Source organism: Vulpes lagopus, chromosome 2 (assembly GCF_018345385.1).
Source record: "Vulpes lagopus strain Blue_001 chromosome 2, ASM1834538v1, whole genome shotgun sequence".
NCBI lineage: Eukaryota > Metazoa > Chordata > Mammalia > Carnivora > Canidae > Vulpes > Vulpes lagopus.
The window spans coordinates 89711164-89783252 of NC_054825.1; the positions used below are offsets into that span (position 1 = coordinate 89711164).

The 72089-nt window shown below is 33.7% G+C and overlaps 1 long non-coding RNA gene across 1 annotated transcript; it reads left to right on the top strand.

Moving 5' to 3' along the window:
- Positions 1 to 4973: 4973 nt before the first annotated feature.
- LOC121485510 lies at positions 4974 to 37707 on the top strand. Its single transcript, XR_005986303.1, has 4 exons — positions 4974 to 5281; positions 34894 to 34954; positions 37002 to 37133; positions 37488 to 37707. It is a non-coding gene; the product is annotated as an uncharacterized LOC121485510 (long non-coding RNA).
- Positions 37708 to 72089: the final 34382 nt, after the last annotated feature.

Consider the following 72089-nt stretch of genomic DNA (forward strand, 5'->3'; position numbering starts at 1 on the left):
CATCCTGTCACTCTATTAGCTGTTTCTCTTTCTATCTGAAGCTTCCTGCAACATTATAATTACATTAGGCTTCACATCATTCCAGGATAATTTCCTCATCTCAAGATCCTTAAATTAATCACATTTGTAAAGTCCGTATTGATACATAAGGTCACATTTACAATTTCCTGGGATTAGGGTATAGGCATGTTTGGTAGTCATTATTTAGTGTACCACATACAGCTTGGCAGGTTTGGACACAGAGAATTCTAGATTACTAGAACAATGACAGTTTGGAATGCAGTTTAATGAATCTGAAGAAATAGTTAAAGATTAGATGAGTTTTTCTCAAAATGGGAGTCAGTAACCACTACTAGTTCAAAGATACATGTCATTGAATTTGGGGGAGGAACACAGCATATGAGACATGAGAATCCTACAGAAGATGTCTTTTTAAAAAATGTGTTTACCTTTAGAAGGGACTAACACACAATATATGCACAGTTTAGATCTTTTGAAGGTTTATTGATAACTGAGCTATACAATTATACATTCATATATTGAATATCAATGACTCTTATGTTCAACTGTTTGGTTTTGTGGTACACCTTTAATTAAGAAGGTTAAACTGGACTTAAAACAAAAATGATATTCCTGTCAAATGAAACCTAATTATATCGTGTGTAGTTGAACAAAGGAACTCTCACATAGAGAAGTATGTTTGGAGGGTTGAGTCATCATATGGCATATGAGCTATGTAATATGGACATACAGAGCTCAACAAAAGTACATTGCTGCTTTCAGCTTATCTTAGCTCTATATGTTTACGATGAGCACTAATTCATTTAAGAAAAAACATCCTCATTGCTACATTAAATTAATATATTTATTTTGCATTGCTTTAGTTTTTTGTCCACTGATTTTTGACAAAGTTATATAAACGTTATATAAAAATAAGAGCATCATGTTTGTACTTTTCAATAATGCTTTAATAAAATAATCAGTTTCTACTTGGCTTTTTATGAGATTTGTTTTCCTTCAAAAGTGATTTATTATTTAAGTTCGAGAAAATTTAGAGTATTAAATGTTTATGTTAGGAAAAAAAGGCCTCAAAATAATAACCTAAGTTTCCATTTTAAGAAACTAGGGAAAAGAGATCAAAATATACCCACACCAAGCAAAAGGAAGAAAAGACAGAAGAAAATAGGGACTGAGAGAATAAAGTCCAAATCTGACTCTGGTCTTTTTCAGCCCTGTCACATATAACCTCCAAGACCTTAGGCAAGGTACTTACCCTCTCCATGCTTACACTTCCCAATCTGCAAAACAGAGTAATAGCACCTACAATCATTTTAAGTTCTGTGAAACATAAAAACCTTAGAAATGAAATGCAAAGTGCTTAGAACAGTTCTTGGCACATAATAAGGTGGATCAAAATAGGACAATCATATGTTCCAGTTTGTCCAGGGTTGTCTTAGTTTAGAATTTGTTATGAGTTTTTCATTTAACAATGAAATGGTAGTGTTAATCATTGCATCAAGAGAAGCCACTCCTGCTTTGGCCTCATCGATGAGTCTGAAAAGCACATTTACTCTTACATGTGGAAGAACACCAATGATCCCTGTCTGTTTTGTTTCAGTGAAGGGCAACTAACAGTTTCCCCCTCAACAAAAACATATGGTGTACATCTGGTAAAACAAAATATTAGATAATGCTTATCTGTAAGCTGCTTGTTATAATAGTTAGCTGTATTGTGGTCCATAACAAACTTATGAGAGATAGTAAACTGCAAGTTGTAGAGATCAATGAAAAACATTAAAATTATAGGATAGAGACAATAAGATAATTGTGGGAAATAAAGAGTGGGCCATCTTAGAGTGCAGAATAAACCCTCTTGGCTATCATAGTATTACCATGAATATACATTGAAATTTTTTTTAAGATTTATTTGTTTATTTCAGTTAGAGAGAGAGAGAGCAAAGAGGGAAGGGACAGAAGAGGGAAAGAGAAACTCAAGAGAGTCTCAAGAGAGACTCTATCCTGAGTGGGGAGTATGACATGGGGTTTGATGTCCCCACCCTGAGATCAGACATGAGCTGAAATCAAGAGTCAGACACCTAACTAACTGCCACCCAGGAGCCCCTGAAAAATTCTTAACAAAATATTGGTAAGCCAAATGCAAGCATTGTATAAAAGATAATACATTATGCTTAAGCCTTACAAGTTTACCGATTTAAAAATAAATTACTCTATTATCACAATGATTATCCTAATAGATGCAGAAAAATTTTATCATAATAAATCAGTTATCAACCTAAAAATAGAAGAAAATTCCTTAACTTTGCAAAGTCATTTACAAAAATGCATGCGGCACATATCACTTTGCAATATATAAGCACTGATAATATTCAGGAAGTAAACAAAGCAGTCAGATATCATCATCTATTCAGTACTATACTAGATCCCTAAAGCCAGGATATTAGTGGCAGGTACAAATGTCAAGAAAAACAAATTAAAATTGAACTAATTAATTATGCTAACATCTAATTATGTAGAAAAAAACAGAAGAAATTACTGATAAATTATTGTAAGGAATTAGGAAATTTTAGCAAAATTTTCAAAACCATAAGGTATAAAGTCAAAGCACAAAAATCAACTGCATTCATATACACTTGTCTTAACCAAATGGAAAACAAAATTGTGAAAATAATATATAATAGGATAAAAAGTGTAGCTCTAATTTATAGTTTAAATTATTTACACACACAAATAAATTTCATTTAAAGTCTCCACAGGGGGCAGTCCGCTTGGCTCAGCAGTTTAGCGCTGCCTTCAGCCCAGGGCTGAAAATCCTGGAGACCCAGAATCAAGTCCCTTGTCAGGCTCCCTGCATGGGGCCTGCTTCTCCCTTTGCCTGTATCTCTGCCCACCTCCCCCAATCTGTGTCTCTCTTAAAAAAATAAATAAAATCTTTTAAAAAAATAAATAAAGTCTCCACAGGATTCTTTTATTTTCTTCATTTTCTGTGTTCCTTTTGTGTGTGAAACTTAAAAGAATGAGTTTAAGTTGATATCAAAGAACAACCAAACACTCCTAAAGAAGAAAAATAATGGGATTGGGTAGGGTAGATTTGTCCTACCAGTTATCAAGAATTAATATAAATCCATAATTAATAACACCATGTACTATTGAAACAGATAGAAAAATCAAACAAATGAACAGACTTACACATATGTGAACACTTGATTTCTAATAGTATTTTACTAAGGATTAGTGGAAAAGAATAGACTTTTCAACAAATCCTACTGACACAATTGGTTATTTATATGATTGTATATAAATGATTGTATATAAATGACTAAAAGATAAAAATAGTATTTTATGACAATTTAGGATCATATCTTTATGAAATTAAACAGAATATAATTTTTTAAATCCAATATCACTGACGATTTCAAGTACGTTCAGTATCAACCACTGTAGCATAAAAAAAAGAAGCCCTGAAACAGAAGAAAATACACATGACACATAGAAGTGATCAGTACAAATATTCAGAATGAAGGAATACCACCTATCAAACAGGTAAAAAATACACACTATGATGGAAATGAGAAAATGTATAAACATGCACTTCATACAATAGAAAACCCAATGACCAATAAGCATATGAGAGGATTTCCAATCTGATTTATAATCAGGAACAGGGAACCCTGGGTGGCGCAGCGGTTTGGCTCCTGCCTTTGGCCCAGGGCGCGATCCTGGAGACCCAGGATCGAATCCCACGTCGGGCTCCCGGTGCATGGAGCCTGCTTCTCCCTCTGCCTGTGTCTCTGCCTCTCTCTCTCTCTCTGTGACTATCATAAATAAATAAAAATTAAAAAAAATTATAATCAGGAACATGAAAATTAATAATGACATTTGCCATCTTATGCCTACTAGACTGGCAAATATGAAGAGTCTGGCAACATTAAGTGCTGGTGAGGATATGGAACAATGGGAGCATTTAGATACAACTGTTAGAAATGGAGATCACACTTAGAGAAAAAATGTGTTGTCATTTGGGACATTTGAAGATGTTCCTACTCTAGATCCCAGAATTCTGCGTGTGCCCCAGGACCCTATAGTGGAAGAACATCCTCCATAACACATATAGTGGCAAATATGAGAATTAAAAATATATTAAGACAAAATCATAGAATAGAAAAATAGATATACATGCATGCAATTATATAGATGAATTTTCAGAACATAATGATTAAGGAAAAAAGCCAACTGTGAAAGAGCACACACTGCACAATTCCCTTCTATGCAAAAAAAAAAAAAAAAAAAAAAAAAAACAACTAAGCAGCATCTTGCTTAGAAATACAAATTCTGTGGTTAAGCATGCAAAAAAAAAAAAAAAGGAAATGATGAACACATAGTTTGGGTTACTGGGAAGCAAAGGGTGAGCTGGGTAATATACACGGAACTACAGTGATGAGGGTCTCACTTTTTCTCTTTAACATTGACCTTGCTTCACTACCATGTAAGCAATTGTTCATACCATCAATGTTCTTTATACCTTAACACACATAGTTTAAAATATTCCTCTAAATCTACCCACTATTTCATAATTTGGAAAAGAAATGTTCCTAACATGTATTTTAAGCTTTAAAGTAAAATAGCATACCTTTCAATAGGCTGCCATAGAGATGCAGCTTTTGTTAATTTCTTGTCTGTTCAGGTTTCTTGGATGTGTGAATCTCATTTGACTTTCGCATACCCCTGATGGAGCTCAGAGCATATCTAAGGCATTGTGTTTATTTTAACAGTGTCAAACAATTAAAAAAATTTTCACAGATAGTGTTGTTCTTTTATTTAGTAATTTATTCATCTGTCAAGTATGTACTATTTTTAAGTCTCTTCTGTATGTTGAGCATGAGGAAGGCTATTGCCCTCTCACTGTTTACAATTTTAGCGGCAGAGATAAGACTAGTCCAAAGACAGCTCTTTTGCAAAGCAGTAAGGGAGAAGCACTGCCCGAGGAGCAAAAATGCAGGTGCTACAAGAATTGAAAGGTGGAAGAATGATTGCTAGGGTAATCATGCAGCTGTTTCAATACTATAGATGACCGCGGAACTTCATATGCAAATCTCTAAGGCTGGGATCAAGAACTTGGAAGAAAGTCTCAGGAAGGAAATTGTAAGGTCATAATAAGGAAGTGAGTGGAAGTCAAACTTCCTTTAAACAACAGCTGTCAGATTCTCTCTGATGAAGCAAAATACTGCCTGAGACTGATGGAGTGGTGACTATCATCTCATCTGTGAGTTAAATTTAAATTGACATTCTGACCCTATCTCACTATGCAAGCTTCAGTGGTGTACTGTAAGTTCAGGCACACAGCACGCTATATGCTGTATCTGCAGGGATTAGGCAAAGTTGTGCATGTATGTGCACGTGTGTGTGTTTGTGTGGGTGAGTAAAGGTATGGAAGTATGTATGAGTATGGGATGGGATCCCTTCACAGTGAGTAAATAAAAATGCAGCCAGGCGTATTCAGTACACTAGGCTAAACAATATATTCTTGGTCCAGTCTTTCCTTTGGGGAAGTCAAGCATTACCCTATCTTAAGAATCATGCCTAAATAACTGATTTCTTGATGTAGACTTCATATCTTAAATATTTGCCTGATCTTTAGATCTTCAGTTCAAATTTCTTGTTAGACATTTGCACATGATTTAACCAATAAATATTTCACACTTGATATGTTCAAACAGAAATTTTTCATCTGAGGATGCCTGTGTGCCTTGGTGGTTGAGCATCTGCCTTTGGCTCAGGTAGTGATCCCAAGGTCCTGGGATTGATTACTGCATCAGGTTCCCTGTAGGGAGCCTGCTTCTCCCTCAGCTTATGTCTCTGCCTCTCTCTCCATGTCTTATGAATAAATAAATGAAATCTGTTTTAAAAAAGAAATTCTTTATCTGTCCTTCTATTAAGTTCTCCCTCATCTTTTTTTTAAAATTAATGTTCATGTCATTTTCTCAATTCTCCAAACCTACAGAGACATCTGCAGTGATTACTTTTCATTTACCATTTGCGGCCAGTTGCTAAATTACTTGGTTTGTCTCTATAAAGTCTTCTTCATATATCTCATCCTTGGCATTTTCATTGACAGTGCACCGATTTATGTACTCATGATTTTTCTCAATGTATGTACAGTTTCCCGTTTTTCTATACCCTCTCTCATCCCATCCAATCTCCTTCATAATCCCTCAAATATTTTGTCTAAAAAGTAAATCCAACTGTATTTTACTCCTGTAGAAAATCCTTTAATAGCAGTCTTTTGCTCTCAAGTGAAGACTCTGTTCTTCCTCAAGGCCATCTAAATATGGCCTAAATTTCCTCTTGCCAGGTTTTCTATTCTCTAATCCAACTAGTCAGTTTGATAGTGCACAAAATAGTCTATATTTGTCTCTTCTGATTCTGTCCATGTTCCTTCTATATGGAATTTCCTCACTCTATATTTATCTATCAAAGTTGTATCAAGCCTCAATTCTACCAGATAGAAAGGGCTTTATTTTTTATTTTAAAAATATTTTATTTATTTATTTATGAGAGACACAGACAGAGAAACAGAGGCAGAAGGATAAGCAGACTCCCTGTGGGGAGCCTGATGTAGAACTTGATCCCAGGATCCCAGGATCAGGACCTGTGCCAAAGGCAACACTTAACCACTGAGCCACCCAGGTGCCCCTAGAAATTCTGTATTTCTTTAAATCTTAAAACTCTTGTGTGCCACTTAGCTATTCATGACCTTCCCATAAGAGCACTTACCTTCTTCTTGGGCAAAATTTTAAGCTCCTCAGGCTCAGACACTTTGTCATTAATACCATAAAATTCACTACACAACCTACACATACCATACACAAAATGAAATAGAGAAGCTGGAAAGACAAATAAGACAGTCATACAGGCAAATATGCCATCAGTATTATGTGTATTATCTCAGCAGAAAGTCTTAGATGTTATAGGTATACATAAGCTATTTTGCGTGTTTTTAGGTTGATAGTATCAGTGAGGCCACTCACTGATCAGTTAGTGACTCTCCTTTAGTCTGTGATTAAGTTTCTTTAAATCTTTCTTCCTCCAAAATTTCAATATTTGTTGATTAAAAAGAAAATTCTCTCCCCTGATACATATTTCTGTAGATTTTTATTGTTCTTAGATATAATGCCCAATATTACATCTGTAGCACAATCCTGAGAGAAAGATGCATTAAAGTTCATCTGTTTGTATCAGTGAAAAGAAGTAAAATTATAGCAACAGATATTATTTTGAAGGACATGATCCAGGATGAGAGGTTCCAGTCAATAGCACTAAGTCATTTGACTTGCTTATTTCACTTCACAGATATTACCCAACCTATCCACTGAGTTCCTTTAAACCTCTTAGAGAGATCAGAAACTATTGTTTACTCCACTTTTCCCTTTATCCGAGAAATGAGTGTACAAATGTTAAAAATATTTATGGAAATTTTTAATGCTACTAATTATGAAAAGAAAAAGACAACAGGTAACTAAAAAATGTCAAATATTGGTCTGCATTGAAAGACAAGAATAATTATGAATCTCTTTCCCCAGGGGTTTTTGATTTATTAATCTATGGGATTTTCAGATTGAAATAAAATACAAAACTAAATGCTCTTTAATTCTAAGTGTTATTAATTTTTATAATATTACTTAAATATATATAAAAAAACTTATTTTAATTGTAGCTCTGAAACACTATTAAACCACACTTTCAGACACTAAAACTTCCCACCAAACCAATAAAATTCAAATTAACAACATTGATTTAATATGACATATATTTCAAGATATTAAAAAAACATAATTAGTAATGAATTTAAAAGTATAAAATGGTGCTTTTTCAGTTTCCTCATTTTTATTTAAACATACTGCACCATTATTTGAGTTACAATTGTATGATTGCCATATTTTTTTGACTCAAAAAAAACTAATAATTTTAACTATCAGGGAATTATTTTGAAGATTTGGTTAATTTAATCATGGTCATAAAATATAATAAAAATAATTTGAAGTGTGAAGTCCTTTATTACATATTTAGTATCATAATTACTTGTATAAAAATTAAATCTAACAACACATTTGGTCATGAAATGATTATGAATTGACTGCTATAGGACGGGTTCTATTGAGTTCTGCAGAGTTCAAAGACTATGTGCCATTTGATGACTTAATTTTCCCACTACTCTTCCTCATGTAAATGATTGTAAAAGCTTTTATTTATACAGCTTGCCATGAGGTAATTTGTCCTTTACATGGGGCCAATGAAAATGCAAACTCCAGAATTGCAATAAAGTAGCAGAACATGGTCATAAGTTGATCATACACACAATTTGTGATATGCTTATGTATATTTTAAGATTACTAAAACAAGTGCAGAAAATTCAATAATGTTTTTAAAACCAGCAAGTAAATCTCTAGAAATAAGTGTAGCAATCCCTTATTTTATAATCATTCCTTGGGACTTCCTCATTTTCTTAGTCCTATGAAGATAAATATGTATATATTTAAATATATATATATATATACACATACACACACGTATATATGTGTGTGTGTGTGTGTGTGTGTGTGTATCATTTAAGATTTCTCTAGATTTGAATGTTATTTACAGCACAATGTAGATCCAAATTAAAATGAGAGCTTTTTTGTTTTACACAGGAAATATCTACTTAGGTCATTTCCTGACAGTTGCCCAATCCAAAATAAACTAAATATATCTTAGATATTTGAAGGAAAGATGGATTTAGGGAAGAAAAATGAAGAATGAGACTTGTGGAAGAGCAAGATTTATCTGTTAATTAATTAACAAACAATCCATCCAGTAAAGGTTGCTAGAATATCTATCATATGACAATTTTGGAGTAATTTTATCATCAGATAGCTTTATATCCTTTGATTTCCATTCCCTGGAAATGTTACCACAAAATGTAAGCAAATAGGGCTCTACGTTCTGTAATTCTATTTATGTTCTATTTGCATTGTTTTCCTCTCTTTTCAATAAACTTCACAGTCTTTAAATATATAGGGATGTATGTGTGTATGTATCTATGATTCTACCATTGTTGCCAATATATGAAATTCAGTACTGTAGTATATTTTACACATTTTCTAGACAAAAATAAGATGTAATGCATTATTACATATAGTAGAAATTCTCAAGTTCTGAGGCTACAGATGAAGATTGTGTGAAATAAGGCACAGAGAAAGAATCTCAAAAGTCATAGGCAGGTAAAAGAATAGAAATGTGATAAAGTTGAAGGGAGAGTAAACTATTATTATTATTTTTATCAGATTACTCCTGCAAGAAAATTTTTTTCAATTAGCAGTGGAAAAGAATGGTCCGAATTCATATTATTCTCTCTGAAACATGTTCAATTCAGGCTCTTGGAGCTCTTTTGTTTCAAGAAAATGAGCTTCTGATTTAATAATTTGGGCAAAAGTAGTATTAACTGTATCTTCAGTGTAACTCTATACTCATAAAGCAAAAAGCATTAAAAGGAGAAGAATTTGTTAATATCTAATGAAAACATAGAGGCAAGATATTCATTCAGTTCTGAAATATAATCAATTTTTAAATAATAAGAACAAATTTAATCTTGGAGACCAGACAATTTAGTTTACTATGTATTTTAACTGTTTCGTTTTGGTTTGGTCCTGGTAAAATAGTATGAGAAAGAAAACCATATTTGGTGTTGTTAAAAAGAAAACCACAGGCCCAATATGGCACCCCTTGTGTTAAGGCCCCAGTCAGTAAATTTGCTGAGAAATTCCCTCTGCTCCCCTTAGGAAGATGATCTTGACTAAAGCAATGGATTGTTTGCTAATATTATTTTCTACTCCCTCCATACTTTTAAAAATCTTTCCTTTGCTATAGCCCTTTGAAGCTCCCCTCTACCTGCTAGACAGGGTACTGTCAGATTCATGAATCAATTAATAAAGTCAATTAGATCTTTACAATTTACTCAGTTGAATTTTTGTTACATAACAGTATTTACAAACTGTTTAACACATGGCTGATCTTATGGTATAGATTAATTTCTTTAGCAAATGCCTTCTTAAAAGCAAGCTCTTGTTTTTAGATTATTTTTCAAGTCTATCATTGATGAGGGGGTGAGTGAAAGGACAGATCTGAGTAATAAGAAATCCACCTATTGCACCAAAGTTTCATTCTCCAGACTGAATTTGATTGCTGATGCTCTCTTCATGACCATCATTTTATACCCTGCTACCTTCAATACAGCCTTTTAAGATTTAGGCTATTATTTTAAAAGTTGCTTGTCATTCTTCCTCAGTTATCCATTTTTCTTGATTTTATAGGCTTTCTGAAAGTATCTCAGAATTAAATATGGCCTGTAAAATCTATGGCATATGCAAATTCACAGGCATATGGCATATATAAAGTTAGATGTAAAAGACATCTTTCATAGATTACATGAAACGTTAAGAAAAAAATGAGTAAACTATTCAATCCATTGTTATGAAAATGGGATCTATTCCTCCCCTTTGATCCAAGGCAATATTACTTTAAGTAAACAACTTGATTTAAAGACATTTGTCAACTTTGCACACTGTTCTGTTGAACAGTCAGTAATATTTCCCTCCCCTTAGACTGACTATACTCCTGCCTCTAGGGTATAATGTAGAGATAAACTTATTGTTATTAAAAAGGAGGATTTAGCAATTTCCCAATTAATTTGATCAAGTACTGAAATGAAACTTTATAATTCATGCCAATATCTGATTTATTTTAAATTATCTTGTTTGCCCATAGGCCTTGGAAAAATTAAACAGATAGCAATATCCTCTTCTATTTTTTCATACTGTAAAAACCATAGTCCAAATAAAATGAATCAACACAATAAGGTGGAAATAAAGTTTGCTGTCTTGTAATCAATCAGCATTCAGGGCATAAATATATTATTGACAAACTTATATGTATTATAAGAATTTTTTTAACGATTTATTTATTTATTTATGATAGACACAGAGAGAGAGAGAGAGAGGCAGAGACACAGGCAGAGGGAGAAGCAGGCTCCATGCCAGGAGCCTGATGCAGGACTCGATCCTGGGACTCTAGGATGCCACACTGGGCCAAAGGCAGGCGCCAAACTGCTGAGCCACCCAGGGATCCCTGGATTATAAGAATTTTTATCTGCATACCTAGTTCAAGGGCAACAAGATCTGTCCTCAGGAGTTAATTTTACTATTAATAATTAAACAGACTTACATAAGCTATTAAAACTGCAAATCATTACAGTTGATTATGTCCTCTTTTACCCAAAAACAGGTTCACTCACTGCAAACCAAGATGTTGAAATAAGCTAATTCTCTTTCTGTCTCCTTATTTTTCCAATGATGAATTTTGCATATGTATTACCCAAATTACCTTATTTTTGTACAGATCATTGTTTTCAAGAAATCAAAGGATTTTTTGAAGATAAAAATTTAGATAGTTTCAGCAATGCTTACACCACCTCCTAAATTTGGTAGTAACTAATCATATTATAGTTTGAAGGATAAATGATGCCAGTTGTAGAGCTAAAAGACTATCTTCTAATGTTCTCTCTAAAAAAACATAATTGCCTCTTATTTCATTTAGTTAACTCTTTAGCAGTCTACATTATCTTGCCTACATCTGAAGCATGAGATACTTTCTGAAAAAAATTAAATAATATACATACAACATAACATTTTAGTGCTTATTGAACTCAGCCACTCTAGGTACTTTGTGAGTCCAGGATGCAGGTGAGCTCCACCTGCTGCATTTTCCAACACCAGGTCTTGGGGTATTGGAAACTATTTTACTTCTTTGTTAAAAATGAAAAATAAAAAAAACTAAAAAGTTTCCATTTTAATATGTTTCCCTTGTCCTTTTAGAACGATGAATCTTTTTATTACAATCACTGAAATTAATTTCCAAAATGGAATCTCTTTGGAGAACAACTGTATAAAAATCAGTAGGAACAAATTTTTATCATCAGAAGTTTATCAACAAAGGAAAATATGGAGTATGTTCCTTCTCAAACTTGAGGTCAAAGGTTGACTGTTCCTTTGACTTGATAATTTTAACTTAAAATATCTTATACTTTGAAAAGTTCAATCAATGTTCAAATTGCTTTAAATTTCTAATAAATTATTGAATAAAATGTAGCTTTTGTTGCTTAACCGACCAGGTAACTTATGGTTAATTTATGTCTGAAGTTTCAGCTTTATGATCTGTAACATAGGGCTCAAAATACTTCTTCCTTCACAAAGGTGTTGTGAAGATAAAATGCAACTACATAAGAAAATGTTAAAAGAGTGGCTAGGTAAACTGTAGGCATTACAAATGCAAGTTCCATTTAATGTACATTTCAAAATTGTCAAAGGAGCTATCTTGAATATAAGATTTGTTTTTTTTATTTTAAAACTTTAAAAAGTAAATGTTACCACTCCGCTGGGATAGCCAATCCAAAAGGAAGAGAGAGAGACAGAAAGATAGACCTAGAGACTAAAGCAAGTAAGCCAAACAGGTGTGAAGAATCCTGTCAATGGACTTTGCTCCAGACTAGCGTCCACTTGGAAGTCAAAGTCCAACACTTGATTTCACAAAGAGTTTTTAGAATTTACATTCCCCAACCATTTCAGTGTGCACACAATCCACTTACCAAAGCCTGGGGAGAAAGGATTAGAAGTAGCCTTTTATTAAAACTAAAAATAGCAACTAATAAAATATTAAAAAGAACAAATCTGCACTAAACACAAACAGCAATCTTTTAGGAATATAGGCAGCTTTTCATGAAAAGGGAAGTCAAGCAGAAAAGGAAAATTCATGAAAAGCAACAATATGTACTTCTGAGATCCTTTATACCAACATATTGTAAATTGACAGAAATCCACTTTTCCGAATTGTAAATTCATGTGATATTGAGTTCATATATGAAGTTTCACAATAAGATGACTGCCAAGTATCTTATGAAGATGTTATTTTACTTACTTTTGAAGACAAGTAAATATTGGATTTTGATAAAAGATTTATTTATTTACTTTAGAGAGAGAGCATAAGCAGGAGGGGCAGAGGGAGAAAGAAAGGGAGGGAGAATCTCAAGCAGACTATGAGCTCAACACAGAGCCTGATGTGGAGCTCCACCTCAGGAACCTGAGACCATGATCTGAGCTGAAATCAAGAGTCCGATGCCTAACCAACTGTGCTAGCCAGACATCCCTGATTTTGAGTATTTTCAAGTTTTTTTTTTCCCTTAAGGCATATGATGTATAGATGATGTATGAAGTAAAAGCTAGTCTCTCTTCTGTACCCCTTATGAGCTAGGCCATTTATCTGTATCATCCTTAGTCCTCCTACCTTCATAAATCAATTATTTTTCCCATAAATCAGTTATTTTAGCATTTGGCAATGGAATAACCTGAGGCTCAGGAAGATTCTACCTCAAACCATGTTAAAAAATAAAATACATAGAATTAGAACATAGAATTTTTAACAATAAAATATATCTTAATTTCAATATGTATTGTTGTTTTCACTCAGGGAATGTAAGTTACTTTGTTTGCTTTTGTCCATAATTGATCAAAAACAAGTTACAAAGTTTCATAAATCTCTGATAGTGATATTGAGTAATTTTTCCGTATTTTGCAAAAGAAACATGAAATTGGTTTCCTGATAGTTTCTGAGGAATGTTTCCTTATTATTTGACAATTTTAGCATATCTTATTTATGTAATAATATACTCATCATGGAAACACAGTGCCCAAAAAAGAGAAAACTGTAATGGCCGCAAGTTCAATAACCAATCAGAGTATCTATTTTCTAAATCAAACACATTTCATAATGTTTTTATAACATGATCTTTAAAAAATTAACAATATGTCAAGTACATTTTCTGTGTCAGTAGGTATTCAAAATGAGTAGATTTCATATTTTAGTGGTAAAATTCTTTGTTCAAAGAAATCTGAAGGCAAACTCTTAATAGATACAACCATAAATGTACAGCTGATCTCGTTGAAGGGAAGAAGAGGAAGGGTTTGCCTAATTTTGCTGCTGCTCATGTTGCATCTCTTCCCACCATGGCTACCTGAAGAATCTCAGTGGAACTGAGCTTTCATGGGGATTTTTTTTCCTTTTTTTTTTTTAAGATTTTATTTATTTATTCATGAAAGACACACAGAGAGAGGCAGAGACATAGGCAGAGGGGGAAGCAGATCCCCCCTGGGGAGCCTGATGTGGGGACTCGATCCCAGGACTCTGGGATCACGACCTGAGCCAAAGGCAGACGCTCAACCACTGAACCATGCAGGTGCCCCTTATGGGAAATTCTTGGAAAACTCTTCTTCTGTATCATGTTGTCTAATGTTTATAACTCTATCTGGTTGAATATCCCTAAATAATTTTAACACAGCAAAACTGCTATGAAGACTCAGAATAATTAAAAAAAGAAATTCATTTTTATTAAAAGCAGAAAAATAACTAATGTCTGTTCATGACTTAAAAGAGATAATCAATTGATGACTAAAGCATTCCTATGCAATAAACATGAAGAGATTGTGGCATTGAAGTGCTGTAACTCCTGAGAGAAAGGGAAGAGCCTCACATTCTACATGGAGGAACTTTCTGGGACTTAAGACAGGAAGGAAAACTCAAGCAAAGCACAGTGATTTCATTGAGTAGAGAAGATAATAATCAACTTCTTAAAATGCTGTTACAGCTGGAATTTGTGGGCCAGAGCGTGACCCTATACAAGGAAAAAGTTCTAGAAATCTGCACACAGGTTTGGCTCCACATGCTGAGGCAGGGTGCACCAGGCTGAGCAACAAACTATTAGCGATCTGTAAACTGAGCAGTTCCTAAAGATAATATGGCTGAGAGATATTTGAGATACCACAGCCAATGGGGAGATATCTTGTTGAACATTCACGGCTTCCAGTAAAGGACCTAGAAGGAAAAGCCTAACAGGGTTAAACCTATCGAGTAATGGTTACTCTAGACTCACCATTACAAAACTCAAAAACAAACCTCGAAAGGACCAAGCTGATTCTTAAGTAATTCAACTGCCACTTGCCTAAATAAACTTCAGAATGCAGATAGTAAACAATGTAAGCATCAGGATTGTTTGGTTTAGTATCTAACCAAAAAATAACTAAACATCCAAAGGAGCAGGAAAATATGACCAATAAACAGGAGAAAGTAAATCTCAGAAAGTGAGAGACAATGGGATTAGCAGTCTAGGACTTTAAATGATTCAATTTTGGAAAAAAAAAAAAAGATGTACAAATTTAGTGAAATTTTAATAATGATTGCAATATTTATTATAACGTTGGTATTAGTCAATACAGTAGGACATGAGGATAGATAAATAGATCAATGCAATAGAGTAAAGAATTCAGAAATATGCCCACACATAATGGTCAATTGATTTTTAAAAGCAAGTGCTGAAATGAGTCATTGGAGAAGGGCTGGCTGGCTTTTCAACAAATAGTGAGAGAAGAACTGGATTTCTATTTGTTATTGTAATGTTATTTGGTGAAAGAATGAAACTTGATCGTTAAAAGATAACATACCCCCAAATTAACTCAAAATATAAAAATTAAAGATTCTAAATAGAACAGAAGTAAATTTTGAGGTAAACTTCCTTGATGTCTCTTTCTTAAAGGGGACTTTGAGAGTACAAACCATAAAGAATAAATTGATAAATTGGGTTTAACTAAAATTAAATATTTCTGTTCTTTGAAGAACATAATAAAATGGCAAGTCAGAGACTATATATCTAATAAGTCTTGCATTGAAATACATTTAAAGAACATTTAGAACTTAATATTACAAAAACAAACCATTTATTTTAAAAATAAGCAAAATAGTGAACAGCTTATGAAGAAAGATAATGACTAGTCAATCTGCATATGTAATTGGGATGTATAAAGTAAAACTAAATGAGGTATAACACACACCTTTTAAACAAAATAAAATTTAACAGACTTAACAAGTATATGGAGCAACTGAAATTTTCGAAAGTTGCTGGCAAAAGGATGAGACTATGTGACCATTTGGAAAACATCTTGTCATTTTCTTGTAAGATTACACATACATATACTATACATTCAATCCTTCCACCTCTAAATACTTGCCCAATAGGCTTTTTAAAGTAAGTCTACACAAAGACTTGCACACAAATGTTCATGGCAACTTTATTCATAATAGCCCCAAAGTAGAAACTACCCAAATATTCAGTAATTAATGAATGAATCACAAAAATATTATATGTCTAATAAGGATAATACCCCTTTGCATGAAAACCAACTTACTTACATGTACAACATAGATGAACATCAAAAGTTATATATTGAGTGAAATATGCAAGACATAAAATGGTACCTACTATATAATTCCATCTATATGAAATTGATAGAGGAAGAAACTAACTTCTAGTAACAGAAAACTTATTGGTCAATTTTGGGGCCATATATGGAGCTTAAGAATTAAATGTGAAGAGGCATAAGAGAACATTTTAGGTGATGCAAATAATATATATGTTAATGGTGGAGATTACTTTGAGCTCAATTATTTGCCAGTATTCACTAAACTGTACACTTCAGATGAGTCACATTCTTGAAGGTAAATTATACTTTAATAAATTGTTAAAAATACATAAATTAGGAGACCCTTTTCTCATGCTATAAAAGGAATATAATAAATGATTTCTTTCTTGAAAGTCTGAAAAAAAAATCACAGGGGAAGGCATAGTGTTTAGGTAACCCTGTTGAAGTAGTTGGCTTTTTGTATTCTTCAATTTTCTCTAATAGATATATTTTCCTCCTTTACAAATATTTTTTTTTAAATTTATATCTTCTAGACAATTAGCTATTTCTTTATGCCTTCCTTATTTTATAAGCAAACAAAAAAGTACCTTCTTCTTTTAAAAAATATCTTTGTTAAAAAAATCTTTGTTTCCTATATTCCACTTCTTATTTCTAACATTTCACAATCTGTTTTTTAAAGCTATTTTTTATGGGATAGACAGCAGAGAGGTAGTTGAGGGCACAATTAAGGATACACATTTGTGATTCGGAGAAACTGAAGTTCAATGTCTGACTTTCCTCATTTGCTGATAGTACCCAACCTCACCACTATTGGGATTTAGCCTTTGCTCACCTCAGTGTATAGGTGCAAATTCATACCATTTCCATAATTTAGTTTACTGTCTCTTTAGTTTTTGCTTTTTCAGTTAGTATGATCATTATTTACATATTATCCAGTCTCTTTTTTACTTTCCAGTTGGTTTCTCTAAACCTATGAGACAAAAATATCTCTAAAGTTCACCTTAGTTATTACAAACCTATCCAAGTCTCTAATCTGTCCATGAGGACCATATAGCATGCAATCTTTACATAGCTTTTCATATCTCCATATTACTAATTTTATTATATAATCAAAACACCTTCATGAATAGACTAGTACAAACTCCTCCTCAACTTGATTATGTGTTGAAGATGACACCAGATATCACTGAAAGTTATTTTTTTCCATGTTTTTTTCTTTAAGGAAATAACTTTGATTTGTAATTCCCATGATTTTTGGTACTAATAGTCTCCATAACAAAGTGCTATCTATTTTTTTTATTTATTTATTTTGTTAATAATGCCTCTCTCTGATTCTATCTCAATATAATAAAGCTTCTCTCTCCTTTTTTTAAAAAAAAATGACTCATTTTAGATTAAAAAATAGAGCTTTAAAAAGGAGTTGTGAATATCCATAATCCCTGGTTTCAGAGTGATAAGAACTTGATTTTTAAAAAAATGAATAAATAATGCAGTTAAAGATGGTTACAATGTGGTAGCCGTCTCTTTCCTGTGAAAAGACCGCTTTCAAGAGCTGGCAGCAGATAGGTAGTGTCCCATTCTGAAGGTTTTACCAAAAAAAAAAAAAAAATACTGGCAGAAGGAAGGCAGCTGGATTGAGTGTCCAACATATGTATACCTATTTCCTTCATATTTATATGTTACAGGCACATTTCTCTGTGGAGTGTAATCAGTGAAGCATTTAGGAAAAGAAGGCAGGTGATAGAAAAATATATCAAAGTCGTAATGAAAGGAAAAACAGAAAAAAAAAGTTTTAATGGGAAATAGGGAGAAGAGAGTTAAACTATTTCTCTCTTAGGGATGACCTCATATTGGTTCTCTCTTGTGATCCAGGCTTCTTCATACTCTCATGAGTGGCTTCTCTTAAAGATAGCATTTAGATGAAGCCAGAGGAAAGGAACAATGAAATCTCATTGGCATTTCAATTGAAAGCAGGTGAAGGACATTCTCCCCACACAAATATTAGTAGGTATGAGTTTTAAATCAGTTTTGGTCATGCTGCATCCTCTGCTTTATTCATTGCTTCCAACATGTGGAAGTGAGATATCTTCCTTCTCATTACATACTAAACATCTACAAAATGTGTAAGGCACTCCATATTGGAGATGTAGTTCAACTTGAAATTACCACTGCTGATTTAGGAAGACACATTGAATGATGAGCAGTCTCTCTCAATATTCTGTTCTACCTTCTATTGCTTTTTTGCTTGAATGTCATACTGACAGGCTACAAAAGTATTTCAGTAATTTTAACATCTACAAATAAAATCAAGACCTTGAGATTCTGACCTTTCATTCTTTAATATTTTAAAAGAATTTTCTTGGAGAAATTGCTTTGAAAAGCAATGAACAGACACATTGACAAATCTTTTCTACATGAACTAAAAATATGTCAATGATAGACTTATTTAGGTCATATTAAACTTATTTCTCATGTTAACAATGGTTGCATATTTGGAAGTATTTCCTGGGAACTCTACTTACCCGGTTGTGGTTTAAAATATTACACATTTCCATATTTATGAGATGCTTTAATAACTCTGGTTAGGAGCTGAACAATGAGATAGATAACTCCATGATAATACCCAACTTTTCACTCTTAGTTACAATGTCAATTCTGCCTATGTGAAAGAGAAATTCTTGCCACTATTCATTTAATGTTTAAATCAATAAGTACTGATAATGGCGTATATCTGAAAGTTTTACATAAGTTTCAAACCAGAGTTAAACTGCTAAAATCCATAGGATTTGCAAAGATAAACTAATTACATACTACTCTTAGTTTACATATTATATATTTTGTTACTCAAAATCACTAGGGGGGCCTTATTCCAGTTTGTGGATCTTCAAATTTGCAATTTAAAGTTTTTGTTTTAAGATTTTATTTATTTATTTGAGGGAGAGTGAGAAAGAGAAAGAAAGAAGGTGAGCATGAGTGGGGGGAGGGGCAAAGGAAAAGGGAGAAGCAGATTTCCCCACTGAGCATGGAGCCAGATGCAGAGCTATATCTCAGGACCCTGGGATTATGACCTGAGCCCAAAGCAGATGCTTTTAACCTACTGAGCCACCCAGACACCCCTAAAGCTTTGTTTTATTTTTTTAATGTAGTGATTATTCTAATATAAAAAAAGAATTTTGTTTAGTCAACATATAAAATAGCATTTTTAGTGAATTGTTTGATATTTAAGAGAATAAATAATGTATTTAAGTTTCATTAATTTGGGCTAATTTAACCCACATTGTTACCAAAGCAATATCTATGTTGCAAATGAAACCAAGAAGAAGTTTTATTATATATTCTATGAAATTGTGAAATCAGCAAAAAACTTCAAGGAAGAATAACTTCCTCTTTTTTAAAATGTAGCTTTTGTTATAGTAACCCTCTTATTTACCATTTCTATTTTGCTTCATTTGGCCTGTGGATTCAAGTTACTATCTGGAATCATTTCTTTTAGCTCAATATTTACTTGCAAATACCATCTTTGTGATGTTATTGGCAAATATATTACATTTCTTCCCAATACACACTCAACAAAACATTATACACATATTGTCCTATTTAATTGCTTTCTAAATCAATTTAAGAGAAGAAATGCAAAATATATGCACTTGTACTCTATTTTATGGTTCCATAATTACCTTTTTCGATGCTATTTGTTTTTCTTTGTGGATTCAAAATACTATCTGGGGGTCAGTCCCCTTTAGCCTGAAGAATTTCCTTTAGTATTTATTTTAAAGTGCGCCAGCTAGTGAAAGATCTTGGGTTTTTTTGTTGCTGTTGTTCTATGAGCACTTTGAATATGTTAAAACACTGTTTTCTAGTCTTCACGTTTTCTGATAAGGACCCTTGTTAATTTTGTTGGGGTTCCCTTGTAAGTGAGGAGTCATTTTTTTCTTTTACTGTATTCCATATTTTATCATCTTTGGTTTTTAGTATTTTTATATGTGTCTGTGGATCTTTTTGCATTCATCTTGATTGGAGGTCATCAAGCTTCTTAGATGTGTAGATTATTGTTTGGCAATTAATTTTGAAAGTTTTCAGTCATTTCTTTGAACATTTTTTTTTACTTCTTTCTCTCCTATGCTTTTAGTGGTCCCATTACTCATTTGTTGTTTTGTTTAGTGGTGCTCATGTTTCTATGAAGTTATCTTTTTATTTTTCTATCTCTTTTTCAGCTTGCATGATCTCTATTAATCTATTTTCAATTTCACTGATTTTTTTCTCCTGCCAGTTCAAATCTACTGTTGAGCCCCTCTTATGCAGTTTTCATAATAGTCACTGTACTTTTCAATTGCAGAATTTCCATTTGATTATTTTATAATAATCTCTTTATTATCATCACAATTATTCTGTAATCATATTTCCTTTATTTCCTTGAATATTTTATAATGTATACTTCAGCATCTTTTGTTGATGTTATTAAATGCTGCATTTGCATACACTCATAGTTTCTGTTGCACATTTATTTGTTTGTTTTTTCTGATATATGAGTCACTTTCTTATTTCTTTGGATTTCAGAAATTTGTTGAAAATTGGATATTTTAAATAATGTATAGTAGAGTAACAATTCTAGGTACTCCCTGACTTCAGGCTTATTATTTTTGTTTGTTTTTTTGGTTTAGGGTCTGGTTGTATTATTTTAGTAAAGTCTATTTCACTCCCTTAGTATTAAGCCTTTGATTTTATACCTTAGGAGTACCCTAAGTCATCTTGAAAATAATAATTGTTTTTGCAGAGCTTCCTTTTACTATATCTTCCTTTGGACTATGTTGAGATCCATTAATTGCTGTTGAAATCTAGTAATTGAGATTCTCATGGTTGAAATCCACCACTTGCTAGCTCATTGCTTTATCTTTTCTTTTTCTTTTAAACTCAAGTTTCTTTGAAGGCATGGTTACAAATATCAGCTTTTGAGATTTGTTCTGACCCCAGGAAGGCATCTTCTAGCACTTTTCTCCTAATTCTTTCTGGAAAAGGAGCCAGCCAAATTTAGCCTAAATCTTTAATGGATTTATGAATCTCCTCCCTATTCTTTCCACTACATTCTTTTCTGTTAGTGACAGCACACTTAGCTTCAATTTCTCCACACCCTATTGCAAATGTAGTGTGTTATTTTTGGAAGAGACACGGAGGTGTTTTATGATTTTCTCTCCCTTCACCCTCACAAAAATTATTTAAGCCACATCTGTGGATTGGAAACAATGTGTATTTCTCTCTTAGTGATGTCCCAGTTTAGGAACTGAGTGCCTGGTGGAAGGAAGAGTAGCATGAAGTGTTCTCAGCTTGCTTCTCCAATATGGAACCATTGTTTTATGGACCTACAAAAGGGTAACTGGGGCCCCAAGCTCAAGACAAAACTTCCTTCCATCAGTGTGGGCTAGGCCAAAATAAAAGAGAGCCATCACCTCTTGCCTGGATATTTGACTAAGTTATTTGTAGGGCAGGATGAAAAATACTGACATTCTGACCACCTCCAACTAGAAGATCCGTGTAGAAGGAGTCCTGAGTTCTTGGCTGCACTAATTTCTATTACCTAAATTCCTTTTGCTTAAGTTACTGAATTACTGAATTTTTCATTTGTTTTCTTGAATAAATATTTCTGTGTTGGCTATATAACTTAAACACCACTTCCAGATATTTTAATGGTTGTTGTCTTGTTTTGTTATGTGTATGTATATGTGTATGTGTGTAATTTTTCACTTATTCGACTGGTAAGTGAGTCCACAGACCTCACCATGCTGTTATGCCAGTAATTGTTCTTTAATAGATCACTTTTCCTTTTTTTATTTTACCTGTTTTGAATAGCTTTATTTTGGTGAGTAATCTTCAATCTTCAAATGTCTCTTTAACTTGGTATTTTACAAAATGGAGCTTAAGACTTGTTTGTCATCACTCATACAGACTACATCATTAATTCCATATTCTGTATTTGTAAAAACCCATTAAATTATTATATTAATCAAGAAAAGTAAATAGTTTTATAAGCACCAACAATTAATGTTAACACCAGCACTAAGAAATAAATGGTTAAACTGCAGTAATGTTCTTGTTTTAGAGGTTCATAGAGGCAAATATGTTTCTAATAAATGTTTAACGGTCTTCATTAAGCTCTCTTAGAACATTAAAATCATCTAAAATTGCTACAATAATTAGTCTTCTAAATAGCAGAGTGAGCACAAGTAGGATTGATCACTTGCCCAGATTAAACAATGCAGCCTCCAACATTTGATGACTCTCACTAAAAACAGAAGCCATCATCATATGCCCTTTTATATAGAAAACAATAATGTCAAGAGAATATCAATCCTTGGACACTCATTCTTTCAGACAATATCATATCAAGCAATAGATGAAATATTTCAGCCCAAGTACACATGGAAGATCAACACGCTACTAGAAAAAAGTATTTTTCTGAAGCTAACATAGCATGAAAAACAGAGAAATAAAATAACAATCTGCGCTGCCATTGTTAGGGTTGCAGTCACTTGGATGATTATGGAGTTTTGAAAGATGGACATATTTTGACTATTTCAATCATAGAAGATACGGTCAATTGACTTGTAGAAATGCTAGAAATGGAGTTTCAGATTCCTCTGTTCTATTTTTACCAAACTAAAGGAGGACAAAACCATTTATGACTTATCTTCAGTGTTTTGAGGTTATTTTATGGGCATTTGAGTTGCAAATTGTCTATTATCATGGAACTTAACTGAGGTTACAATTGCAAAAAAAAGGTTTTGAATTTCATGTAGAAAAAGAAATAAAGTTGCAATCAAAACAACTTTTCTTGATATTGGTTATCTATTTCCTGAAGCAAAATGAATTTAAAAATCTCTCTTTGCTTAAACTGAATCAATGCCAATTAGTCCCAGTAGTAATAATGTAAGTTCATATGAGTTTCGAGACTGAGGTAATTTAAAAGAAAATATCAAAAGTCCAATGGATGCTGATAATATTCCTTCACTAATGACTTAGATGTGCACTGATGACTCTCAGGGAAATGGTGCAGAGCAGTTTTCTGAACCTACAATATATCATACAGAATGCTCCTCAATATATCACCCAATCTTATTTCCTATTGGGGTGTGTTTTAGTCTTTGCACATTTTTGGATATTAAAATTTTATCCATCTGAAAAATTCAGCATCCTTTATAAGAGATGTTTGTATTTCCCTTGGAACATTTTGTTATTTATAGCATTTTATGGCCTTTAAACATTGGAATAATTGTCTTGAGACATTCTTTCCAGTGGCTAAAAGGACTAGATTTTTACCCCCTATCATGCACAAATTAACCATCTCTTTGAAAACCAGGTAATGATTTTTTAAATGTGCAATTTAAAATTTCAAACCATATTACCATTTTCCTCCCAGAAGCTTCACTGTCAGTGACTTAGTAAAACCATCATTAATCACAAGATAAGCTACAGTCATGTGGTGATTGTAATTTGGTCCCACGGAACCAAAGACAAATGATATGGAATACTATTAGCAATGATAGCTTTAATGTAGACATTCATCATGGACTCAGGTTCACTTGATGTGACTTTGGGATAAAAACAGGGGAAATTGCCTAGCTGTTGAAAATTCTATTGCTATTAAATCATAATTTTGACAAAATTGTACAAAATAAGAGTGGTAGATTTTGTGTTTCCCATTTTTCACTCTTAAAAGACAAAATTGCAGGGGGCTTTGAAGAACACAGATGCAGTGCAATTAGAATAGTGAATCCTGATTAGTTCTTATCTATCTAATTGCTAATAATAGAAACTGAAGTTTTGGCAAGCTGGCTATTTATAGGAATCACAAGGCTGTTCTAGCCCCTCAGAACAAGTAGTCTGCTAACAGAATCTAAGACACACACATACGTACATGCACATGCGCATACGCTGCACATGCAATCCCTCCATACACTCAGATTCTTTCATGATTGAAGTATTTTACTGGTCATAAACTTCTTGAATATACTGCATTACAAGAAAACACAATGTTTAGGAAGAGACCTTGTTACCTACTTCAACTTAAGTACTATTCAGTGGTCACATTTAAGAAGATATTTACATTTACAAGGACCTACCCATTATTATTAAATACTTCCCCATTAAGAAATCCCTAATGTGAACTGAATGCAGTATCAAAAGTAAGATTGCTGTTCACAACTGGAAATAAATAATGACTATGGCCTGCAGCCATCTCCTAAAGAATATATGAGTTGAGCTTTAATTCTTCATGTGGAAAAAAATAAAGTCTGCTACTTTAGGAATAAATTCAGGCAATGTCACTGTGTACTTTATTTCAGTTATTTTATTTCATTTATTTTGATTGTTTCTGCCACCCAGCCTCCCTGTGTAGCTTGTTCAACATGCTGGGTCTCTGCCCATATATATTTAGCTGTTTTTTTTTTCCCTTGCATTCTTTAGTTGGGTTATCCAATAAATTTCCATATTCCCAGGGAATCAATGTAATTTTGTGACATAGATGAAGCAGATCTGCAGTTAAACCATAAGATCTCTGCAGAGTCAGATTTGAGGTCTGGCCCAGCAAACCTTTTGGTCTTTCAGAGTCGCATTCATGAAGAAAGTGAGAAGGACTCTAACATTTTATATCCCTGAGTATTTTTAAATGCATATGTTTTTGTGGTTTAGAAAGTGTCTCAACAAAAAAAAGAAAGAAAGAAAGAAAGAAAGAAAGAAAGAAAGAAAGAAAGAAAGTGTCTCAACATTTCATTTGTATTGCTGTCATATAGAAATTTATCTTTTAGTTTCAATGGATTTATCTATATTGAATTTAGTTTAGTTTTATGTATACTTTGCCAGCTGAATTCTTAGATTATAGGGAATATTCCGTAGTTTTGGGGAACCCTGAAGAATCAATGCTACATGTGCTTGAACATATGTCTTGCAATTGGCCCTATGATCAAGTTCTTAGCATCATGAAAAGGTGCTTTCAAACATCTAGACTACAAAAAAAAAAAAATATGAGCTTTTTAAAAACTGTTGAAAAATCTCTATGGTGAAAGAAATTTGAAATTGAAGGTGCCTAATTTTTAATTCTCTTAAAGAATCTGTCTGCTGCAGTAACATAAACGGCAGAAGGGTCTAGTGGTAAGTATAACAACTTGGAATCTAACTGCAGACTATTATAGACACACTATAGATTTTGTGAAATTGGAGAAACTATTAAATTTATACAGCAGATATTTGTGAGTACTGTCTTATTTTATTAGGGCTGCCATGACAAAGTACCACACAGTGGATGGCATAAAAAACAGAAATGTATTTCTCACAGTTCTGGAGACCAGGAGTCCAATATCAAAGTATTAACAGGGTTAGTTTCTTCTGAGGTCTCTCCTTGGCTTTCAGATGGCCATCCTGCTGTTGTAATCCCCACATGGTCTTTGCTCTGGATGTATGTATGCATTCTGGTGTCTTCCTCTGTGCGGAAATGTGTCTTTCTATGCGTCCACATTTTTTCTTTTGGAACTACACCAGTTAAATTGGACTAGGGCCCACCCTAATGGCCTCATTTTTAACCTATCACTGTTTAAAGGCTCTATCTCCGAGTAGAGTTACATTCTGAGATACTAGGGGTTAGAGCTTCAACATTCAAGTTGGTGGGTAGCATAAGTCAGCCTATAACATTAACCTTAATGTAACACTGAGAATACAGTACTGAATGAAATACAGAAAATCTCTGCCATCCGGGAACTTACATCTTTCTACTTAATATCTGTTAAATCCTCAATTTCCTCATTTATATAAAAACCTTACAGCTTGTCACTGGCATTATGCTAGATAATGGTGGAGAGCAATTAAGATAGTTCCTGGCCCATAGCAAATCTCAACAAATCATCATGTGATAATAAAATATGTTGATAAGCATAGAACTGTGATAATAAAACATGTTGATAAGCATAGAAAGGTTAGATTTTTAAAACCTTCACACACTCTCTCCTACAATTTCAAATGAGTTGGTTGCCTTCAGGCAATGACAAGGTTGCTGCCCCAAGTGCTTTATTCATAGGCCCTATGCATTATTTCACAAAGTCTCACTAAATTTATTGCATTTACCAATACTACAGTCATAGGAGTCACTGAGTTTCTGTAAATGATATGAGAAATTTCATCTAATTGGATGCTTAAATTCCTCTTTGTTTCTTCTTGAAGGGAGTGTAAAGTCCTATTTGTTTAGTTCTAGTTTATTATGCTTGGGTCCAAGGTAGAATGGTACTGACCCCTTCTGGTTAGCTCTATTACAAATTCTGGGAAATGTATTTTCATTTTGTGATATCTCAGTTCAAACAATTCCTTTCAACCTTGGTATCTTTGGTTACAAAAATCCTTCTTAAGAAGTTTTCCCCTTATTCACTGTGTATATCCACTTACTCAACAAAAATATAATTTGTGTCTAAATGTATGGGCAATGTTCTCAGTGTTGCAGATACAAAAGTAAATGAAAGTCTCCAACTTCATGTCCCTCATACTTAAGTAATGACTGGTAGAAGTTTTTCTGTGGAAGATGCAGTGTCCATACACACTGCTCCACTTTTAAGCAGTATCAATCATTGCTGTAACTTAGAAGGTACTGTAGTCTCCACTGCAAAGTTGAATCTAAATAACATACTTTCATTTTTTTTTGTATAATGTTTCATCCTTGAATAATAATCTGAAAATAAAAAGAATTGCAAATGTAGTTTTGTCCAGAATCATTTTGCTTTAGATGTTTGAACATGATAGAATTTCTTAAATGCACTCTTAGGAAATTATCAAATTGCATTATGCTAAATCTTAGCAAGTATATCTCTTAAATATCAAGGGGTTTCTTACTGCTGTTTAAGATCATCCCTGCCATTATTTTAGTTCAATCAATTGTCATTTCTTATATACATTAATGCAAGTTTTCAGTCTTGATCTGTACACATTGCAGAAAAGATTTCTGTTTCAAAGTTGTCAACTGACTTTCACTTCTCACTACCCCCTCATCATACTATCATTTTCAACAGGAAAAATAAGAGGAACTTTCAGTTCCTCAAACACGACTATCTGCAACCCTAATACTAACTATATTTCTGAAACAGAAAATTGTACCGGAATCCATTGGTGGATTTTTTTTTTTTCTTTTCTGTTTTTAGTGGTAGTGGGCAGTGTTTTGTGGCTATCTTGTCCCTCTCACTAGATTCACTAAGCTGGGAGCTAATAAAGGTGGTGATCCTGCTCTACTCATCTTTGTATGATCACTTTTTTTTATTATTTTATTTATTTATTCATGAGAGACACAGAGAGGGAGGGAGAGAGGCAGAGACACAGGCAGAGGGAGAAGCAGACTCCATGCACGGAGCCTGATGTGGGACTCCTGGGTCTCCAGGATCATGGCCTGAGCCAAAGGCAGGGGCTAAAACTCTGAGCCACCCAGGGATTCCCTGATCACTTTTTTCATAGTTCCTTCTTCTTCCCCCTTCGCTTATTTTAATAAGCCTTCTGAGGCATATTTGCCTATCGTATAATTTATTCTTTTAAATGTACAATTCAGTGATTTTTTTTGTAAATGCATTAATTATTGTGAACCATCACAATAAATCCATTGTAGAACATATTATCCCCCCTAAAATGAACATGTACTGTTTATGATTACGCATTGTTTATCCTTCTTCCTCTCTCCCCACTCTGGGTAACCAATAATCTACCTGCTGTCTTTATAACTTCATTTTTTCTGTGGATTTCATATAAATTAAATAATAAAGTATGTGGACCCTTGTGTTTGTACTTTTTCACTGAACATGTTTGGGCTTTTTTTCACTAAAATATTTTTGAGATTCATTTATGGGATAGCATATATCTCTAGTTTGTGCCTTTCTTTTCTGAATAGTATTTTATTTTCTACATTTGGACTATTATCATATCTATAATAGAATACATATAGATATATAAAAATAGAATGAGAGAATATGAATGAAGTCACTTCTACCAGTCTCTACTCAGTCAAGGATGTCTTAATTTCTCCTTTATTTATGAAGGATAGTTTTATAAGATATAGAATTCTTGGTTGACAGTCTTTTTCTATTAAAACTGGAATATAAATTCCTACTGCCCTGTGGCCTCCATGATTTCACATGGATCAGCTGTAAATCGTATAAAAAATCCTTCTACATGATAATTTTTTCTCTTTATGCCTTCAATCTTTTCTCTTTATCTTTAGGGAGTTTCATTAAATTGACTAAGAAGTATCTAGGTGGGGATCTCTTTGAGGTTATTCTACTTGTAGTTTGTTGAGCCCCTCATATATTAGCTAAAATATTTTTTATTAAATTTGGGAATATTTCATCCATTATTTCTTCATATATCATTTCCTGTTGATTTACCACTATACATTTTTGGTTCCTCCTTTATTCATACATGCATGCTTGATGTTGTCCCTCTCATCTTTATTTCCTATTCTTTTTCTTCTTTGTTTTTTTGTTGTTGAACTCAATTTGGATTATATCCCTCAATCTATGTTCAAGTTCATTAGTTATGTTTTTCTTCCAGCTCAAATCCATTGGCATATCCCTCTAGTAAATTTTTCATCTCAGCTATAATACTATTCAGGTTCAGAAATTCTATTTTTTGCTTTACTTTTATTATAATGAAATCGTTACAATCCGAATAATTATTGTTATTCTTATTATTTCTATCTTTTTGTGACATTCTCTCTTTGGTGACACATAGTTGCCATACTTTCTGTAAGTTTTGTGTGTATAATTTCATTTTACTGAGCATTTTGAGATCAAAACACAGCTATACGTAGTATTTGTGTAATTCACTTTAAATATTAAGGCATGGATGGTTAAAATTAGAGAGACAGCACCAATCAAAAGAAAGCTGGAGTAACATATCTTAATTTTATGGAAAACAGACTTAAAAATAAGGAACATTTTCATGGATAAAGGGGCACTATATGTTGATAAAAAAATCTATTCCCCAAGAAATCATAACAAATCTTAATGGCTATGCACTTAACAACAAAATACATGAGAAGAAAACTGATAGAACTGCAAGGAGAAATAAACTAATCTGCTATAATAATTAAAAACATTAACACTTCTCTGTCAGTAATTGATAGGTAAAGCAGGCAGGAAATCAATAAAGATGAAAATGAACTGAACTGCACAAATCAATCAACTTTATGCAATTGACATTTATGGATACTCCATCCAGCAACAGAAGAAAACACATTTTTCTCAAGGTCACTTGGAACATTTGGCAATGTAGGCCACATTTTGGGACAGATGACCCACTTTAACAAATTTTTAAAAAGTTGAAATTCCACAAATTATATTCTCAGATCACAATGGAATTAAGGTAGAGATTAATAGCATAAAGACAGCTGAGATATCCCTAAATATTTGGAAATTTAAAAAAAATACACTTCTCAGTAGCACAAGGACCAAAAAGAAATCTCAAGAGAATTTTTTTAGATGTTTTGATTTTAATAAAATAAAAATACATGCTATCAAAAATTGTGGGATGCAGCAAAAGAAATGCTCAGAAGGAAATGTATAGTATTAATGAGTATATTAGATAGAAAGATCTAAAATCAGTAACCTAAACTTCCAACTTAGAAATATACAGAAAGAAAAGAAGATTATTTCAAACATGCAGAAAGAAGGAAATAATAAAAATTAGAGCCAAAAGAAGAAAATAATAGAGAACACTAACAAACTAAAAGCTGGTTATTTGAAAAAAATCAATAAAATTGGAAAACATTTAGACATGTTAAGCAAGCAAGAAAAAGAAGACATAAACTACAAATGTTATAAAAAAAAGAGGAGTAATTCTGACTAATCTCATATTTTTAGGTTTTATTCCACGATGTATTACATGACCAACTGAGATTTATGCCAAGTATACAAGCCCAAATCACATTAAAAAATCAGTAAGTGTAATAAACCATATCTATATGATCACTTCAATTGACTCACAAAAGATTTGACAAAATCCAACTTCCATTCAGGATAAAAATTCTAGCTAACTAATAATAGAGGGGAACTTTCCTGACTTAATAATGAACATCCACAAACAATCTAAAGCTTATATTATACATAATGGTGAGAAACTAGACATTTTTCCTTCTGAGATCAGGAACAAGGAAAGGATGTCCTCTGTCACCATTCCAATTTAACATTATACTAGAAATCTAGAAAGAATAAGAAAAACAAAGTATATATGAATTGCAAAGAAAAAATAAAACTCTTTATATACAGATGACATGATTGATTATGTAGATAACACCAAAGAATCTACATAAAACCTCCTAGAATTAATAAACAAACATCACGAGATTGGAAGATACAAGATCAATACAAATATTAAAAGATAAATAGCTTTCTTACATACCAGTGAAAAAAAACTACTGAATTTTTAATTAAAAAGAACTATTTATAATAACATCTACCAAATGAATATATTTCAGTATAAATTTAGCAAAATACCAACCAGGGTCTATGTGCACTAAAATAAAGAATAGATTAAAGAAATCAAAGACCTAAACATATGGAGAGATATTCTGTGTTCATAATCAATATTGTTAATATGTCAATTTTTCTCAACTTGATATACAAATTCACCACAATTCTTGTTACAATCTCAGCTATTTTGTTGATATTGACAAATTCTCAAAGCTATACAGTAAAGTAAAGGACTTTGCATAGTCAACTCAGTCCTGAGAAGACCAAAGTTGGAGGACTCACATGACCATATTTCAATATTTATTATAAAGTTATGGTAATGGTAAGACAGCATCATGTTGGTGAAAGAACAGATACATAGATCAATGGAACAGAATAGAGAGCCCAGAAATACAGTTAACTGATTTTTGATGAAAGCACAAAATCAATAAAGAAGAAAGGAAAATCTTTTCACCAAATGATGGAAAACAATTGGATTTCCACATGCAAAAATATGAATTTAGGCTTATACCCTGCATATTACACAAATATGTCAAAATTGATTACAGAACTAGAATAAATGGAAAAATATAGACTTTGTAGAAGAAAAAAAATTGGAAAAAAAAAAAAACCCCTGTGATTTGGTTTGGTAATGAGTTTTTAGACATGACACCAATATCAGGATCCACAAAAAAAATAATCAGGCTATACTTCATTAAAATTAAAAAAATTCACTTTGGGGGATCCCTGGATGGCTCAGCAGTTTAGCACCTGCCTCCAGCCTGGGCATGATCCTGGAGTCCCAGGATGAGGTCCCACATCAGGCTTCCTGCATGGAGCCTGCTTCTCTCTCTGCCTGTGTCTCTGTCTCTCTCTCTCACTCTCTGTGTCTCTCATGAATGAATAAATAAAATCTTTAAAAATAAATAAAAATAAAAATTCACTTTAATGAAATGAATAGAAAAAAAAGCACTGATTAGGAAAAATATTTACAAAATCCATGCTTAATGAAGATACAAAGAAATCATAATCCAACAGTGAGAAAATAAAGAACCTGCATTGGTTTCTTGTTTTTATTGTAACAAATTGCCACAAATTCCATGGCTTAAAACTACACAAATTTATTATCTTAAATTCTGCAAGTCAAAAGTTTAAAAAAATTGCAAGTATGCACTCCTTGGGAAGATGTGTGGTGGAAACTCTCTTGCCTTGTCCACTTTCTAAAGGCTGATACTGGTCCCAAACACTCCAACCTTTTCTTCCACCATCACAACTCTTTCTCTGACTCTGAATCTCCTGTTTCCTCTTTGTGAGCAAAATTACAGTGAACATTACAAAAGCATATCCAGATAACCCAGGTTAATCTTTCCATCTCAAGATTCTTACTTTAATCACATCTATAAAATCCTTTTTTCCATTGAGTGTAATATTGTTCCAGGGATTTGGATGTTGACATATTTCAGGGTTGGGGAGGCCTTATTCTTTTTATCACAAAATCCAGTTAGAAAAGGGCAAAGGATTTGGTTAGACACTTTACTAAAAGATATCCATCTTATACTAAAGATATCCAGATATAAACATATATATATATATATATATTATATATATCGTATATGTAACATATATCATAAACATATGAGAATATCCTCAACATTATTTGTATTAAAGAAGTGCAAATAAAAGCAACAATAAGATACTACTACACAACTGTTTGAATGGCTGAAATTAAAAAAAAAAAAAACAACTGACAATACCAATTGCTGGTGAGAATGTATAGTGACAGGAACTCTGATGTACTGCTGGTGGGCTGCAAAATAGTAGAGCTATTTTGAAGACAATCTCAAGCTAAATATAGTCTTATCATAGCAGTTACACTCTTAGATATTTACTCAACGTATTTGAAAATGTATGTGCATACAAAAACCTACATGTGGGCTTTTATACCAGCTTTTTCATAATTGCCCAGCCTGGAAATAACCAAGGCATCCTTCAATAGTTAAATTAAAACAAGCAAAATGACAAATGATGAAATACTGAAATACTATCCAGTGATAGTAAGGAATGAGTTATCAAGACATGCAAAAACATGGATAAATCTTAAATGCTTATAACTTCCAAATGAAAGAAGATCTTTTGAAAAGGCTATGTGGTATAGGATTCAACTCATATCACATTTTGGAGAAGGCAAAACTGTAGAGACGATAAACAATTTAATGGTTTCTTTTACATCTTTGGTCAGGCTTTTTTCAATCCCAACTGTGGTGATGTTATCAGCAAAATCCTATTGTTTGCAGTATTTTCTAGGAATAGGGTTTTTGTTTTTGTTTTTGAGTTTTGTTTGTTTTGAGAGCTGAGTCCCAAGTTGAATCAGATAGCTATAAAGATTTCAGATAGCTCAGGAAATAGAGATTTTCCAAAAAGTTTTTTTTTTCAGACTATAGACTATGTTCTGTGATGGAGTTTCAACAGAGCTTAAAAGACATCAGTCATCTCTATTGACTGTAAGTCTACTGGCTTTCATGTCTACCATGCTAGTGAGCTGGAGAGTGAGGGAGAATAGGAATAGCTGTAGGTCAAAATGACATAGTCATGCTGTTTTTACTAATGTCCACCAGTGTTTCATGAGAGATGCTTTCCATTTATTCCATGAATTTGGTTAATTTCCAGAATTCCAAAATGCTTTTTAAAAATTGTTTTCTCAAAAAAAAAAAAAATTGTTTTCTCAGTAGTTTCATTGCTTTTTTGAGAAAACAGTTTCACTGATGTCCTTAACCCCTCAATTCAGAAAATAATCTCTCACAAGCATAGATCTTGATGCCGTGTGTGTGTGTGTGTGTATGTACATATATACATATACATATATATGTGTGTGTATATATATATATATATATATACATATATACATATATACACAAAATGGAGTAGAATAATAAATGCAGCTGGACAGTACTGGTACAACAAATTGAAGTCGGAGTCTAGGGACAGGGAGCAGTTAGGTGCCAGTATTAAAGGTTGAGACTTTTTTCCCCCAAAATAAGGGAAAATCCTTCAATATTTTGAATAGAGGAACAATCTGAAAAATAAGATTTGTGGAAAAGTATTCTAGTGACTGTAGAGCCATGGAAGAATGCTTTGGTGAAGAGAGGCAGGTTGGGAGGTTTTTAAAAATATCTGGCAATAAAATGATAACTCATGAGTTAATGGGGTCAATAGAAATATAAAGATTTACAAGACACATTTTTAATGGAAGTTTGAGGTGAGTGAATAAGAGGAAGATTAAAAGCTAAAATCTGTAGTTTTTAAGTTTGAATTTGGAGAAATTAATCCATTGACATAAATAAGAGGTTAGTATTAACAGAAGGAAAACTGATTGAAGAATTTGAGTTTAAATACTGATGGAAAATGCAAGATGAAATTTTCAGGCCAGACGTTGGAAATATGCAGCTTAAAATTCAGTTTAGAGGTTACAGTTTCCTAAAAAAAGATTTGCAAATAAATGGATGTGTAAGATTCAAAGCTGTGAGAAAAGAACATTACTGAAAAAGAGACATGATATTTATAAAGAAGGACCTTGTAACACACATAAAAGCACAGTTTTGAAGGTGGAAATAGTCTGAAGATAGAAATTGTGGATAATTTGCTGTGCTCTATCAAAGGTGTGATGGTTTCTTGGGAGGATAACATTTTAGAACATGTTGACTACAGTTGAATCCAAGAAAAACACTTGGATAAATGAAGTGGGAGAAAAGAGTACAAAAGAAAGGACACTGTTTTTAGGATTTATGCAGTTTTAGAAACAATCTCTTGTTACCTTGGATTGGAACATAGGAAGGGGATCCCTTTAGTGGCAAAACTGATGAAATCCTATTCATACCTGGAGTTTAGTTGATAATTAATATGAATATTAATATTAACAAAGGCATTGCTCTGTCTCTCTAGTAGGTAACTACTTGCCTGCTATGGAGAACAAAAACATAAGTAGAACCAAAGCAGTACTGATGTGCCAATGAACTACTTGGTGTTAACAAATTAAAGACATAGCTTTTTATTTGAGTTCTTATATTTTCTTTTCTCATTAGGTGGAAATGTGAGATGTAGCGAAGGAAGAATTGAAATTACATCCGCTTTGAAGAATCAAAGGTAAATATTTATTTCATAGAGCCCAGTTAAAATTTTTGATAGACCTCTGTAGAATGAAGTAGTCAGTTTATAAGTATTTATTTTATATTTTGTAATTGCAGTGACACTGAATATACATTTCTGACTAGTAATGATGGAGCTCAAGCTAATAATTTTACTAGAGAAGTATTATTTTTAATGTCACCAAATCCACAACCAGAATCAAAACATGTAATCACATTCATACTTGGTTTGATTCCACTTTAAATCAGAATAATAAAATACCAAATTTTTTTTATTCACATTCAATTTGCTGTCAATTGAATGTATGTATAATTTTTCATTAAAATGTGTGTTTTTCACAGTTTATTGCTTTATTATTGAAAAGACATTTCCTTATATGAAGTGCAAAATGCAAATGTTACTAAGCCAACAAACTATACTCAAGTTCTGACTAATATAATTCAATATAAACTCTCTGTTCCATTACCTCATCAACATGGCTACTTATGTGTTTAGGAAACAATATTATCAATAACATTGATATCAACTTTAAAATTACAAGTCAAATATTCTCTTTCCCTTACTACATTATCTGAAGATCTACCTGATACAGGTCACAATCTCCTTTTTTTTTTTTTTTTTTTTTTTTAATTAACTTTTATTGGTGTTTAATTTACCAACATACAGAAAAACACCCAGTGCTCATCCCGTCAAGTGTCTACCTCAGTGCCCGTCACCCATTCCCCTCCAACACCCGCCCTCCTCCCCTTCCACCACCCCTAGTTCGTTTCCCCGAGTTAGGAGTCTTTATGTTCTGTCTCCCTTCCTGATATTTCCCAACATTTAGGTCACAATCTCCTTTATTTATTTTTCCTAAATGAACAAATAATGAACGTTTGTCTCATTTCATTGATTCCATTTGTTGTTTACTATCTTCCTAACTTCTCTTTAAAATAAATCTTCACAAATTGTTGACTTCAACAATTACAATGTCATCCCTGAAACTTTTATTACTTAATGGTAATAAAAAGAACTAAAGATAGATTCTTACATGTATGCTCTTTTCGTTTTTAAATTTTTGAGATACAATTTCTGGAATTTGTATTTTTACAATTTGCTATATATACAGTACAAAAATAGCCTGCTTCTGTGGAGAAAACCTCTGCCAAGGACTTTTTGTTTTATCTTTATGATGAATGCAGATTCTCCATTAAAAAGCAAATTTTTCATTTCAAATGTTGAATAACTTAAAATAACCCAGTTGGTTAAAATTAGATGCTGAGGAAGGAAAAAGACACACACACACATGTGAATATTTTCTGGTTCTATAGCACTTTTGGTTGATTGCAAAATAAAACTGTTAATCACTTAAATAAAAAGCCAAATGAGTCTTCATATTCATGATGATCTGAGTAATGTGACTTTCTTCACAAATGCAAACTATTAAGCACACTTTTTGATATTGCATATTAAATTAAGCCAGCCTTATTTTTAGACAATGGAAAAAATTACTTAGCAGTATGACTGAGCTTTCTTCCCACTACAATAGTATTCATTTTCTTATTTTAGTCTTATTTTCTTATTTTATTCAGTTTCTTATTTTATTATATACTGTTTGTCTTAAAAGATGTCATTTGTAAATTCAGGGGCTAATTTTGTCCAAGAGATATCCATTCTCTGGATATTTCTGTTAGACTTAACTATATCACTCCCATTACATTACCTACCTAATTCTTTCACTTAAGCTTTTTGTGTTTCCCACTCATGGAAGGGAAGTTTTTAATAAAACCTAATGTATAGCTCACAGCTAAAAAAAATATTGATTTCTTTAAAAACCTTTATTGTGTAGATAGTGCAGCCAGGTCTTTAATAAAACAAATAAACAAACACAAACAAAACTCCTAATGACTGGGCTATTTAATGGGTGGAAAAGAAACTGTCAACTTCAAACCAATTGGATACTATGATAGATCTGTATTTTTCAAAGTTTGATCCATGGATGAACTTCATTCAGAACCACCTGAGGGTGTTTGTTAAAAATGATTGTTCTGTGGCCTTTTCCTAGATCTCATAAATCAGAGTGGCTACATTTAAAACAGCTACCAAGAACACTGTTGTATGCATGAAAGCATGAGAATCATGGAGTTAGAAGACAAGCCAGATTCTGGATGTTCTGTATCTAAGTCAGTTCTCTCAGGTAGGCATTTGAAATTGATTTGACAATATTCTTCTTTAAGAAAACTCCACAGAAGGCTAGTTGTGCTGCATTTCATTACCTCCCCAAGATCCCGTACATCCAATGCTCAATTTCTTGCACTCATTCCATTTCATTACAATATTCTCAATTACATTTGTTTGTAGCTTATTGTTGGAATATCTCTCAAATATTCTGTTGAATTATTTTCTCTATTTTTAAGCATTCTTAAAGAGCAGGGCTGTATTTTCACTGCATTCTAACTTTCAAGACTTGATTCATAAAAGCAAAAGAGTTTTCTTAAATATATTCTTTATTCTTTATTTTTTATTTTTTATTTTTATTTTTATTTTTTAGAGAAAGAGAGAGAAAAAGCATGTGAAGGCAGAGGAAGAGGGAAAGAGAAAATTCAAGCAGGCTCCACGCCCAGCACAGAACCCCAGCACAGACCCTGAAAGCATGACCTAGGCCAAATCAAGAGTCAGAAACATAACCAACTGAGCCATGCAGGCTCACTTTATTTATTTATTTATTTATTTATTTATTTATTTATTTATTTTTTATTTTTTTAATTTTTTTTTAATTTTTTTTTAATTTATTTATGATAGTCACAGAGAGAGAGAGAGAGAGAGAGAGAGGCAGAGACATAGGCAGAGGGAGAAGCAGGCTCCATGCACCGGGAGCCCGACGTGGGATTCGATCCTGGGTCTCCAGGATCGCGCCCTGGGCCAAAGGCAGGCGCCAAACCGCTGCGCCACCCAGGGATCCCCTATTTATTTATTTTATAAGTGATGGTAACAAAGCATTAAACCAAACATGGAACTCTATGAGCTCTCACTAGGTTGCATGTCCTTAAAATTGTCTCTGCCAAGGGAATATTCATATGAATTTTACTGAGTAAATAGCCAAAATATTGTTTGACAAAATTTTTAAAAAAAGAAAATGAAGACTTCTCATTTAAGAATGAACTGTTTATATGCTTTTTTATGGTTATTTGAAATTTGAAAATATTAAACAAAAGTAAGTCTGCAGTTATATAATGTCATCCTGAAGTTGTATTAATTTTAGAGAATAAAGTCGAGTATTTCGAAATACTTTTGAATAAATTCACTTATGACAATTGATTTCTTCAACTGATTGCTTATTTTTAAGTGAATTCCCCATCTTTTCAACCTCATTTTACTGACCTCCAAACCATACTAATCAAATAAATCTAGGCTTGTAGAATACTGCTCCAGTAATAAATATTTAATTTGACAGAAAATAGAAACAAATAGAAGATGCCCAGGTAAGTCTTTGGCATCCAGTTAGGATAGAGCTAAATGTCTCAGGAGTGATACAAAGTCTTTTAATGAAAATAGAAGAAATATTTATAAAACCAGAATACTAATGTAATAGAACCAGAAGAGGTATTTAGCACATAGTTTCCTGCTTTTCACTTCTTTTGCCATTGTAAACACATTTTTAAAATTCCAGTGTTTCTAAATCCACACTCCTTTCATATGTTGTACACAGAGACATTTAAATAACTATGTAGTATGGGTAAAACAGAATAACCTTTAAGATCTCTGCCAGCTGGCACTGAAATGAACCTTCAAAATCATTGTTTTCCCTTTTCTGAAGGACTCCCTGAGGATTACATTGAAAACAATTCTGTCTTGCTGTCTAACACAGTTCATGCATCAACTCCAACCTACAGTGACACAGAATTTCTGCAGTCTATTAGCCTGAATGATACACAATGTATGCTCAGAAGACAACTTTAGCATTCATGTTCTCTATATCCACATGTGTTGAAATCTAGATCTTACTGATTTTTACCAATGTAAGCTATAATGGAGAAAAAGCTTAAGGAAATATACCTAATGGACATAATTAAATGTATGAATGCAGGTAAGACAATTACAACTCAGTGTTCAAACAGTTGCATCAAATCTAACTATGCCTCACTTATCTCGTTTCAGAAAGATGGACACCGTATAGTGATATTTAAAGAATTGTACTCAAAAATTCTTGCTCTCTTTTGCTTTATACTCTCAACTTGATATATCCCCTTTCATTATGTCTTAATTGCCATATTTTAGCTTGATCTTATCTCATATATCATCCCTTAGTTCTCAGATAAGTAACAAATAATTTTATTTGTATTTTTGCTTAAAAAATTTTAAAACTGTATACCCCTTTGAGTATACTTAGTTATACTAAGTTTCCGTTTAAAATCTTCCTTTGTATGTTTCAACAGATGCAAAAATGCAATTTCCAGCGTATTGAAAATATCTTCAAACGAAACTATTAACATTACCTTTTAAAGTGGAGCCAATTGAATCTGAATACCAAAGTATTTTGTTAGCTACTATTATCCATTTTTACACATACATAAATGAACTCTTTGCTAGATAGGGTATTTGCATTGTACCTTTTCTTCTTATTTTTCTATTTCAAATTCTCTCACTAATTTTATGCAAATATAATATAGCATATCATTTAAAATATATAATTGATTATTCAAGCATGCAGTTTAAGTATAAGCCTTAAAGATATTAATTTTTTATGACTGTAAGCCTCTAAGGGTTATAATTTTTTGTTCTTGATTAATTATCATTGTAATCAGAATTAGTCTACGATTGATCAAAGCATCATTAGCATATTATAATTTTTGATGATTGTAGATGGGACTGTGTTTGGTTATAATCCATCCATGTTTCCATTGATGAGGTTTACTCATTCTTTAAATAAGGAATAATCCACATTATGTATAATATTATTTTTTAAATTTTATGGGTGTAAGCACTGAGAAGGCTAATGTGTGTGTGTGTGTGTGTGTGTGTGTGTGTGTGCTATAGCAGTGTCACAGCTCTAACTTCCTTTTTGGATTGTGTTAGAAAAGTCATATAGTGAAGAGTCAGCAAAAATTATTTTTAATGATCTATCAGCTGGCAACCTGAATAGTTCCTACATTTTCAAGTTACATCACCTGATTGCAAAAGGATCCTCATTGTTCAAAGTCAATTTAAATGTCATGTCTTCCTGGAAATAATTGACTTCTCAGACTTACCAATTTTTTCTCTTATTCTACACCATTGCCTTGTTCTACCTCCATCAGCACATAAATGTTGTCTAAAAACTAACCTGTATTCCTGTTCAATTACTGAACTTCTTAAGTATAAGAATATATGTCTCTTATTTACATATTTTATTTACATATTTTGAATGAATGAAATAATACATTAATATAAACCTGTTTTTATTATACACATTTATAACAGGGCATTCGTGACATAAAAGATTTTAATTCCATGATAACATAAAATTGTTTCTTGCTTTCTAAAATAGGGCTATTTATTTAACAATAAAATCTACCATATATATTCTTCATTTACTGCTGCATTGGGATGTATAATTCTTTTTTTTTTTTAAGATTTTATTTATTTATTAATGAGAGACACAGAGAGGGAGAGAGAGAGAGAGGCAGAGACACAGGCAGAGGGAGAAGCAGGCTCCATGCAGGGAGCCCAACGTGGCACTAGATCCCAGGTCTCCAGGATCAGGTCTTGGGCTGAAGGCAGCGCTAACTGCTGAGCCACCCAGGCTGCCGGGGATGTATAATTCTGAAGTGTGGAAGTTATTTATTAGAAATGACTTCTTGGGACGCCTGGGTGGCTCCGTGATTGAGCATCTGCCTTCAGCTCAAGTCGTGATCCTGGGTTCCTGGAATCGAGTCCCACATCAGGCTCCCTGCATGGAGCCTGCTTCTCCTTCTGCTTGTGTCTCTGCCTCTCTCTCTCTCTCTCTCTGTCTCTTGTGAATAAATAAATAAAACCTTAAAAAAATAACTTCTGATTTTTTTTTATGATTTTATTTATTTATTCACGAGAGAGAGAGAGAAAGCCAGAGACACAGGAAGAGTGAGGAGAAGCAGGCTTCATGCAAGGAGCCTGATGTGGGACTCCATCCCGGGACTCCAGGATCACGCACTGAGCAGAAGGCAGATGCTCAACACTGCACCACCTAGGTTTCCCAGAAATGGCTTCTAATCTTAATTGAAAAGCAGCCTAACACAAATTCATGGGATAGTAGCATGTTATATGATTGATTTAATAGTTTGAAGGTCAGACAGATTTTCTTCCATTGACTCTCTGTCTAACATTGGGGAAATTATTTAATCTCAGTTTCAGTTTCTTCATCTGTACAATGGCAATGATAGCAGCACTGACTGTATCAGTTTGTTTTAAACCTTAAAGGAGATTATAAAAAATTAAGTCATCGGCTTGTGTCTGCCTACCATAGATTAAGTTTCTAGTAAATATCTTAGTCAGCTCAGGCAGCCAGAACAAAATACCATAGACTGGTTGGCTTAAATGACAGACATTTATTTCTCACAGTCTGGAGGCTGCGGAGTCCAAAATCAACGTGCTAGACGATTCGATTCTGTTCCTGGTGAGAGTCCTTTCCTTGGCTTGCATATATGGCTGCCTTCTCTTCCTATCCTCACATGACAGAGAGATTGAGAGAGCTCTCCTTTCTTTCTCTTCAGGCAATGTTACTAATCCAATCATGGTGTCCACCTTTATAACTTCATTTAGAACTGATTTACCTCACAAAGGCCCCACCTTTAAATACAAGCACACTGAGTTAGAGCTTCAACATATGAATCTGGGGAGGACACAAACATTCATACACAACAGTAAATAACGTGTATTTTACTTCTTTTTGTTTTACTTTTCCCACCACCATCCCCTCCCCCCCATAACTAGCACAGTAGTACTTTATTGTCTTAACTAATGTATGTGGCCAATATTTTAAGCACAAATATAACTCAGTGTAATGTATTTGTGGCTAGAGAACATGTATGCAAAAAGATATAATAAAATTCCACATATGGTTCATCTGGTGAAAACTTGAGTGAGCAGATGAGGTGGGGTTTGAGATAAATGTGAAACTATGGCTTTGCAGTTAATATCTGGAGCTGTTTTCCATGCAATCACATCTTTTGAAATCTTAATGTAAATTGCCATAAATGTTGTAATAATATCCTGTTTGCAAGACTGATGATTTCTGAGGAAAGTGCAATAGGCCAACTAACTTTTCCTTTCTTTCTTTCTTTCTTCCTTCTTTCTTTCTTTCTTTCTTTCTTTCTTTCTTTCTTTCTTTCTTTCTTCTTTCTTTCTTTCTTTCTTTCTTTCTTTCTTTCTTTCTTTCTTTCTTTCTTTCTTTCTTTCTTTCTTTCTTTCTTCTTTCTTTCTTTCTTTCTTTCTTTCTTTCTTTCTTTCTTTCTTTTCTTTCTTAGTAAATGTTATTTATTAAGGTGGGTCCGTAGGGCTGGATCCTGGACATGTATATGAGTGCATGCACCTGTGTATGTTTGGCTAGTAGAGTGTTATGCCATGAGTAATAAAGGCTCAGTTCTATTCTCTCTCTCTCTCTCTCTCTCTCTCTCTCTCTCTTTTTAAAAAAGATTTTATGTATTCATGAGCGAGAGAGAGAGGCAGAGACACAGGCAGAGGGAGAAGCAGGCTCCCTGCAAGGAGCCCAATGTGGAATTCGATCCCGGGACTCCAGGATCATGCCCTGAACTGAAGGCAGATGCTCAACCACTGAGCCACCCAGGCATCCCCTATTCTTTCTCTCTTTATTTGAGATTCATCATTTACTGCAGAAAGAGCTATAAAAAAAGAAAGAAAGAAAGAAAGAAAGAAAGAAAGAAAGAAAGAAAGAAAGAAAGAAAGAAAGAAGAAAGAAAGAAAGGTAAAGTCTGTGGAATCTCCATTAGAGCAATAATTATTTTTTGTTCCTTAACATAACCTCAGATCCTGGAAGAATATCTGGCATATATGCAACATTCAATATATCTGTTAAATTAATTAATGATTATGTAATATTTTGTGTGCTCTACATATAGCTTTCCAAGTCTTAATCCGATTGATGGGCTAAAGAGCCATGTCCAGAATGAAACCAGGAGATGTCTGTAAATAATCCATTCTTTCATTGATTTACTCATTCTCATCCATTCATTACTAAGCACCTACAATGATAATGTTACAACTTTTGTGAATAATTAACATATTTTTCAGTTATTCACTAAAATAACCTATTTTTATTATATGAGTAAATGGTATACAACTCAAACTAAATCACGTCAGATGAATTGAAACAGGTTAAAGGAAGAACATTTAATTTTCAATACTCAATCTTTCTCCATTATTCCTTTTTTTTTTTAAAGATTGTATTCATTTATTCATGAGAGACACAAAGAGAGAGGCAGAGACACAGGCAGTGGGAGAAGCAGGCTCCCTGCAAGGACCCCCATGTGGAACTTTATCCCGGATCCCAGGACATGCCCTGAGCCAAAGGCAGATGCTCAACCCCCGAGCCACCCAGGCATCTCTTTCTCCATTACTCTTAACAAGGATTCATCACAGTATGAATTAAATTGGTTAGTAACAACATTATTATCACTACGTATATATCAAATTTTCAGAGGATCCTCGAGGTTCATTTGAGGCATATAAAGAATCAAAGAAATCTATTTTCCTGATTTAAAAAAAAAATCCATCCTGAAATGGTACAAATTCAACAATAAGTAGTGAAATCTCCCTTTGCTTATGTTTCTAGGTCAATTCTGTACAAAATTGTATACATAGTTTGGTTACAAACTGATATCTTAATTGTACATTGTTTAAAGATTAAAAGTCAAGAAATTCATCCCTTAGAAGAGTATTGCCTTCCTTAAAATGTTCATAATAATGAATAACTTAAATTGAGTAAAGTACACATCTGATTGGCACCTGGAATTTACAATATAGTAAATAGCTTCCAAAACCCCAGAAGCCCCACCCCCAATTCCCAAAAGTAACCAATATTCTGTTATCTATTACCATATATTGGTTTTGCCTGCTTTTAAACTCATATGACTGTAATCACACAATTTGTATTATTTCACGTCTAGCTGCTTTCATTCAAAATTGTGTCACTTAGATGAATCCATGTTGTAAATAGAATTACTTTTTTTTTAATTTGTATTGCGGTCTAACACAGGATTCTCCTGCTATCCACAAGTAAAGTGATCCTGTGAAAATCTGTAAGCTGAAATGGCATAAAGCAAAGAAGCAATTACCATTAATTTAATATGGGAAAAAATTTAAGCTATCGCTGACTACCTTCCTCCCCCCAAAAGCCTCCTCTCTTAAGCCTTTCTGATCAGTTAACAGATGCACAGAGTAGATCTAGATAAAGTACAGAAGCTCACAGACACAGTGCAAAGCTATGGCAGTCTGATACTGAGATGCTGAGCATAGCTCCAGGACAAAGGAGCCGGGTGGGGCGGATCTCCCTGTTCAGGGTGGACTTATACTCTGCAACCTGCTATAAAACACTAAAAGCTATTTTCACTTTCCACCTTTTCTCATAAAAGAGAAAATCCTCTTCAGATTTCTTCAAGTTACTGAAAACAGGTCCATTGTACATCTTTCAGAAAAGTGAAGCAGTGAAATGTTCCCCCACTTTCAAAAGCAGGAAATACCTGCATTTCCGTGCATCAATATACCACAACTTATATATTTATCTTATATTGTGAGATATTTATTTATTTATTTATTATTTATTTATTTATTTATTTATTTATTTATTTATTTATTTATTATTTTAGTTTGGGCTATTAGAAATAGTTACTAGGAATATATCTGTACGTAGTCATTTTGTTTTTGTACACATTCAATACTTTCTCTCTGTTTCTCTCTAGGCTTTTTTTTTTTTAAGGTTTTATTTATTTATTCCTGAGAGACACACACAGAGAGAGGCAGAGACATAGAGAGAGAAGCAGGCTTGACACAGGGAGCCCGATGTGGGACTAGATCCCAGGACTCTAGGATCACACCTTGGGTGAAAGGCAGGCGCTTAACTGCTGAGCCCCCCAAGTTGTCCTTCTCCCTAGGATTCTAATTTCAAGATCATAAAGTAGGCATTTGTTTAGCTTTAGGAACTACTACCAAATAGTTTTCTAAAGTGGTATACCACCGAGCATTCCCACCATCCATGTATCAGAGTTCCAGATTGTGCAACATCTTTAACCACACTTGCAATTATAAGTTTAGCTAGTATTGTGATTACATATTAATAGCATATAGTGGTTTAAATTTACATTTCTCAGATGACTAATAATGATGAAAACTTTTACATGTTTATCAGCCATAAATATATCCTCTGCTGATAAGCACCTGTTCAGGTCCTTTGCTAACTTTGAAAATGGTTCCCTACTTTTATATTGTTTGTGTATTGCTGACTTTTGGATAGAAGAATTTTGTTTTTTTTTTTTTTTTTGCTATAGTCTTGCTTGCCTCTCACTCTTTCAAGGATTTGCTTTGATGAACAAAAGTACTAAGTTTAATTATGAGATCCAATTGATCAGCCGTTACTGTGTGTTTGTGTGCCCTAGTTACTAATCATTGCCTACTTCAAGGTTAGGAAGATATTTTTCTATGTTTCTTCTAGAAACTTCATTGTTTCATTTTCATGAGAGGCTATGACTCCACCTTGAATTGATTCTTGTAAATGTGTGAAGTAAATGTCAAGTTTGGTGTTTTTTTCCTATGTGGCTTTCTAACTGACCCAGCATCATTCATTGAAAAGTCCATCCTTATGCTCTCTGAATTCCACTGGCCCTATATAAATAAATTATATGTCCATATATGAGTGTTTTTTTCCAGATTATGTAATCCCTTCTATAGGTCAATTTGCTGTGTGCAATAGTACAATGGCTTAATTACTGAAACTTTATAATAATTACTAATAGCTGGGCAATTTGATTCCTAAGCTTTACTCTTATTCAGATCACCTCAAATAATGTAGGTACTTTGTATCCCCATATGAATTTTAGAATGAGCTGGTGGATTCATACACACACACACACACACACACACACAAACTGCTGGGAATAAATATAATAAAAGACATAAAATAAAGCTTTTAAAGTTGCTGAAGATAATTTAATAATATCTTCTTTAAAAATAATTTTCCAGGGTATTATATATATATATATATATATATATATATATATATATATATAAAATGTCCTATATATTTTATATAGGCATATATATATATATATATATATATATATATATATATATAAAATGATATATACCTAATCATTTTGGTATATATTCTTTTTTTATGATCAGTTATGATCAGTAAAGAATTAGACACCATGTTCCTATGCTTTATTTTCTCTACATAATGCTTCTCCAATTTCTACATTATTCTTCAAAATCTATTTTAGAAGAATAGTTTTTCTCATGTTTAAATTACATGTAACTTAGGGGATGTCTAGGTGTTCAGTCAGTTAAGCATCCAACTCTTGATTTCAGCTCAGGTCTTGATCTCAGGGTTGTGAGTTCAGTCCCACATTGGGCTCTATGCTAAGCATGGAGCCTACTTAAAAAATAATAAAATAAATTACACTTAACTAATGTACTATGATATTTATGAGGTATATTATGTAGTATGTATATAATAAATATCAAGTATATAATGTGTGCAGTTGATGGTTTTTAATTTAATTATAAATTTAACTGGCCCTAGTAACTTTCAATCAGTTAATTTAATTAATTTTGTTGACTTTTTCTATGTGTTTTTATTTAAGTATATTGAATTACATATACAAAGTTTAAATAATATAGGTTAAATGCACTGTGATTTATCTGTACAACAAAATACTAGGAAATTGCAGAAAGTTTATATAATTTGATTCCATAGTCTTAAGAAGAGGGATACATAGAGGGAAAAATTACCCATACTTACCTTAAGAAAGTCCAAGGGAAAGACTATAGGAAATTGGGTCGTTTTACTCTTTGTTTTACATACTTCCATGTTGTTTGAGATTTTATACTCTGATCTGTTTTTATAAATAGTATAGTTGACCCTTGAACAATGTAGGAGTTAAGCACACTGACCCCCTGCACAGTCAGAAAACCATATATAACTTTTGATTCCCCCCAAATAGAGCTACTAACACTATACTGTGGACCAAAAGCCTCATAATGTGAACAGTTGTTTAACACATATTTTACATATCATATATATTATATACTGTATTCTTGAAATAAAATAATCTAGAGAAAAGAAAATGCTATTAAGAAAATCACAAAGAATGGGACACATGAGTGGCTCAGCGGTTGAGCATCTGCCTTCGGCCCAGGGCATAATCCTGGAGTCCCAGGATCCAGTCCTATATCAGTCTCCCTGCATGGAGCCTGCTTCTCTCTCTGCCTATGTCTCCACCTCTCTCTCTCTCTGTGTCTCATGAATAAATAAATAAAACCTTTAAAAGAAAAGAAAATCACAAAGACAATGCATTTACAGTATTGTACTAGATTTTTCAAAAATAATCTTCATGTAAGTAGACCCATGCGGTTCAAACCTGTTGCTGTTCAAGGGTCAACTGTAATCACAATACAGATATTCTTAAAGCACCTCTCTACAAATATGTAATTAACATCTATTTATATAAAAGGAATATGAATGCACGAAAATGGTTTCTCATGAGGGTAACTGAAATCCTTGAAGGGAAAGATATATTTTGTCTTTGTTTCCCCAAGGCCTAGCTCAGTACCTGAACAACAGTAGGTACTCTAAAAATAATTGTTGATCTCTATCTGGAGGCAATATATCTTATATTTTTTGGATAGCCTATTTATCTATGTAGAGCACCTGAATATCTGTGAATTTATATCCAACTTTAAATATTATGTTCCTACAATTTTTTTAAAACAGAAGAATCAGGGATCCCTGGGTGGCGCAGCGGTTTGGCGCCTGCCTTTGGCTCAGGGCGCGATCCTGGAGACCTGGGATCGAATCCCACATCAGGCTCCCGGTGCATGGAGCCTGCTTCTTCCTCCGCCTGTGTCTCTGCCTCTCTCTCTCTCTCTGTGACTATCATAAAAAAAAAAAAAAAAAAAAAACAGAAGAATTAAAAGTATGGTTTCCTAACAAATGACTCTTAGAGAATATTTGAAGATAAAAGTTGTTGAAATATGTTACCTTATATTTTTTCTTTTTTTAAATTTATTGCAACTTCTCTCTTTTTTAATAATAAATTTATTTTTTATTGGTGTTCAGTTTGCCAACACACAGAATAACACCCATTGCTCATCCCGTCAAGTGCCCCCCTCAGTGCCCGTCACCCATTCACCCCCACCCCCTGCCCTCCTCCCCTTCCACCACCCCTAGTTCGTTTCCCAGAGTTAGGAGTCTTTATGTTCTGTCTCCCTTTCTGATATTTCCCACACATTTCTTCTCCCTTCCCTTATATTCCCTTTCACTATTATTTATATTCCCCAAATGAATGAGAACATATAATGTTTGTCCTTCTCCGATTGACTTATTTCACTCAGCATAATACCCTTCAGTTCCATCCACGTTGAAGCAAATGGTGGGTACTCGTCATTTAAAATGGCTGAGTAATATTCCATTGTATACATAAACCACATCTTCTTTATCCATTCATCTTTCGATGGACACCGAGGCTCCTTCCACAGTTTGGCTATTGTGGACATTGCTGCTATAAACATCGGGGTTCAGGTGTCCTGGCGTTTCATTGCATCTGTATCTTTGGGGTAAATCCCCAACAGTGCAAGTGCTGGGTCGTAGGACAGGACTATTTTTAACTCTTTGAGGAAACTCCACACAGCTTTCCAGAGTGGCTGCACCATTTCAAATTGGCAAAGAAGAAGTCAAACTCTCCCTCTTCGCTGATGACATGATACTCTACATAGAAAACCCAAAAGCCTCCAGCCCAAGATTGCTAGAACTCATACAGCAATTTGGTAGCGTGGCAGGATACAAAATTAATGCCCAGAAATCAGTGGCATTTCTATACACTAACAATGAGACTGAAGAAAGAGAAATTAAGGAGTCAATCCCATTTACAATTGCACCCAAAAGCATAAGATACCTAGGAATAAACCTAACCAAAGAGGTAAAGGATCTATACCCTAAAAACTATAGAACACTTCTGAAAGAAATTGAGGAAGACACAAAGAGATGGAAAAATATTCCATGCTCATGGATTGGAAGAATCAATATTGTGAAAATGTCAATGCTACCCAGGGCAATTTACACGTTTAATGCAATCCCTATCAAAATACCATGGACTTTCTTCAGAGAGTTAGAACAAATTATTTTAAGATTTGTGTGGAATCAGAAAAGACCCTGAATAGCCAGGGGAATTTTAAAAAAGAAAACCGTAGCTGGGGGCATCACAATGCCAGATTTCAGGTTGTACTACAAAGCTGTGGTCATCAAGACAGTGTGGGTCTGGCACAAAAACAGGCACATAGATCAATGGAACAGAATAGAGAGCCCAGAGTGGACCCTCAACTTTATGGTCAACTAATATTCGATAAAGGAGGAAATACTATCCATTGGAAAAAAGACAGTCTCTTCAATAAATGGTGCTGGGAAAATTGGACATCCACATGCAGAAGAATGAAACTAGACCACTCTCTTGCACCATACACAAAGATAAACTCAAAATGGATGAAAGATCTTATTGTGAGACAAGATTCCATCAAATCCTAGAGGAGAACACAGGCAACACCCTTTTTGAACTTGGCCACAGTAACTTCTTGCAAGATACATCCATCAAGGCAAGAGAAACAAAAGCAAAAATGACTTATTGGGACTTCATCAAGGTAAGAAGCTTTTGCACAGCAAAGGATACAGTCAACAAAACTAAAAGACAACCTACAGAATGGGAGAAGATATTTGCAAATGACATATCAGATAAAGGGCTAGTTTCCAAGATCATTAAAGAACTTATTAAACTCAACACCAAAGAAACAAACAATCCAATCATGAAATGGGCAAAAGACATGAAGAGAAATCTCACAGAGGAAGACAGACATGGCCAACATGCACATGAGAAAATGCTCTGCATCACTGACCATCAGGGAAATACAAATCAAAACCACAATGAGATACCACCTCACACCAGTGAGAATGGGGAAAATTAACAAGGCAGGAAACAACAAATGTTGGAGAGGATGTGGAGAAAAGGGAACCCTCTTACACTGTTGGTGGGAACATTATAATTATATTTTTTCAAGCACTGCACATTCTCTCATTTATGTCACTCACTAGTCAACTTATTGACTGCCTCAGATCTTATGCCCTAAAATTAGCTAAGTGACTTCGGCTTCAAAAGGATGAAGATGAAAGTGAAATTTGTGGGACGGTGTGCACTGACTTTAGACAAATCAGTGAAGCTATAAGAAAAAAGTGGATGAGTGTAAACAGTATCTGAAGTAAATGCAGATCATTGGGAAACTGGTCAATGTTGATAGCCTCTTAAAGTTATTTTTCCAGCATCATGGTAAAGTCTACGAGTGGTGTTGGCAGAAGGGTCACTTAGGGATTCCCAAAAGATAGATATAAGGCTTAGAAAGTGTTCATTATTTCACATGTATACTTTGTGTAATTACATCTTAGCCTAATTTCCAGATGTACTATTTCCTTATTGGAACTCCTTAAACCTTCAGACTAGCTGTTGACCAAAAGCTGATGCTTTTATAACAATGGGAAATAAGGAAGAAAATTCATACTGATTTCAGTAATTCCACGTGATCAAGGCCTCAGTGATTCTCAAAAATATTGTTGATGCACTTTTCTTTTTCTTATGACTTTAGCATGATTCTCAGCTTCAAATGTAATGCTTCATCAATATTGATTTTATTAAATTTTCTTAAGATTTTTGCTACCATATCACATGAGACTAAAATATTAATGTAGCTTATACAAAATTTTTGTTTTCTTATTTCTGGAAATCTTATTGAGAGAATTATATAGTCTCATGTACAGATAATTTTCCTTATATGGAAAAGAATTAACTTTTTTTTTTTCATTTGCTTTAATGTAGCTGGGTTGTTAATTTGTAGCACATTGGTGGAAAAAGCCACAGCAGGAAGCTTTTGGCTCTTAGTAAGAAATGTAAATTACAGTAATAATCTTTGCATTAAAAGTGATAAAATAAACTTAATGGGTCCAACCTTACAGTTGCTATTCTGAACCAAAAAAATAAAAAAAAACTTTATGAATAAAACTGGAAATGTTCAACTAAATTGTGTAGGGCTGTTTCCATAGATTATAATCTTCAGTTATTCTTAGAAACCTCCTATGAAAGCACAATGGAAAGATTCAAAAGAAACTGACCTGTCCCTGACCCAAAGTTTTGTGTCCCCATTAATAGGAGCTATAATTAAGTATCATATGCATAAGAATATATAATAAGCTATAAGTCTGCTTCCTCTTTACAAAAAAACAAAGGCTTAAGTGGGCCTTCTGAAACATGATGGGGAGCGGATGTCTGAATATCTGTCTTTTTTTATACCTTGCCACCAGACCTAAGATTGTTAGGGTTTCTTTGGAATAAGGTTCCCAATATGACTTCATGAGATGCTCCTGAAAATCCCATCACACCTGGGGGAAAAGGAAATAGGAACACTGCAAATCATCATTGTCCTTTAAAAGAACTTCAAATGATTTTCTTCTCAGTCATGAGCAGAGTCTTGAAAAAGAGATGGATACATATTATTAGTGCATAGAGAAGAGAAGAAAGGGCAACACCAGGAGTGTAAATTATTACCCAGATGCGGGCTGTCATGGGGGAGGGGCAAGGGCTGGAAGTACCTAGGGCAGAAAGGGAATGATTAGCTCCTGAAATGACATTCCCTTCCTGTGTGACCCCCTCTTGAGCTCACCCTGTCCCTGACACTCTGGTGTCAATAACAAAAACACAAAAAACAACAATAATAGCACTAATAGAATTTTTAGAGTATTCACTATGTATTTTTGAAAGTGCACGGAAATCTCATGCGTTATTTCAACTTACAGAAACAGGTGGGCGTATAAGAGGAACCTCACAGAATCGGGAGAATGAGCCTACATTTTCCCAAAGAAGGCATTATTTTTTTTAATGGAAGTTTACTAGCCAAATGATCATATTCCTTAGAAGACCAGCAGCATTAAACATTTTACATGCACTATTTTTACATACACTATTAAAATTTTACGGGCTCAAAAAGGAGCATGTCCAACTACTTTTCCAGTCTCATTTCAACTTTGTCTTATAATCTCCCCAGTTGAGAATGGTTTTTCACAGATTATCATGCTCGAAGAAACAAGATAATTTTAAAAAAGAAAGTCTAGGGTGGATTTTTTTCCCTTGATGTTTAAAAAGGTATTTTTTGAAGCTATGGCCTAGTGCTCTAAAAGTAACTGGTTTCTCCCTCTAATGAGAATTCCAGCATAGGCAGGGCTGATTCAATCCACATTGCTGTGCTGGTTGTTTATGAGCGGTGTCTGTCCTAAATGGGTACATGTGTACTCTGATTGGTTGGCATGATTGTACCAGTTATTATACACAGTGTTTTGAATAACACTTTAGAGAATAACTGACAGAAAACTTGGAAGTAATTGTCACCTCATCCAAAAATCCAATTATGTAGGAACTTGCATCATAGTTGTAGGAAAGCTGTTATATGTATCCTATGTGAGCAGCAGATGCCCTTTTTACTATTGCTCTATTGAGACATAAAAGCTCAAGGATGCCCAAACTCTTAAGAGTATAAATTGAAATATTTATTAAGGTTTCTACACTTGTTTTTAGGAGTCTTGTTTTGACACACAGAAATATATGTGAATACTCTTTCAAATACTTTGTAGTTTTTGCTTGCTTCTTACAAAGTGATGATTACTGCCCATTTTAATAGAGGGCAGTAAAGGCTTTCTTATATCAGTCTAGAAAAACTGTCCAAAGGGAGTCTACATCCACCCTTACTATTCAAAAACTTATTAAACACTAATATGCAAATTTCCATGATTGATGCTATGACTGTTTCAGAAAAGAAAAAAGAAAGAAAAATAAATTCTTGCTCTGCAGCAATTCTCAATGTATGAGGGACATGTGCAATGTCTCTTGATTTAATTCTACATTTTCTTAAGGTTGCAGGAAAAGCATTTGAATTTTTAAAGAAAGATTTAGACAAATCTTTAGAAAATGCTGCCTGACTATGAGAATAATAAGAAAACGGAAATGCATTTATAGAATAAATGTTTATTGAATGTAACTTAATAAGGAGACCAACTGTCTGCCTTGAAATGAAAATAAATCTGATATAACTGGGGACATATCAGATAACTTTGGCTCCCTGTTCCATGCTACAGGATTCTTAGAGGAAAAGCCTTTTAGAACGGGAGGTTCAAGGGAGACGTGAGAAATGAGGCTAGGAGGATGGCAAGGCCAAGGATGAACATAACCTTGTATGGATGCTATCATGATTCAGCCTTATAAATTGAGCTTTTTATGCTGCATGTGAAAAACACCAACAGGTTTCGAGTATGGAGGTGGCTTAGCTAGATTTTGTATTTAGAAGAGAGTGGATAGCTGCATGGGTCTGTGGTTAGCAACCTCTAAAGCTGCCATACTAATCCAGGGTCATGCTTGTAGCTCATTCATAGGTGAGCAAATTGAAGGCAAATCAGTTTTAGTTAGGAATATTTCACCCGTGTCCCTCACATTTGCTGGGATTCATAAAACTTGGGTGTTCAAATAAGGTGAGATTATCTTTAGGAGACTTAATTCCAATGGCTCCTTTCAATGAAGATCCATATAACACAAGGTCTTGACTCACCCATTTATGACAGGGAGGTTTCTTGGTACCTGCCATCAACTGAGGGCCAGTTCTTGTCTCAACTCCTCTCCAGGCCACCTGTTAAAACTGATTTCTTTGAAGATCTGGCCTTACCACTGCCACAACAGGGGCCCACCTTGAGGATTCTGGTGTTTGTGGCAAGCAACTCTCTTCCAATAGGGATTTTATTTCTGCCAATAGCCAATAGCAACTCAGCATCAACCATGTAGAGAAAAGGGGGGATTAAAAGAACATAATAGTCGATGGTACTTTTAAGCAACAGCTTGTGAGTGAACAGTTGTTCCTACTTCTATAAATAACCTAGGCAAGAAGTTACCCAAATGCTTTTGTGGTTGCTCATTGAATAATCAGGCAGCTTCCAAGTCCACTACGATAATAGCTAACATTTGCTGAGCACTGCTCACACGCTGTACACTGCCCTAACCACTTTAGTATTTTGTTAAAGATTTTTAATTTATTTATTCAGGAGAAACACAGACAGAGAGGCAGAGACATAGGCAGAGGGAGAAACAAGCTCCTTGCACGGAGCCTGATGGCGGGGACTCGATTCCAAGACTCCCGGATCACAACCTGAGCAGAAGGCAAACGCTCAAGCACTGAGCTGCCCAGGTGCCCCTGTCATAACCTCCTTGTACACATATGCTATCTCATACAATCTCCCAGGATTCATGGAGTGGATGATATTTGTATGCCCATTTCACAGAGAGTAGAATGAGTTTTAGAGACCTCCCTAAGATGCAAGTGTAACAAAGTGTATAGACCCTCCTCTTTGGAGTGTTAAGAAATGGGACTTCTCATCTATTGCAAGACTGGATCAGAAGTAAATGCTAATGTAGAGTGCTTAAAAAATACATAAAGTCGTAAACTAAAAAAGAGTATGAATTAATTAATTAATCACAGGACAGCAGTCACAGCTGTTTCGGATCACGCTGGTTATATTTACCAGAACTAGCACAATTATTGAGAACAGAAAGCAGAAGCAGAGACGCTGATTGAAACTGCAGGGGAACTTTGGTAGGCAGAATATAATTGCTCATTATTTTTATTTGTATCTTCCCATTTCCTTGTTTCTCTTTCCTTTGTTTTTTTTTTTTTTAATAATACTCAAGACTTCACATGAAAACACATCCTTTTCATTGCTTATATATATAGCCTAGTCCTGCAGCTTGTCTCACTCGGAAGTCATAATCAGTTTCTAATATCATTATAATTTCCACAGTAACCAGTTGGGGTATCATAATCATACAAATAGGACTTTAGTAGAAACAGATGAACTAAGAAATTAAAAAAACTTATTTTTCTGCAAACCATTACAAGCAATAAACTAAAAGAACATTAAATACATAATGATAACTCACTATTTTGGATATTTCAACTAAAATCTTCTAGAACTATCTCTGCCTTATAAATGTTTTATTGAAACTCAGTCTCATCTATGCACCCAACAGTATTCTTTTTTATACCAACATTTGGCTTCATTCATCTTATTTACAATTTTGAGGAAATTTAAAAGATTTGGGGTTTTTAAACATCAATATTTTTGGTATTTGAAGATTGCTTGAACATCAAAGAGTTTTTCTTTCCAAACAATTTAAAAATGAAATGAGATAATTATGTAAAGTTATTTTGTCACCTAATATATGTCTGAAATACATTAACAAAATGGCAACAGGCTGTCGATACGGTATTTCCATGCTGCATGTTTAATGACAACTCTGCTTTTTACCAAAAACAGTAGAAACATAAGATTGTTTTAACAAATACAATTTGACAAACATATGGAGTGTTCATCTGCTCCATTGTATTTTATTCTAAATAAATATATGGATGCTGTTATATCATCTCCTCTAAAAATCATTGAATTCAATATCAGATATTATTTAGATCAGGAATCAGCATGCTTTTTATTTTTCTACAAAGGGTCTAATAGCATGTATTTTTGGTGTTGCCAGCCATGTGGTCCCCATAGCAATTGAGTAACTCCTTTGTTGCAGCATTAAAGCTGCCATAGACAACAGTACATAGCACAATTTGTGAGGCTGTATTCCAATAAATCTTTATTTACAAAAATAAGTGGAGTAGATTTGGCCTGAGGGTGCTAGTTTGCCACCCTGGCTTAAAGAATGTTCTCAACATGAAAACCTCTACAAACAAACCTTTGTTAATGTTTACTTTAAATCATTTACTAAGATTTTTTTTTTTTTTAGTTTTAAATGAGTTTCAGTTATGATGTAATTATTATTGAAAGCAGGAACATTTTATTAGTTTAAATTTGCTGAGTTGTTTGAGCCCTCCCATTAGAGAGATCTGGCTAAAATGCAAATATGATTTCTAGTAGATTTGGGGTCTGGATCATGGTCCATGATGTTGTCTCATAATTTAAGAGATGTTAAGGAGAAGCTATTTACTTTCCTAATTCTCACTAACTCAGGAACTTTGGGTCTCTCCTACTTGGGAAACCTGGGCTGCTCATACTGCTTTAGGTGAATGTGCTCTTTTGAGACGGCAGAGCATTCTTCCATTCTTCTCTTGATGCTTTGCACAACTACAATCCTATGATCTATCAAAATGACCTAAGAGGCCCTCATGGTAGAGCAATCAAGCATCCAAAATGAAACATATTGAAAAGATGAGAAGAGTCCTGGTATCTATAGGAAGTGTCCTGCAGAGGTCCTATGCTTCCTATACTCTATCATTTAAGAAAATTTAGACACACTGGTTAAACATTGTAACTAAAAGAGCTGACCTACAGAGGCTAGGAACATAGCTTTCAAATGAGGTTCTAAGAAATTTTACAAACTATAGTGTCTTAGACAGCCCAGCCTTCTGCAACAAAATACCAGAGAATGAATGCCTTAAACAACAGAAATTTTATTTCTCACAGTCCTGGAGACTAGAAAGGCTAAGACCCAGGTATTGACAGATTTAGTGCCTAGTGACAGGCTATGCCCTGACTTGTATACTTCTCACTGTATACTCATATGGACTTTCCTTGTTGTGTGTGCCTGGAGAGAGAGAGAGCTCTCATGTCTAGTTCTCTTCTTATATTAAGGGCACTTCTCCCAACCTGAGGGCTCCGCCCTCAAGACTTCATCTACACTTAACTATTTCTCAAAGGGTCCACCTACAAATACCATCACAGTGAAGGTTAGTGTCAACATATTAATTTTGGAGGGATTCCAACATTTAGTCCATAACATGTAGCTTGCCAAACATCCAGCTGTTAGAAAGCTTAATAGTTGAGTTTTCTAACCAAAATGGGAAGAGTGCCCTGAATTGTATCCTTCAGTATAGTGAGGATGCAAATGAGATATATCTTATAATATTCTATTAAAATATATCGTTATTTTTCACTATCTCTCTCTGTTGCTTCTATCAAGAATAACAATTAAATGTTAAGAATCAGGGATGCCTAGGTAGCTTAGTCAGTTAAGCGTCTGCCTATGGCTCAGATCTTGATTTCAGGGTCTTGGTTTCAGGCCCCACTTCAGGCTCCCTGCTCAGCAGGGAGTCTGCTTCTCTTACTCCCTCTGCCCCTTCCCGTGATTGTCCTTTCTCTTTCTTGTGCTGTCTCTCAAATAAATAAATACAATCTAAAAAAAAAAAAAAAAGAAGGAAATTCAATAACCTGTTAAGAATCATATTATTGGGATCCCTGGGTGGCTCAGTGGTTTAGCGCCTGCCTTTGGCCCAAGGCATGATCCTGGAATCCCAGGATCGGAGTCCCACATCTGGCTCCCTTCATGAAGCCTGCTTCCCCCTCTGCCTGTGTCTCTACCTCTCTCTCTCTCTCTCTCTCTCTCTGCATGTGTCTCTCATGAATAAATAAATAAAAATTTAAAAAAATCATATTACTGAGTACCAAGGGAGCCTCAATAGGCTAATAATTAGGATTGAATTAATCTATGAATTCAATTATTGAATATCACAGTATTTTAGCTTTTTAGACAGAATCATGATATATCTTTCTACTTATTTTTTCTTTCGTGTTTATTAAAAAATGCATATTTCTTTTCCCAAAGGCCACAAATGTTTTTATTGTTTTATTATTGTATTTGTTGTTAGTTTCGGAATATTAACAACCTTATTTTCTACCTCAGTGAAACTAGTGAATTTAGAGAATGTTCTTACATGGAAAAATTTTTAATTTATTTCTTTGGGATTTTTTTTAGTATACATACTACATAAAATAACGGGCTTTTAATCTTCTTCCACTCTAGATCTCTTATTTCTGTTTCAATCTAAATGAATGAAATATAATTTCCAAAATAATCTTAAAATAATATAATAACAGATATCCAGTTGGGATTGCCAATTTTAATAGATACTCTACTGGTAGTTCATCACTTGCTACAATTTCCTTTGCTGAAAGATTTTATTTATTTTTTATTTGACAGAGATTTTTTTTGAAGATTTTATTTATTTATTATTTGACAGAGAAAGTGTGTGAGAGAGCACAAGCAGGGGGACAAGGCAGTAGGAGGGGGAGAAATAGGCTCCCCAATGAGCAGAGAGCCTAGGACCCCAGGATTCTGACCTGAGCCAAAGACAGATGCTTAACTGACTAAACCACCCAGGTGCCCTGAAAGCAAATTTATTTTTAAAAGGAAATGTCTTTGTTAATTTTTTTCAAAAATTTTTAATAGAAATTTGTGTTGACTTGATCAAATAAAATTACTCAAATTGCTTGAGGATAAAATGCTTTTTAAAATTTTTTTAAAGATTTAATTTATTTATTCATGATAGAGAGAGAGAGAGAAAGAGAGGCAGAGACACAGGCAGAGGGAGAAGCAGGCTCCAAGCAGGGAGCCTGACGGGGGTCTTGATCCCACGTCTCCAGGATCAGGCCCTGGGCTGAAGGCGGTGCTAAACCGCTGAGCCACCCAGGCTGCCCCGGATAAAATGCTTTTAGTTAACTTACAAATATAGTGAATTATCTTAGTAGTTCCCTTATATAGAAAACCCTTACACTTCTTTTGAAAATTACTAATAATTGTTAAATCATGTTTCTATTTCTATGCTAATTATTCTGGCTTACATATCTACTGTTTTCATATAGTGATTTATATAATTTCTTATCTCTTAAGACCTGGAACAACTTATAAAACATCGATTCATTTGTTCTGTAAGAAGTTATACAATGCATCAGTGATAATTATGAAACATTTTATACGTTATAATTAATTATTGACTGAGACATCTCTGTGTAGTATGTGAAATTATAAATTTATTTAGAAAATTATCCATATCATTGACATTTTTTACTTTAATACAAGGAAATTGTGGATACATTTTACACAACTTATTGTGTTTATAATTGTTTTAATTGTTTTTCTTTATAACAGAGGTTTCCTTGGTTTGTCTATTTTGCTATTTTTTTAAAAGCTATCTTGGATGCATGAATACCATTGTTTTTATCATGGTGTCACAATAAAAGTAAAGCAGTTGAGTAATGAGCATAATGCCTCAAAGAAGACATAATTTAGAATTTGTACTCATGAGTCACTGTCACCCATTTCTGGTGTATTGGTTTTCTATTGCTACTCTAACAAATTACTACAAATAGCGGATTAAACAACACAAATTTATTATCTTCCTATTCTGTAGGCCAGAAGTCTGGCATGGATTTCACCGGGCAAAAAAAAAAAAGTGTTATTATTGTTCTATTTTTCTTTGGACCTTTTCGAGAGACTTTGATTTTTCCAGCTTCTAGAGACCAGCCACATTTGTTTGCTTATGGTCCTTTGTATCTTTAAAGCCAACATGGTAGGTCAAACTCTCCCATAAAGAATCAGTTTGACTCTCTTCTTCCACCACCCTTTTCTACATGAGAGGACCCCTGGTAATTAGATTGGGTCCATTCAGATATTCCAGGTTAATCAAGACCCTTAACCTAATCACATCTGCAAAGCCCCCTTCATCATGTATGGCAACATTTTCACAACCTCCTGGTTGGGGATTAAGATAGAGACTTAAGTGGGCCATTATTCTACCTACCACATCTGTTTCCTTTCTCATTTATATTTTCAGAATCAAGTCAAGTTGCACACCTTTTGTAAAAGAAATTAATGTACATGCATCTGATGCTTATCCATGATTAATTTTCTTTAATCTTTGTCAAATTTATCTTTTAATTGGTTTCGAAGCATGTTCCAAAAAGTTGTTTAACTCTCCATGGTTGGCCAGAGATGTATCTACATAAATTATTTCACTTGGACACATTTGTGTTAAATTATAAATATCCCCCGTGTTAATACACAGATTGTGTTGACAGAATTTGTTTGCTTGAGTTGACCATCATTTTAATCATGCTAATTACTTTACAAGCTCAGTAAACAGTCTTATATTTGGAAAACATCTTGTAATGCCACTTAAAAAATGAGCAGATATCAGATTATAAGAAAGAATGAAATTTCATTTTAAGTTTGTATATGCTTCAGAAAATATGTGCTTATCAATGCTACTTTTAAAAGTTGTACTTATATTAGTAATATACTAAAAACTATTTTTAAAGAAAAAATGAACTATTGGTACAATTTTTTAAAGGAAAACCTGCTATCTGAACTGAACAATGACATTTACACAGATGCAGCACAAATCCAAATTTCTTAGAAATTCTTAGAATTCTTAGAAAAATTATATGGAGTGCTTCTATGGAATCTGGGCTGTTCACAAATCAATTCCTTTTTCAGATTAAAAGAACATTTTCTCTTATTCTGCCTTAGAAGATTTAGCAACCAAAAAAAAATTGTCACTACTAATATTCCTTTTAGCCAAGTTCTAGGAATTTTCTTGGTATAATCATGTTATGACACAAGTTTTTGGTAATGTACCTTTTACTTTATATGTTGAAGCAAATTTCTCAATATTATAGCTTTAAAAATAGTGTGTGTAGGTAAACAGGTGAATGAATAGATAATATATTAGATCGATAGATACAATCTAGAGATGTTTAAATAGACAAGTCTATATTTTGTGAGTCATGTTTGAGATAATCATCAACCTCATTTATTAGTTTTTCACACTCTTTCATATTTGGTTCATGTAAATCAGTAACTTCCTTAAGGTCTCTCAACTGCCAAAAAAACCAACAACAACAACAAAAATGCAGTAGGAATGCATAATAGTTGAGCCACCATGGAAAAGTATTTGGTGGCTCTTTAAAAAAAAAAAAAGAGTCACCACATGATACTGAAATTTCAACTCTGGGCATATACACAAAAGAAAATTGGCACTCAAACACATGTTAATAGCAGTACTATTTACAATATCAAAACACAGAAGAGCTCAAATGTCCATCAATGAATGAACAGAAAAACACATTGTGTTACATACATGTACGAGGAAGTATTATTCAGTCATGAAAGGGAATGAAGTACTGAAACATGGCACAACATGGATGAATCTCCAAAACAACTAAGCAAAAAAGCCAAGCACCAAAAGTCACATATTTTATGATTCCACTCACATGAAATGTCCAGAATAGACAAATCCATAGAATCAGAACATAGGGATCCCTGGGTGGCGCAGCGGTTTGGCGCCTGCCTTTGGCCCAGGGCGCGATCCTGGAGACCCGGGATCGAATCCCACATCGGGCTCCCGGTGCATGGAGCCTGCTTCTCCCTCCGCCTGTGTCTCTGCCTCTCTCTCTCTCTCTGTGACTATCATAAATAAATAAAAATTTAAAAAAAAAAAGAATCAGAACATAGATTGGTGGGTGCCAGTGGCAGAGGTGGGAGTAGGGAGAGGAGAGAGGAAATGAGGAGAAACTGATTACTGGGTAGGAGGTTTTATTTTGCAGGGATGGAAATGTTTTGAAACTACATATAAATGGTGGTTTCATATTGTGCATGTTCTAAATGCCATTGAATCATGTTAAAATGATGAATTTTATAGCATGTGAATTTCAATTCAATAATTAGTATTTTTTTTAAAAAAACGACTGTGGTATAAACCGTATAACTTCTCATTTAAGGCTAAGATATTTAAGCTCTTAATTTCACAAGTCTGATGCGGGCTTCTGCCCATTAGTCTTCACCTGCTCAAGCTGTATCCACATACACTTTCCACTCTGGACCTTTGAGCTTCAATGCCTACAGATAGGTGTTTTATTGCTTTTCAATAACAACCACATCTCCTCTCTCCATTTCTTTAAACTTCTTCATTATATCTATGTCCCATTTGACTGTAATCCTCATCAGAAGCATACTGAAACTTAGAAGAGGTATTCTCAGCTCATTTGCCTATACACTGAACATGAGAATGTATTTTGCTACCCACACACGGGCATAGAAGATAGTCTGCTACTGCCTTCCCTTTGACCCAGACTTGACCTGAGGGCATTCTGACATAGATGTCCTGCTTTCAGATTCCAAGCACACATGAAAGTTCTACTGAAACATCCCAGAATTTGGAGATCTATTTCTAATCTCAGGGGGAGACAGAATCTGCTCTGCCTCCTCACATTTTTCTACATCCTAAGTACATCACAGGAAATATTTTTAAACTAAAAAAATCAAGATGCAATCTTTCTGTGATTCCAGAATTTGAATCTCCTCTGAGGCAACATGTGATGCTTACTGACTATGAAAGAAATGGGGACTAAAAAGAAAAATGTGATGATCTCAGCCACACATATAAGACTAAAAAACCACGATTCTTAAATTAGTAGAGAGTTGTATATAGATGTTGATTTCTGAGAGGTAGGTTCTTAATCATTTAACATTACTGCAACTGATGATTTCAAAACCATTATATAATTCTGCCTACCTCCTGTACCTAACATCTTGGCAATGGGAATGAGGAAGTCAGAGGTTGGAAAAAGAGACGGCGTCTTGCTTTGAAAACTCCCAAGAAACATGAGTAAGCAACGGCCCATTGCTCTCTCCCCAGATAACTGAAGAATATAATGGTATTAATATAAGCACACTTTAACCAGGCATTCTGACTGATGATCATTGACTATTGGTCAGGGGATTTGGCACCAGATCTTCCCCTTCCTGTCTTCACATATTTACACTGGGACATTGCACATCTTCCCATCACATGGAATCTATTTCTGCACCCCTGATGCTGGGTTTTTCTGAGAATAATTTTGACCAATAAAATATTCAAATGTTACACAAGGGAAGACTTGAAAAGCACTTGCACATTGAGCTTGTTTGTTTATTATTCTTGGATCCCTTAATAGGCATGTGGATAACTTGGGCTCATCTGCTGAAAGACTACACAGAAACCACATAGAAAGAGACCCCACTCATTCCAGCCATCTCCGACAAGGCCATCATAATCCTCCCAGCCCTGGATAGCCCACTAGCTCACTGCAAATTCTTCCATGAGCCTAGCTCAGATCAACTAAGCCTGGGTGAGATTTTATAAACCATCCTGCTGAGTCCAGCTCAAATAGCTGACCCACAAAATGATGTGCTAAATAAATACTTGTTTCAGGCCACAAAGTTTTGGATTGTCTTCTTATTCATCAAAAGCTAACTAACAAACCTAGTGATCTTTCTATTCAACATCTTACCATTGCATTCTACTTCACCTAGGTAAAATGTAAATTATATAAATTGCCATTTATTGAACACTCATACAGACAAGGTATATTGCTAAAAATTGTATACATATGAAAAACATCACTTAAGGTTTGTACTGTGGCCCAAATTGTATCCCCCAAATCCATGTGTTGTAGCCCTAATACACCTAATACGCCTAATACACATTGGAGGTGTTGTAATCACCTCCAATATGACTTTATTTAGAGATAGAGTCTTTGAGGAGGTAATTAAAGTTACATGAAGTCATATGGGTGGTGCCATAATCTAATGGGACTGATGTTCTTATAAGATGAGGAAGAGACATCAGGAACCTGCATGCATACATACACATACACAGACACACACAGCCACTTGAGGATAGCCAGCCAATAACTATATGTACTACTTTTGTCAAATAAAAAATAATAAAATTAAAGATTAAAGATTAAACATGAAATATAAACACACATCCAGAAAAATGAGCATTTGAAAGGTGGTAAGAAAGGAAAAAGACCTCAGGGAGAGGATGTTCATCCATGATCCACTGAGAACAGAGACAGAGACTCTGATGACCTATTTGGTTTCCTTTCTTCACCTCTAGTTTTCTAGTGGCACTTTTTATATATCATGCCAACTTTCTGCCACTTCATTTTTGATAATCCACTATGTTACCTTTTCTTTTAAATGTTTCTCTTCTTTTATGTCAATGAAATGATTGATAGGAGGTGGCTTCTTTTCACCAGGCCTCTGTTGCAAGAGCTCCATATTCTACACTTAGGCCAAATAGGGCTGTCATTTCCTTAATTTGCTAAGGCCATTCTATTTCTTCTGGTAATTAATTCTCTGGCATGGAAGAATCAAACAGGGCTCTGGAAGTATCTGTTGTTGCCTGGGTACTCCTGGAAGGATAATATCGTAGATGAAAGGTTAATTAGTTCACTAGTAAATAATTTGAGTGAGAGAACTATCCTGTTCCCCAAATCAAACATCCCTCATAGTAAATCAATGATTAATTAAAATTAGTGAAAAACAATAATCTTTACTAGTAAATTTGGACAAACATTTGGTTTGACTAAAAACTAAATAAATAGTGATCATGCCTAAAACTCTTCTATCCATTAATAAGTAAATTGTTCTTAGAGTTAAAAAAACAAATATTTATTTTTAATGTTGCATCATGAAGTATGTTTTTGTTTCATAGATTCTGATCTAACACATCTATATGTTTTCATATAACTTGGAACTCGCTGTCTAATTTGGTAACATTTCTTTTAAGAGTATTATTAAGGGATGAATAGAAAATTCTCTTAAAAGCCAAGGTTTTCCAAATGTAAATTTCCCACAATTTTTAGAAAAATTAATTCTAAAATGTGTTTTTGGAATAAATCATTTTTCTCTCTCAACATTAACATTTAGTTTAAATATGCTGTATTAAATATTACACTGTTCATAGGATCATAATTTTTATATTCTCCCATTTCTTTTATGGGATAAAAATGGTTTGTCTGCCTCATTTATGCCATAATTGCTTAATATTTTTAAGTGCCTTATGTTTGGGTTACTAATATAGATGATCATAATTCATGACTGTCTTGAACCATGACTTGACTTTTTTTTTCTTGAAGATCAATTTTCTCACCAGTTTGTGATAATTGCTTTGATAATGATCTTGTTCATCATAATCTGATTAACATCCAGGACATGTAAAATGTGTATTCTCTTAGCATTTTAAGGATTTAATGGAATTAAGAAATAAAAGAGGTTAAGTAACTTGTCAAAGGAAACAGTACTAGTAAGTGGGACAGAAAGGATTTAAACTCATGGTAGTCTGGATCAGAAATGGTGTTCTCCAATGTGGATGGAGCTAGACTGTATAAGGCTGAGTGAAATAGTCAGAGAAAGACAAATACCATATGATTTCACTCATCTGGGGATTCTAAGAAACAAAACAGATGAACATATGGGGAAAGAAAAAAAAAAGTGAGTGAAACGAACCATAAGAGAATCTTAGCAGTAGAGAACAAACCAAAGGCTGTTGGAGGGAGGTGGGTGGGCAGATGGGATGAATGAGTGATGGGCATTAAGAAGGACATTTATTGTGAGGAACCCTGGGCGTTGCATGTAAGTGATGAACCACTAAATTCTACATCTGCAACCAATCTTACAGTATATATTAACTAAATAGAATTTAAAAACAATAAAAACAAAAAAGGTGTACTTCATATATTATTCTCCTGGATTTGAAATATGTATATATATATGTATATATATGTGTGTGTGTCTGTATATACATGTGTGTATACATATATATACATATGTGTGTGTATATATTTGTTTTTGTTTCATAAAATTTTAATTTGCTTTAATATGTATATTAAATAGGAGGGCCTGGGTGGCTCAATGGTTGAGCCTCTGCCTTTGCCTCAGGTCATGATTCCAGAGTACTTGGATTGAATCCTGCATTGAGCTCCCCATAGGGAGCCAGCTTCTCCCTCTGCCTGTGTCTCTGCCTCTCTATCTGTCTTTCTTGAATAAATAAATAAAATCTTTAAAACAATATGTATATTAAATATATATAAAGAAAATGTATATAATTGCTTTTAGAGTAAAATATACACACTACAATTTATCTTCAATATACACTCAACAATTGAATCAATGTTTCAAAAGGACAATTTTGGGGACACCTGAGAGGCTCAGTTCGTTAAGCAGCTAAGTCTGGATTTCAGCTCAGATCATGATCTCAGGGTCCTGGGATCGACGCCCCTGCTGGACCCCTGCTCAGTGCAATGTCTGCTTCAGGATTCTCTACCCCTCTCTCTGCTCCTTGTCCTGCTGTCTCTCTCAAATAATAAATAAATAAGTTGTTTTTGTTTTAAAGGGATAATTTTTCAACTTATAGATCTTAGATTGCTTCATCCTTGTTTTTCTCAAAATAATTTAGGCAGAAATATTAGTTGAATTAACTTCTAATAATTTGAGCAATGGAAATTTTCATTTTTTTATGAAGATTTTATTTATTTATTTATTCATGAGAGACACAGAGAGAGAGGCAGAGACATAGGCAGAGGGAGAAGCAGCTCCCTGTGGGGAGCCTGATCGGGGACTCAATTCCAGGACTCCAGGATCAGTACCTGAGCCAAAGGCAGACACTCAACTGCTGAGCCACTCAGGTGCTCCGAAAGTTTCATTTTTTTATATTACAGAATTACACATGGACATTAACTTTGATGAGATTATGCCTATCTAATCCAATGTATTTTAGAGAATATTCCTGATTACACTGTGGGAGTATCTTGAGTTGTTCTCAGGAGATCAGGGCAGACTTTCTGACCTAGTTCTAGCAGTACAGTTCTGTGAACTCAGACTAGACTGATTTTACACATCTTCTGTGCAATAATTTACAAGGAAGTACATCCAGAGGGCTTGAGCTCTCTCCCAAATTTGAGGAAGAACTCTGAAAATGTTATATTTGTGTTCTGTTGGAGGACAGTGAAGGGAAGCATTAGAAAATTTTAAGAGAAAAAAATAAAAATTAAAAAAATAAATAAAAGAAAACTTGAAGAGGTACGAAGTGAGAAACTAAGTTTCGTGAGACTTGGAAATTTTTAGAAAAAAAAAAAGAATCAACAAATTAGAATAAAAACACCAAAGCAGTATAAATTTGGGGAAAAAATTCCCACGCTTGTGTGGTAGACCCAGCTTATGTGTGTGACTTTGAGAAAATATAATTCATGAGTTTTAGAATCTTCAATCATAAAATGTAGATAAGACTATCTTTCTTTTAGAAATATAAATTGCCTAACATCTGAGACTTAATGGGCAATTGCTTCCATTAGGGGGTTTCCAAAATATACTAAAGTTTTTACACTAATAACATTTTACTTGACCATAGTATATTTTAACCAGGAAACTGACACTGTTACAAGACTATTAACTACAGATCTTTCCAGAATTCATCAGCTATTACTGGTACTCAGGGGTGTGTGTGTGTGTGTGTGTGTGTATGTTTGTGATGTAGTGTCTGCAACATATGTGCACATATGTTTGTGCTACATGTGCGTGTATGTTGTATGTGACATGTGTTGTGATATGTAGTGCTATAAAATTTTATTATATATGTAGGTTCATGTAAACTCCATCATAATAAGGATATAGATTATATTATCATTACAAAGAAACTTCCTTACACCAAACCTTTTAAGCTACATCCTTACATGATCCTAACACTTGACAATTTCCATATGAATTTTCTCCATTACTATACTTTTGTCATCTAAAGAATGTGATATAAATAAAATCATATGTACAGTATTATTATTTTTTTTTTTTGAGATTGGCTCCTTTCACTAAGTGTAATGCCCTTGACTGGACCCAAGTTGTTTGTGTAAAAATAATTTCTCTTTTTTTGCTGAATGAATTTCCATCTCATGGATGTATCATGGGTTTTTAAATCCATCTACATCTACCCACTGACAGACGTTTGGGTGGTTTGCAGTTTGGGATATTGCAAATAAAGCAACTATGAACATCATGTGAAGATTTTCATATCCAAAAGATTTTATTTTTCTAGGATAAATACTTAGGAATATGACTGTTAGGCTGTATGCTAAGAATATGTTTAACTTTCTACAACATCACTGAAGGGACTGACTTTCCATCCAGAGGGGCTATATCATTTTACATCCCTAGCAGAAATGTGTGAGAGATGCAGCTGCAAATGCAGTTGTAGATGAGTGTTATTTTAAGAAATATAAAATATGGAATGATTTTTTGCCTGACTTCTTGGACAAAGGGGAGTTGGTCATAAAATACATCTGGGCAAAAATTGCTCAACTGAATGTTAATATTGAGAAAGTAGGAAGCATATGATTCACTCTTATGCAAAAATGGTATTTCCTCAAATGATTGAGTGGTTAAATTGACATATGATTTGACTGAATGGAGATTTATGATTACTTTCCATATTAATCAGACCATATTCTTTTTTCTGTTCAGAATAGACAATAGATTTTATCGTGTAAATTCACACCCTAAATAAAACATTCTTAATGTCTTCAGAGATTCTCGTAAATATGATCATTCATTAGCAGTATGGGGCAGTGATACTCTATCTGGTGAAAGAAGCATTAACAAGATTTGGAATGTAACACAATCCCAGCAGGCAATTAAGAGTTGCTTTAAAATAGCTCCTTTTAATGAACCCATGTGTAACACATTTTATATCATCTTCATAGTGAATAAAGACAATCCCTGGGAACAACTTCATGGCAGCAAAGGTTGCTCCATTCATTCTTCAAGGGAGCCATTTTAAAGTGTAAAATTAATTTATTCCCAAATCAATGACCAAAAAAATCTCCCAAACCTGTTAATGTAATTTTAATTTCTTCTATTTAGTTAATTACAAAACCATAGACAAAAGAATCGAAGAATGAGATATCCAATCAAATAATGTTAAACTAGTGTGTTCTTTACAATTCAGCATCATTTATCATAGTTAATGAAATCAAAGATTGTAATTATTTACATTTTTGTTGTACTTAAAATTATTTAAGCAAGCGCAATCATCTTTTTATGGTAACAATTTATTTTAAAACTTCTTTTTTATATCTCTGTATTTTCCTGAATTTACCTTGTTTTGCCAGCTAAAAACAAAATGAACAGAAAATGAAAATACATTTCATCAAAATAAAACAATGCATAACTGTGGATTTTCTCCTGTGAAATGGTAATACAGAATTTCGGAGTCATTGTAAAACATAGTAAGTTTAAAATAACCAAAAAGAAGAAGATAAAAAATGAAGAAAATTACACATAATCTCGCTGATGATAGGGGTTAGGCATGGACTGAGATGGGCCAGCCAGCTCTACTGAGGAGCCCACAGGGCTTGATTTGCTTTTTCATCAGGTAAGATTGAGGGTGGCTGTTTGCCCTCTACTATTCTGACTTTGTGTCCTAATTCACTTTTTTTTTCATATTGCACTGTAAAAAATAACATTTCTTTTTGCAGTCATGTTGTGCCTATAATTTATTTGTTCTTTCCCCTTAAATTTTATGTGTATCTTGGGGAAATTGGAAGTAGAAAGCTTCAACAAAAAGTAATAAGTTTCTTTGAAACACTGTTAAATAGCAATCACCACCACAACAAACACAAACAAGAAAGGAGTTTCTTTTTTTTTTCCTGTAACAGTGAAGACACTGATAATATGTTTCCATTTATGTTGTGTACCTTTAAGGTAACCAACAGAAATAAAACAAATGTATTCTTTCCACTGATTATATTTCCCAAGACAAGTTTATTATATCACAGCAGCTATAAATTATCAGTTTAAAACCAAATATAGATATTATTATGCACTAGGGTGCCTTTCTATGAGGATTATAAATGATTCGATGATGAAAATTTATACATAACTATTTCAGAAGCAGCCTTAGTAAAAACATTTCCTTCATTATTATGATATTCAACAGAAATTAGTTAAAGGAACATTGTAGAACATGAATTTTAGCGCAAGCTGTTTATCAGACTCTCTCTTTGGACCTGAAAGCCTAAGTTAAGCACATTTGACTGTATACTGTAAAACACTTAAGATCAAACTCAGGATTGGGTGAGTGAGACACAATTACTGGTGTCAGCAGTTTAAATATAGCTCTTGCTGAGAACACCTTCAAGATAACTGTTCAGACCCATTCATTTTGCCAAGTAGAGGCAATAATTGGTAACTGTCGATGCTCCCTACAAACACCAGGCTCCTCCAAGAATAACCCAGCATGATTAGCTCTCAGCAATTGGCTGCACTCTTGCTGACTTCTTGTGAGTGGTTTTTCACACAGAGTCACAGATAAACCCACTGTAACCGAACACAGCTGATGACTCATTTCATGGCTTTCTGCTTGTCTCTTTCAAAGCTGTATGTTGTTTCTATTTTAGAAAGAACAAACATCTATTTTTAACAAAAGAGTGAGTTTACTACATTATTATTCAGAAGAGGACCAAGCAGGCATCTTATCTTATGCTGTGACATACAGAACATTCCTGGGTTTGGTTCTATAAATATAACAAAGTTTTACTTAAAGGAACAATGTCAAAATGACCTTCAAATCTATCTATAGACTTTTGCGTGTTGGTATAGTAAATGCAGAATTCAAATTGAATTTCTCTGCAAAATGCATTTTGGGAGGAGACATTTCTAGAGATTATAGATGGTTCAAAAGCAATTTAATGCTGGGTACACTTGGGGTGCTGTCTGATTCATGAATAATGAGGACACTTACATGTTCCCTTGATATATGGTATTCAAACAGAACTCAATGAATATTTCTTACGGAGAAGGTGTCAGCTAGAGTGGTTATGTATGGGAGACTTGCTACAAAAGGGCTCAGAGTTTGAAATAATGTAAAATGATGCTAATTTTTTTTTTTTTTTTTTTTTTTGCTAATTTTCTTTTAAAGGACAATATATTATTTGCCTTAGAACTTGTTAAGAAACGAACACTGTCAATGTTGAAAATTAAATATTCATAAAACTTGAAAATAATACTAGTCTTTACTGTAACATATATAATTTTTATAACCCATATTTTATCAATATAACACAAATTTTGTTGTTTTAAATTCAAACCACTTATAATTCCCCACCAATTATTAGAAAATCTGAACAAGACAGTGTAAGTTTACCATGAAGGCAAGTTAATGACCAAACCATTTCCACACTTTGCTCTCAGCCTATAATCAAAATTGGAACTTTTATTAACTGCATGTTAAAGTGGTACAATCAGTTATAGTCTAACACCGTGTGTGTGTGTGTGTGTGTGTGTGTAGTGTGTGTGATGGCACATGCTCACAAGTCTGAACACAGGTCTGAGTGCATGCATTTTTGTTGTTTGGTTTTGTGGCCTGTTTGATCCATATCAAAGATTTTTACTTTTGCTTCAGTGTTTTGTTTGTTTCATTATTTGTTTTACATTGGATTGTTCCTTTAATATCCCTACAAAATAATCGGTTATTTGAAATAGTGAAACAGGTTATAAACATTTTGCATTGTGTCTCCTGCTGCTGTTATTAATTACTTACTTCTTAATGTGAAGGTTTGGAAGGAAGTCTGGACCACTGGTGCAACAGCCACGGGTTCAGTTTCCATTCAAAAGGAATGACTCTAACACATGTTCTTCCAGTCTTATTGCTTGGCTATTATAAGTTTATAGTGCAAATAAACTCTTTCCTCAGAAAATGTTACCTTTTTATTGATGACAATCCATTTTATTTAAATTTTAATTTTCCTGCCAGTTCTCTTCAATTCCCTTAATTTTCCTATTTTTCCACAGCATTTATTCCTCCATTAATATTATAAAACATGCTTATCATTATCTTTATGGTCTATTTCTCCTCATTAGAATATAAGTTTCATGAAGACAAGGATTTTTGTCTGCTTTGTTAAACTATATATAACACTTAGAACTGTTTCTAGAGCAAATAAGGTATTTGAAAATATTTGCTGAATAAATAAAAGAACACTTTTTGGGGTTCTGAGGTAAAGATTTTTATATATAATCATTGTCATATAAGTTCATATGCTTTTTTTTGCTTTTCATTATAAAACAAAATTTTAAATTAGGTCAAATTTTTATGTATTTTTTAAAAATATTTTATTTATTTATTCATGAGAGACATAGAGAGAGGCAGAGACACAAGCAGAGAGAGAAGCAGACTCCCTACAGGG